The following is a 72,089-nucleotide window of genomic DNA, read 5'->3' on the forward strand; positions in this document are numbered from 1 at the left end:
CTGATGATTAGCTGAAATAAATTGATAATACAAATCTTGTGGGAGCTGTTTTGTTAGACTTCACTGCAGCTTTTAACATTATTGATCATAATCTGCTGCTGGAAAAATGTGTTATGGCTTTACATCCCCTTTAGGTATAAAATGTTTTATCAGACACTGATTAGTACTGCTGAGCATAGAGAAACTAGCAGAGAAAACTGAGCAAGGGAACACAGGGAAGTGAGGGCATAAATACAAAGGTGAACAGGGAGACACAGGTGACACCAAAAATGATGATGATTAGTCCAGACTGTGAGTGAGTAGGTGCCGAAGGTTGTCAGAGGAGGACACCTAGTGGATCGCTCTGGAACTGCAAACCCCTCCTGTAACAGTGCCCCTCCCCCCCGACGAACAGCCACAGCCGTTCAACTCGGCACCTCCGGGTGGAGGCGACGGAATGTTGTTATCAGCCCTGTGTCCAGAATGTCCCTCCTGAGCTCCCAGGACTGCTCCTCCGGCCCATAACCCTCCCAGTCCACCAGAAATTGGAGACCCCTCCCCACCCGCCGGCAGTCCAGGATCCAGTCCATAGTAAAAGCTGGCTGCCCTCCGACGAGGCGCAGTGGGGGAACAGGACGAGGAGGGGGAGCCAGGGGACAGGTGGCGACAGGCTTGAGGAGGGACACATGGAACGTGGGATGCACCCTCATGGTGGGGGGGAAGTTGCAGGCGGTAGGCCACTGGGTTGATTCACCGGACCACTCTGAATGGCCTGACGAACCGGGGGGACAGTTTCCTGGACTCCACACGGAGGGGAAGATCACGCCTGGAGAGCCACACCCACTGTCACAGGCGAAGCCTGCTGTTGGCCTGCTGTTGAGACCTGACCGAGGCCTGCTTAAGCGCCACCTGTACCTGCCTCCAGGTGCGGCAACAGCGACTGATGTGGGCCTGGACCGACGGGACCGCCACCTCCTCCTCTTGCTAGGGGAATAGTGTGGGTTGGTAACCGTATTGGCACTGTAAGCGTGACAGGCCGGTGGACGAGCAAAGAGTGTTGTGGGCGTACTCCGCCCACGCCAGTTGCTGACTCCACGTAGCTGGGTTGCTGGAGGCATAGCACCTCAGAATCCCCTCCAGATCCTGGTTGACACGCTCCGTCTGCCCGTTCGACTAGGGATGGAAGCAGGAAGACAAGCTGAAGGAGGCGCCGAGGGAGGTGGTGAACGCCTTCCAGAACCTGGAGGTGATCTGAGGGCCCCGATCCAACACCACATCTTGGGGAAGGCCGTGGACCCAGAAAACAATAGTAACTACGACTGAAATAATAAAGAAACAGGGAGAACACTTCTCCAGTACCTGTACATAGTTCTCCGATCAGACACTGATTAGTACTGCTGAGCATAGAGAAACTAGCAGAGAAAACTGAGCAAGGGAACACAGGGAAGTGAGTGCATAAATACACAGGTGAACAGGTAGACACAAGTGACACCAATAGAATCATGATTAGTCCAGACTGTGAGTGAGGAGGTGCCTAAGGTTGTCGGAGGAGGACACCTAGTGGATTGCTCCAGAACTGTGATCCCCTCCTGTAACAAACAGGGATGCAAACTGGTGAGGGCCCAAAAAGGTGACACTTTTTTTTGTATTGAAACATGCAAAAAAATCCCTGCTAGGGGGGATAAAAAATACATTAAAATAAATATCAGCTTTAAAATGCTAATTTCTAGTGACTTAGGCTGGATCCCTTCTTGAAATGCAGGTTTTAACTAATTAAACAACAAAGAATATGATCTACATCTACAACCACAAAAAGTGGTTAATGTGAACCTAACACACCACTAAAAAATTTAAGGAAAGCAAGCCAATGTTATTTGTTGCCTAGACTTTACTGCAAATGACTCAAGTCCAGAGAAAAAACATGGAGAATGGAGAATTCGATCCAGCTAGCAAGATACTTAACAATGCTAACAATTCTTGTTCCACCACAATTGCTCCCTCACCTCAAACTTTCCAAATGCCAGTTGTTTTTCGGTTACAGCTCATGAAGTACGCCTCATCACCTTCTCACCCCCGTCTCCATCGTCAGGCTTCTCACCTACCTCTTCGTTATCGTTCAGGGGACGTGCTGCTGTAACTGGCAAACTGCCTTTCCACTATCCGCTGTCTTTCCAGAGCGCGTGCTGATGCTGTAACTAGCAAGTAGGTTGTCTCTTCTCTCATCAGTCGCGTGCTGCATTATGTTGTTATGTGAACGATTGGCTGAGCCTTGGATACAGCCAGTATTGCTCCAAACGTGCATCACTCGTTCGCTTACAGCCAGTAAATGATGCAAACCCCCCCCCCCCCCAACGTTTCTCATCGGATCTACACGAATCATGTAGGTTACCTATTTTGGATTCAAAACTGCGAATTTCATCCCTGTGAACAGGCGTGGTAAGTAAAAATGGAAGAGGAAACTTGAAACCTGTGGGTGTGTTTAATAAGGATAGGTATGCACTATCCACATTATTATCCTTTGATATTACTCATGCTTATGTGTGTTATTTGCAAACTGCAAGACATAGGCAGGCCGCTCTTCAATCCAAAGTGCACTGTAGACCAGAGCTGTGTTAGAATACACATAACTGCACTAACCGTACTATTGGTGACGTGAATTGAGTATATAGTATGCTTATTGGTCATAGTATGGATATAGTTAGTATGCCAAAAGTTCCCAGATGTCGTGCTAAATTCGCCAAAATGCAAAGTATACGTTCAGTGTACACTATTTCCATACTTTTAGGGCCCATAATGCGATTCTTCAGAAAATAGGCGTGCCTTCACAACGTTTTCAGATTTGAAGAAAATGGCGACGAGTCCGACGAGAGCAGATACAAATTCATTGCTTTAACTAATTAAGAAAAACGTTAAGAAAATGTGGAGCAGTATAATAAAGTAATGACTTAAACAAGTTACGTTACACGTTATGTTGGCTGACAATTTGTTAGCTACGCTATCCTTACAAACTGCATAGCATTACAGCAGTATGTACCGGTATGTTGGCTAGTTACCGAACGTTAGTTGGCTACTAACACATTGAACTTGCCAAGCAGTATATTAACTATCTGCTATCTAACTAACTACCCAACCTTTATTGATGGAAATTGTTCATTCTGGCTATCTACTCCGATTTCAGAGCACTCTCGCGCAGAATAACTAATGAATTTATGAACGCTCAACACCGGAGTCCATAAACATCTGCAAAAAGCGTAATTAAATTGTTGCCAGCAGCACAGTTACAGTCACCAACGCTCTGGATAACATGAAAACAGCCTAACCAGCTCTGCTAGGGTGAGTAAAATGGTCAACGTGAAGTCTTCTCTCATTTGTGTCTGGAAGTAGCTAGCCAATGTTAGCCAGTTAGCTTGGGTGCTTGACTGCCGTTGAATGCTCAGATCAACCCTACTCCTTGGCCAGAGCATCCAGTGTGCGCTCCGAGAGCAAAACGCTCTGGATTTACGAACGCCCAGAGCGCACTCTGGCACTCCAGATTGTATTTACGAACACACCCGAAATCGTAAAATATTTAGCTAGTCATTTGTTATGCTAACAAGCTAGCAAGAGGTTGCATAGCAACATCATCAACTTCCGGTAGACAGGCGAAGCTCTACTACACTCAACTGAAACGATACCGTTAGTTTACAGTATACTAAAATGAACTACTAGCATATAGTATGTAGTATATACTCATTAAGTATGTAGTATACAGTATGTTAGTATGGGTATTCGAACACAGCACAGGACTTCTGTGGTTTCAGCTTACCTCAATATGAAATCTACAACCCTCTCACTCTGAGTCAGTCAGAGCCAGTATTGATAACAGTTAACTTATTCATTATCGCCTAAAAGGCTAAACTGATCCCAGATCAGCACTCCTACTCTAAGAGCTTTACTAATGCAGGCCCAGAGCTTAGTTAGCGTAACATGATTAATACGGACATTCCCACCTTCCTCCCATCCATTGTCCGTATCTTAGTCACACATAAACACGACAGAGACTTTGTTTTGTAAACAAAAGCAACACATCATTGGGAAACCTGTAGCAGCTCAGTAGGGAGAGAATGTTACCACAATAACTGTTCCTGGAGCTGAACACTGGCCTCTCAGGAAATGACTCACCCAATTAAAAATACAAATGGAGGAAGAATGAGGACTGTGTGTGAAAGAGGAGAGAGGCCCATTCTGGGGCCTTCAGACAGATATATAGTGGAATGGATAAGGACACTGTATACCAGTCCCATGTGGCTTAGTTGGTAGAGCATGGTGCTTGCAACACCAGGGTTGTGGGTTCGATTCCCAAGGGGGACCAGTATGAGAAAGTACGAAAATATATGCACCCTCTGGGTGAGCTCGTCTGTGAAATGTAAACAATGTAAAAAATATACCAGTTGGAGCCAGTAAGATGTGGAGATGGAATGTGAATATAGAATTGGACTCTTCTACAGCAGTAGCTAGAAACTCTCTCTCTGACTCACTCATACCAGACCACACCCCCTGGATGATTATGCAGGCAGGGCCAAGGCCAGTGCCAACATTCTAACACAGAACACAACTAAATAATTATTGCCACATTGGCTTAATGTGGCAATTTTTCTAAATTTAGACCTTGGTCCTTCTTTTGGGATCAACTTGATGTCAGTCTCCTCAAGGGAGAGGAAACCTTCTTCATCAATTTCTTCATCTGAAAATCAGGAAATATACATTTTAGGCATGTTAATATCAGAAAATAAGAATGACTGTATCAAATTAACAAATAAACATACATGTTTACAATTGAGGTGCTTTCTTTACTTTAATGTATATTAATACAATGTACAATACATACATTATTTTATTCAAATTAATCAATCAATAATTGTATTATTACACAATGTACTATACATTACAAATATCTTCACCTTCAAACCTCTGAATAAAGTCACTGTGGTTCCACTCAGTTAATTTGTCTCTGACGAAATCAAATGATGCCATGAGACTTCACTATAAAGGGAGAGAAACATAGTACAGTTTACATATTTGTGGTAGGAGATATCACATTAACTTTATTCCAAAAGGTGCAAGTACAACTTCAAAGAAAAACATAATTATTTATTAAACAACAAATCACATGACATTCAGTATTTAATCTTATCTATGTTTTATTTTCTTTATAAAAAGAAATCATGATTCTACTATTTATTTTGATATAAATATTTAAAAGGGGAGGCACCTTTCAAGACCCTTAGTATTTTTTTATTTTATTTTTACTTCTCCAGCACATGCACTTTTCGTTTGTCTTAATTCTCATTAGGGGTGCTAATTTTGTTTAATTAACCCTGTCAAAGTGCGACGTGAATGCGGTAGGCGAAGTCAAACGCAGGACACCGAGCTACTGGAAACGTACTTTTACTAACAAAGTAACCAGAGTACAAAACAACCTCCAAACAGGGAGGAGAATACCCGCACAATAGCAACTGCCGAAAATGACGAGAACAATCACACACAACACACAATGAACGACAGAGGGTTATATATGGAATACAATATAATAGGAAACAGGTGTACACAATCAAGACAAAACAAGTCAAACACAGAAACATAGATCGGTAGCAGCTAGTACTCCGGGGATGAAGAACGCCGAAGCCTGCCCGAGCAAGGAGGAGGAGCAGCCTCGGCTGATTCTGTGACAAACCCGTAAACAAACTGTTAAATTAATTCCAAAAACTATTTACGTGAACATTGAAAATACTATGCATGTGTACAAGGAACGGACATGTTTAATTAAGAGATTAAAAAAACATGCGACAATAGCAAGCCTATCTTCTCATATTATTGAACATGCAGGATTAATTTGACATGACATCACATGAAGGATCATTTGTCTTATACTGTTAAAATGTATTATGAAGTTATGAGAGAGAGAGAGAGAGAGAGAGAGAGAGAGAGAGAGAGAGAGAGAGAGAGAGATTTTGGGAACTACAGATTGTCTTTCACTCCTCACTTGTACTTGATTGATTAATTAAGGTCACTGAATAGTAAGGAACTCCCCTCAACTGGTTATCTAGGTCTTAATTGAAAGGAAAACACAAAAAACAGCAGACACTAGGCCCTCTGTAGAATGAGTTTGACAGCCCTGTCCTAACCTTTTTCCTAACCTTAACCTACTCCTCCTAACCTGCTAAGAAAAATATATTTTTGTCAAAAGTTGTATCCCTTCTAGACAAAACCGTATTCACACTCCATCCGCCTTCTCTTCCAAACTGCTTCTTTCCAGGGCATTTTATTTTCTTCGCAAAACTACAATTTTTTCCAGGACCATTAATTTGTTAAATAAAATGTAAATCAAATGATACAACCCCCCAAAAACTAGGAATAGGAAAAATGCCAAGGGGGGTGAATACTTTCGCAAGCCACTTTAGCAGGCAGGGGAAGCAAAATAGTGATTGCTTTAAGATGCCTGCAGTTAGCCAATGCTTCCTTCCAAACCACTCATTGCAATTTCCTACTATTTGTGTAATGTTTATGTCCCAATGGCCAATGAGCACCGTGACGTTTTATCTCTAATTTCTCTTTATATGACAATGATTGAAAAGGATTTGCCAGTAGATTGTCGACTTGATTCATGATGATGACTGCTAGCTTTCTAGCTAAGATTTTGAAAGTATGATGTTGACATGATCAGTCCAATCAAAGCTACTGTAGATATATCGTGATTTGACATCATTTTATCTGTGGCCAATGACCTTGAGCCTTCTTGGATGGGCTCTTCTAATGTAACTCTATGGCAGCACCCAAGGGGCTTGAATTATCGAGATCTCCCCGTAGATTTAGCGGTGACGTACTGTCGCCATGAGTGACAGAACACTACCAACCCCTACGCTCTGTATTTCCGCTGGCTGCCCCACCACCACAGAAATCACTGATCTAGGCTGAAACACCTGCATTTTGAAGCTGCCTTACTCAAGAAAGCAAAAAAGAGACAATGTTTGTATGCAGCTTTATTTACTACATTTTTTTATTTATTTTTTACATTGTTTGAAAACTGATATGTGACACATATTAATGCCAAAATAACATGCAAAACAGGCACACACAAAAAAACAGTTGGGGCTCATAACAGCTGGTAGTCAACGTGTACGCATAGTACAAGAGCACAATACAATACAACACATTAAAAACAATTACAATGGTCAATTACATTTTCTTCTATCAGAGCTTATAATTCAGACAAGATTGATTCCTTATGATGTGGTTCATTGAGGATGCCACACCTTCCAGCTAGAGAGCCAGGTGGTGCAAATCAACAGTAGGTTTACTATTATCAAATCAGTCCCTCCAGGATTTCGCTGCGTTTTTTTGTGAGTTGCAGGCAAAAATGCTGGATGTTGCGTTGGCAATTCTGAAATTTGGTAAGACAATTTGCGATGATTTTGTCCAATATGTCAAAAAAGGACTAAACAGGGGGAAATTATTGATGAGTGGCTTGATATAACCATTTTCTGCAGTAAAAGTGGTTACAATTATGAGCCCTCTTTTTGTAGTGCAATGATTGTACATTTTTGTGTGGTCATATTGTAACACTGCGGTGATTAGTCAAATTTGCAAGCCTTCGCATAATATGTTTTACAGTTTAGAAATGAAAGCAATTTATGTATCTAGTCCCTCCATTTGAAGAAGTCATAAGTATTTTGACAAATTCACTTATAGTGTTGTTACGAAACCGAATAATTAGCTGGCTAATATTGTTGCACACGCTAAGTCCAGGGGTCTTGGGCCAACCTGCAGATGGCACACTACATCACATATCTCTGCCCGGAAGGTCTCAGCTAGAGACACAAGAATCATCTCCCACACTAGGGAGAAACATTTCCTGGGAACCACTTTCTACGTGTTCTCAGAAAATGTTGTGAGTTTTTCTTTCGCTGTTCAGAGAAATTAGGCATTGAAGTTGTTAAGTTTGTGTCCTATCCTACATCCTGATATTACCAGGTTCTGACCACTAGATGGTGCTGTTTCTGCATAGTAGGTGCTTTTATTTGTTTAAGAATCCCCCACTCAATGTTAAAGGGATAGTTCACCCAAATTACAAAATATCGATACAATATATATTGGTTTCCTTACCCTGTAAGCAGTCTATGGAAAAGGTATGACAGCAACCCATGCTTTGGTTTTGTTTACGTGGCAACTGTTCCAAATGCTAACTTTTTAGTATTTGTGTCACCAATCCAATACAAGTCAATGGTACCTATATTAGCATTTTCGCTAATATATCAATCCATTTTTTGATACTTTAGGAGTATTTGGACATGAAGAGTGAAAATGCTAATATAGGTACCATTGAATTGCATTGGACTTGTGCCACAAAAGCTAAAAAGTTTGCATTTTAAACAGTGGACAAGAAAACCAAAGCATGGACTGCTGTCATACTTTGTCCATAGACTGCTCACAGAGTAAGGAAACCAATAACCAATTTGGGTGAACTATCCCTTTAACCTTAAAAAGTCTAGTCCTTGTCAGGTGCGACGTGTATGCGGCGAGTGAAGTCAAGCGCAGGACACAGAGATACTATCAGACTTACTTTACTAATAGTAAAGAACAAAACAAAACCTCCGAACCAGGAGGGAAAAACACAACACACGTAATATGAATACAGCGATGCCGATGCCACCTAGACACAAAACAATAACACACAAATACCAAACATGAGACAAGGGTAATTATAGGATATACAATCAAACATAATAGACAACAGGTGTAACTACTCAAGACAAAACAAGACAAACACCGATCGGCAGTAGCTAGTATTCCGGGGACGACGAACGCCGAAGCCTGCCCGAGCAAGGAGGAGGAGCAGACTCGGCAGAATCCGTGACAAGTCCTACTAAGGGGGGGCTGGGGGGGTTTCTACTAAGCTAACATATGGAATTGTTTTAAGGGGAACTTCAGTATTTTACAACTTAATTTTAGATGGTTCCTCTCCCTGAAAGTATGTGCCTGGAAAAAAATTGTAATTTAGCAACTGTGTAAAAATGTCATCGCCAAATCACCTGAAATCCACTGAAATCAACTCAATATTTGGTTTGACGTTACTTAAAGGTGATTTGGTCATAAAATTAAGTTATGCATTGTATGTTTCACCAACGCACCAGTAGAGTGGAGATTGCTTTCTATAATAGAACAGTTTTATAATGTCTGTAAAACATGAATCACTTTTCCATATCTCATTTGCAATAACTTTAGCATTGAATGATCACATTAAAAGATATTAATCAAAATCTGAATCCAATTTTAGCCAAGCTAAACCCTAATTCAAGCTGACTTAATTCATGCAGCCACTTTGAAACAAAAAAATATGTTTATAGTCGAGGTTTGAGTGCCAGAGCGCAGAATAATTGAAGAATTTACAAACACCCTAAACTCAGTTGTTATCACAGGTGTAAGTAAACATTGGCTATAAAACTGAAGGAAATTGTTGCCAGTAACACAGTGACAGTCACAAACCCTCTTGATAACATGAAAACACCCTAGCAGCTCTACCAGCTCTGAGCGAGTTAAAGGTTTAGAGTGCAGCATTCTCTTATTTACTGTATGTCTGTAAGTAGCTAGCCAACTTTAGCCAGTTAGCTTGTGTGCTTGACTGCCATTGTGAGGTCAGAACGCTCGGATCAACCCTACTCCAACGGTCAGAGAGCGAAATGCTCTGAATTTACGAACAGACAATCTGACAACACTCTAAATTTACAAACACTGGAGCGCACTCTGAGCGCACTCTGACAATCTAGAGTGAATTTACGAATGCATCCAAAGTTGGAAATCTCTTATATGACTAATGTTCCTTATCTCATTTGCAGGAATTAAAGCATTTACTGATCACCTTATGAGATATGAATCAAAATCTGAATCAATTTAGCCCAAGCTTAACCCTAATTAAAGATAATTTAATTAATGTTGCTACTTATATAAAACTATATAAAAACATATTTTTTTATACTCACATCACATAAAGTTGCAAATCTCTTAAAAATAACTGATTTGTTTCCTTACTCTGAAAGCAGTCCTAAGCCATTTCAGGCATTTCTAAGCAGTTTCTTTGAAAAACCAATTGCAATTGAAATTATTACGTCTTTCCTTTAAATGAGCCCGCGCTATGATGAAACTGGCTCTCATGAGGACCGCCACAGTAAAGGAAGACCCAGAGTTACCTCTGCTGCAGAGGATAAGTTCATTAGAGTTACCAGCCTCAGAAATTTCAGCCCAAATAAATGCTTCACAGAATTCAAGTAACAGACACATCTCAAAATCAACTGTTCATAAAAAACTGCGTGAATCAGACCTTCATGGTCGAATTGCTGGAAAGAAATCACCACTAAAGGACACCAATAATAAGAAGAGACTTGCTTGGGTCAAGAAACACAAGCAATGTACTTTAGATCGGTGGAAATCTGTCCTTTTGTCTGATGAGTCCAAATTTGAGATTTTTGGTTCCAACCGTCATGTCCTTGTGAGACACAGAGTTTTTTGGGTTACTACATGATTCCATATGTGTTATTTCATAGTTTTGATGTCTTCACTATTATTCTACAATGTAGAAAATAGTAAACATAAAGAAAAACACTTGAATGAGTAGGTGTGTCCAAACTTATGACTTGTACTGTACACGTTTCATCAGAGTGAAAGGATAGACCATCATGATGGATAGACAGTGAAAACCTGGAATAACCTCCTCAGTCAGAGTCTCCTCATTCTGAGACTAAGCAAAGGTATCTGTTTAAATACTTGTCTATTCACAGACTTAAACCCTGATGAACACGTAGGTTTTACGTTTTTTGGATACCTGTAGTACAAATTGTTTATTCAATGCTTCAGAGTAGTTTCACATTTCACTCCACAAAGGTCACATGTAGACATAATCAGAAATTTGCATGATCTAATCTTATTACGTTTGTTTAAATCATTTCCCCATGACCAGGCTTGTTCTCTGAATTCAACCTTATTTGGTTGGGTTGACTGGTTCAAATTGTTCTAGGCTATGGCAAATTTTAGTATCAACTTGTGATGGATAGATACTGTATCTTATGGATGAGTGGATGTAGGACTACTTGTTGTGAAATGGGTGGATGTACTTCCTATAAAAAGAACAGAACAGAAGAAACATGTACGTCACTAAACAAGTCTTTTTTATTTTATTTTTATTTCACCTTTATTTAACCAGGTAAGCCAGTTGAGAACAAGTTCTCATTTACAACTGCGACCTGGCCAAGATAAAGCAAAGCAGTGCGATAAAAACAACAACAACAGAGTTACATATGGGATAAACAAAACGTACAGTCAAAAACACAATAGAAAATCTATATACAGTGTGTGGAAATGTAGTAAGTTATGGAGGTAAGGCAATAAATAGGCCATAGTGTAAAATAATTACAATTTAGTATTAACACTGGAGTGACAGATGTGCAGAAGATGATGTGCAAATAGAGATACTGGGGTGCAAATGAGCAAAATAAATAACAATATGGGGATGAGGTAGTTGGGTGGGCTAATTACAGATGGGCTGTGTACAGGTGCAGTGATCGGTAAGCTGCTCTGACAACTGATGCTTAAAGTTAGTGAGGGAGATAAGAGTCTCCAGCTTCAGAGATTTTTGCATTTCATTCCAGTCATTAGCAGCAGAGAACTGGAAGGAATGGCGGCCAAAGGAGGTGTTGGCTTTGGAGATGACCAGTGAGATATACCTGCTGGAGCGCATACTACGGGTGGGTGTTGCTATGGTGACCAATGAGCTAAGATAAGGCGGGGATTTGCCTAGCAGTGATTTATAGATGACCTGGAGCCAGTGGGTTTGGCGACGAATATGTAGTGAGGGCCAGCCAACGAGAGCGTACAGGTCACAATGGTGGGTAGTATATGGGGCTTTGGTGACAAAACGGATGGCACTGTGATAGACTACATCCAAGTAGAGTAGAGTGTTGGAAGCTATTTTGTAAATAACATCGCCGAAAATTTCACTTTTACATGTGGAATTGTATGTTCATGACACACACGCTCACACACACTGTGATGCCTAGTTTTTGTCTTTGCTCAGTTGAAGGGCTTAGAGGACTCTCTCCATCTGGTTCATTGTGCTGACCTTTTATCAATCTAAATGGTCTCTGCACCGTAACATTTCAATGTGTTTTGTGTGTGGTTCGTGCAATTGAATATAAACTCAGCAAAAAAAGAAACGTCTTCTCACTGTCAACTGCGTTTATTTTCAGCAAACTTAATATGTGTAAATATTTGTATGAACATTACAAGATTCAACAACTGAGACATAAACTGAACAAGTTCCAAAGACATGTGACTAATGTTGTGGAAAATAACCACCATACTTTATTACAAATAAGGTCTTACAGAGTTTTCGTTGCATCAAGGAATGAATTTATTAAAGTTTTCAACACAGCCGATACCAGTCTATAGAGGGGCACACATTCTTAAGGTCCCCCTCCATCTTATATAGTCCTCTTCAGTTTTCCCGCTCTTTTATTGCTCCGCCCACTTCCTTTGTCCCTGAGGACGGCTGAACTATTACTCCAACCAATCACCCACTTCCCTGTCTTGCACACACACTTATGTTTAGCTTAAACATGACAGACCCTAAATCACACAAACCTCACCCCCTCAAGCTGTAATCAATGAAGAAGATACCAAGGAGACTAGCCCAAACTCTATTAAACCCTGGTGCCGCTCCCTTCACTGTGTTAGAAGAGAGAGACAAAAACAAACGGCCCAATTCATTAGCCACAAAGAATGTTAACTATATGTTAATGATTAACTCAATTTCATCTGATAATCCATTAAAAATACAAATCACTAACAGAAATGGAATTATGTGTCCCTGAAGAAAGGGGGGATCAAAATCAAAAGTAACAGTCAGTATCTGGTGTGGCCACCAGCTGCATTAAGTACTGCAGTGCATCTCCTCCTCATAGACTGCCCCAGATTTGCCAGTTCTTGCTGTGAGATGTTACCCCACTCTTCCACCAAGGCACCTGCAAGTTCCCGGACATTTCTGGGGGGAATGGCCCTAGCCCTCACCCTCCGAACCAACAGGTCACAGACATGCTCAATGGGATTGAGATCCGGGCTCTTCGCTGGCCATGGCAAAACACTGACATTCCTGTCTTGCATGAAATCACGTGCAGAACGAACAGTATGGCTGGTGGCATTGTCATGCTGGAGGGGCATGTCAGGATGAACCTGCAGGAAGGGTACCACATGAGGGAGGAGGATGTCTTCCCTGTAACACACAGCGTTGAGATTGCCTGCAATGACAACAAGCTCAGTCCGATGATGCTGTGACACACCGCCCCAGACCATGACGGACCCTCCACCTCCAAATCGATCCCGCTCCATAGTACAGGCCTCGGTGTAACGCTCATTCCTTCGACGATAAACATGAATCCCAACATCACCCCTTGTGAGACAAAACCGCGACTCGTCAGTGAAGAGCACTTTTTGCCAGTCCTGTCTGGTCCAGCGATGGTGGGTTTGTGCCCATAGGCAACGTTTTTGCCGGTGATGTCTAGTGAGGACCTGCCTTACAACAGGCCTACAAGCTCTCAGGTGCATTTTCATTAATTGTTTATGGTTAATTGAACAAGCATGGGAAACAGTGTTTAAACCCTTTACAATGAAGATCAGAAAATGGGACGTTTATTTTTTTGCTGAGTTTAGCTGTCTTTCTGACAAACTTCAATGTGTAAATGTCCAACTGGTTGACAGTTTAATGTACTGCTGTCTTCTTATGTATTTTGCACTGGAGACGTGCTCTATGACAGAGACATGATCTATGACAGAGACATGCTTTAAGACAGAGACATGCTCTATGACAGAGACATGATCTATGACAGACATGCTCTATGACACTGCATGTTTGAGCTATAGCTGATACACAAGCCTATTGTAGAGTCTTACAAGAGCCCATGCATTATGTACAGCAATGTAGCAGCCTTTCAAAAGCATGAGCTAGACGTAGGTGATCTATTGGTCAATGTTGGAAAACATGAAAAGGAAACCAAAGTAACCTATCAGCTTGAGGTACACTGTGTGGACGGCCTTTCCTAAACCAGCTCAGCCAACACTTACCCAAAGTTCAACCATGTGGAAACCATGACTTGAATTCATGCTCATACAATTACAAGGTTACAGCAACAATATACAGTTGAAGTCGGAAGTTTACAAACACCTTAGCCAAATACATTTAAACTCAGTTTTTCATAATTCGTGACATTTAATCGTTGTAAAAATTCCCTCTCTTGGGTCAGTTAGGATCACCAATTTATGTTAAGAATGTGAAATGTCAGAATGATTGCAGAGATAATGTTTTATTTCAGCTTTTATTTATTTCATCACATTCCCAGTGGGTCAGAAGTTTACATACACTCAATTAGTATTTGGTAGCATTGCCTTTAAATTGTTTAACTTGGGTCAAACGTTTCGGGAAGCCTTCCACAAGCTTCCCACAATAAGTTGGGTGAATTTTGGCCCATTCCTCCTGACAGAGCTGGTGTAACTGAGTCAGGTTTGTAGGCCTCCATGCTCGCACACGCTTTTTCAGTTCTGCCCACACATTTTCTATAGGATTGAGGTCAGGGCTTTGTGATGACCACTCCAATACCTTGACTTTGTTGTCTGTAAGCCATTTTGCCACAACTTTGGAAGTATGCTTGGGGTCATTGTCCATTTGGAAGACCAAGCTTTAAGTTCCTGACTGATGTTTTGAGATGTTGCTTCAATATATCCACATACTTTTCCTTCCTCATGATGCCATCTATTTTGTGAAGTGCACTAGTCCCTCCTGCAGCAAATCACCCACACAGCATGATGCTGCCACCCCTGTGCTTCACGGTTGGGATGGTGTCCTTCGGCTTGCAAGCAACCCCCTTTTTCCTCCAAACATAACGATGGCCATTATGGCCAAACAGTTCTATTTTTGTTTCAACAGACCAGAGGACATTTCTCCAAAAAGTAAGATCTTTGTCCCCATGTGCAGTTGCAAACCGTAGTCTGGCTATTTTATGGCGGTTTTGGAGCAGTGGCTTCTTCTTTGCTGAGCGGCCTTTCAGGTTATGTCGATATAGGACTCGTTTTACTGTGGATATAGATACTTTTGTACCTGTTTCCTCCAGCATCTTCACAAGGTCCTTTGCTGTTGTTCTGGGATTGATTTGCACTTTCGCACCAAGGTACGTTCATCTCTAGGAGACAGAACACGTCTCCTTCCTGAGCGCTATGACGGCTGCGTGGTCCCATGGTGTTTATACTTGTGTACTATTGTTTGTACAGATGAACGTGGTACCTTCAGGCATTTCGAAATTGCTCCCAAGGATGAACCAGGTCTTGGCTGATTTCTTTTGATTTTCCCATGATGTCAAGCAAAGAGGCAATGAGTTTGAATGTAGGCCTTGAAATACATCCACAGGTACACCTCCAATTGACTAAAATGATGTCAATTTGCCTATCAGAAGCTTCTAAAGCCATGACATCATTTTCTGGAATTTTCCAAGCTGTTTAAAGGCACAGTCAACTTAGCGTATGTAAACTACTGACCCACTGGAATTGTGATACAGTGAATTATAAGTGAAATAATCTGTCTGTAAATTACTTGTCATGCACAAAGTAGATGTCCTAACCAACTTGCCAAAACTATAGTTTGTTAACAAGAAATTTGTGGAGTGGTTGAAAAACAAGTTTTAATGACTCCAACCTAAGTGTATGTAAACTTCCGACTTCAACTGTACATATGGCCTCCTGCAGATTGATTTTGTAGTTGTGTGGCATTGCTGCTGTGTCTTTGAATTGTGTGTGTTTATTAAATACAAAAAGTGCTTTGCTTTGTACATTTGTAACATGGTTGACAAAGCCCTTGGCACTATTTTCCTTCCGTGCTGTTGTGTAACCTGGTGAAGGCTGTCTAATTTCTGAACTCTTCTCCTTGGCTGAAGAGGTTCATCAATATCAGGTGTGATGAGACCTGGGTGTGGCCGCAGAGTGGAAGGAGCACATGAGAGGGAATAGAGCTATTCGTTTTGATTTGAGATCTAAGTTTGACCCAGTTTTTTAAGAATAATTAAAGTTTGATGCCCAGTTTCACTCTGACTTTCTCCTGCCCCTGTCCTGTTGTAAGTATATACTGTACTGTTGATAATGAACATTGGGTGATGTTTGTCCATCTGGTTCAGTAACCTACATGTTGAATGGGCTTTGTCTTTTTTTAACTCTAAAGAAAAGAGTTACCTGGTGGTGGTTTGCTCATTTCCACATTTGCCAGCTCAACCTGGATTTTTAGAACATGTGTATGTGTTAGAGAGAGATCCTAATGCTCCTGTTGAAAGCTGGGGTGGCATAACATGGCAGTGTTACACATTGATAAAATAAATATAGCAAGATGTATTTTTTGTAATAAGACCAATTATAATAATGGTGGTCCTCTGTAGCTCAGCTGGTAGAGCACGGCGCTTGTAACGCCAAGGTAGTGGGTTCGATCCCCGGGACCACCCATACACAAAAAAAAATGTATGCATGCATGACTGTAAGTCGCTTTGGATAAAAGCGTCTGCTAAATGGCATATTATTATTATTATTATTATTATATTATTATAATCATGTTGAACGTTGGTATTCACCATATAGTAGCTATTTTGTTAGTACAATCATTAACCCCCCTCACCCTAAACACTACACCATGTTATTTCATGTGAAGGGAATCGCCACACCATAACTATTTATAGTCATTATTTATTGAGAAATAAACCCATAACAGGACATGATTTTCAAACATCCCCTTTCCCCCACAATGGACACGGCAGGGAATCATTTAACAATACAAAAAAATACACAAAATAGAAAATTACTAAACATAACATTTTTGTTAAATGGTCAATTGGAAAGAAACATATCCAGATATTATGTATGCATAAAAGCATGCATAAAATGATTAACCAATAATTCAATCATAAACAATAGCCACATCAATCCTTTGAATTAATGAAAATAAACCATCAACACATGATTAATAAAATAAAATAAAAAGATCTCAATAACTGCAGTAGCTCAAAGAATATGCATCCATTCAATAGCAGACATACTTAGTAAATATCTATGTAATAAAGGACTTTTTGATAAGATATGAAAATTCAGACCAATTAAATAAACCGAAAAATTTGACAACACTCAAAATTGCATATAATATACTGACTACACTGTTTCAATAGAGGCTTGCTATTCCAAAAGTAGAGTATGGCAACATTTCAGAGAAATAGAATGGAAACTTTGGTAAACAGCAACAATTGGACCATGACAAGGTTAAAGTTTGCCCTCTAGCATATTTATTTCCCTCTATCTATATGTGGTAGCAAGTCAGAAACATACAATCTGGACTACTAATAACATGACTCAGCACCCTTATAGTTCAGCGCATTTGTAGAAACTGAATGGTGTTAAATGTCAACATTTCAACATTAAAATAGTAATTTATATTCACTACATTAATATAAGTAAATTAGAAAAATTAGAAAATGTAATACCCTATTAAAAATTAAAAATGGAATTAAGAAGACAAAAGACATTTAAAAATGAATATGGTTAAGAATGATTGTAAACACTAGGACACATTACTAGCCTGAAGAAATCTGGTGTGTTTGTGATAACATTCCACTCCTTGCCTCTCCTTGGTGCATTTATCAAGAAGGCACACCAGTGAACCACCACAAGAACCTGTTCTTCCTCAGGCGGCTGAAAGAAACTTGGCATAGCCCTTCAGATCCTCACCAGCTTCTACTGTATCACCGCCTGGTATGGCAGCTGCACCGCCCTCCACCACAAGGCTTTAGAGAGGGTGGGAAGACTACACAGTCCATCACTGGGGGCGAGCTCTGAAGCATTAAGACTGCTGAACTGCTTATCAATGACTGTCTACCTGCAATCACTGGCTGTCTATGCACACCACTCCACACATTCCCACCCACACACACTCACGCATATTCATTAATTTACACACTCACACAGTGTATCCTGTGCACGTAACGAATGAACTTCGATTTTGATTGATTCTTGTCATGCCATACAGCCAGACTGTTTGAGTGGAATGTTAGCACAAACACACTGGATTTCTCCAGGTTAACGCAACAGTTTTAACTTTTAATCATCATAGACTTTCTGCTGTCATGTCTCCCAACACTCCAATGCGGATTAGGAGCATAATGACTGTAGTATTCTCATATCCTGCTCCTGAAGAGGGCCCACTTGCTGCCCTTTGTCCAGCGGTCGAGGACCAACCCAAGCCATCCCATTCATCAGTGGGAAGCTGCTGCTGCCATTGGTAGAAGAATGTGATTAGAAATCTTACTGTAAATCTACATACTTTCCATCAAAATGCAGAAGAATACACACTACCGGAGCGCCAAGTCTAGGTCCAAAAGGCTTCTTAATAGCTTCTACCCCCAAGCCATAAAACTCCTGAACAGGTAATCAAATGGCTACCTGGACTATTTGCATTGTGTCCGTCCCCCCCCATTCACTATGGGAATACACACTGAATACACACATAAGAATACACTCTCTGTCCACAAAACTGCACTGTACTCTGCAACAATACCTTACAATATTGTACAGTCGTGGTCAAAAGTTTTGAGAATGACACAAGTATTGGTCTTCACAAAGTTTGCTGCTTCAGTGTTATGAGATATTTTTGTCAGCTGTTACTATGGTATACTGATGTATAATTACAAGCATTCCATAAGGGTCAAAGGCTTTTATTGACAATTACATTAAGTTTATGCAAAGAGTCAATATTTGCAGTGTTGACCCTTCTTTTTCAAGACCTCTGCAATCCGCCCTGGCATGCTGTCAATTAACTTCTGGGCCACATCCTGACTGATGGCAGCCCATTCTTGCATAATCAATGCTTGGAGTTTGTCAGAATTTGTGGGTTTTTGTTTGTCCAACGCCTCTTGAGGATCGACCACAAGTTCTCAATGGGATTAAGGTCTGGGGAGTTTCCTGGCCATGGACCCACATTTTTTATGTTTTGATCCCAGAGCCACTTAGTTATCACTTTTGCCTTATGGCAAGGTGCTCCATCATGCTGGAAAAGGTATTGGTCGTCACCAAACTGTTCTTGGATGGTTGGGAGAAGTTGCTTTCGGAGGATGTGTTGGTACCATTCTTTATTCATGGCGGTGTCCTTAGGCAAAATTGTGAGTGAGCCCACTCCCTTGGCTGAGAAGCAACCCCACACATGAATGGTCTCAGGATGCTTTACTGTTGGCATGACACAGGACTGATGGTAGCGCTCACCTTGTCTTCTCCGGACAAGGTGTTTTCCGGATGCCCTAAACAATCGGAAAGGGGATTCATCAGAGTAAATGACTTTACCCCAGTCCTCAGCAGTCCAATCCCTGTACCTTTTGCAGAATATCAGTCTGTCCCTAATGTTATTCCTGGAAAGAAGTGGCTTCTTTGCTGCCCTTCTTGACACCAGGCCATCCTCCAAAAGTCTTCGCCTCACTGTGCGTGCAGATGCACTCACACCTGCCTGCTGCCATTCCTGAGCAAGCTCTGCACTGGTGGTGCCCCGATCCCGCAGCTGAATCAACTTTAGGCGACGGTCCTGGAGCTTGCTGGATGTTCTTGGGCGCCCTGATGCCTTCTTCACAACAATTGAACCTCTCTCCTTGAAGTTCTTGATGATCCGATAAATGGTTGATTTAGGTGCAATCTTACTAGCAGCAATATCCTTGCCTGTGAAGCCATTTTGTGCAAAGCAATGATGATGGCACGTGTTTCCTTGCAGGTAACCATGGTTAACAGAGGAAGAACAATGATTTCAAGCACCACCCTCCTTTTAAAGCTTCCAGTCTGTTATTCTAACTGAATCAGCATGACAGAGTGATCTCCAGCCTTGTCCTCGTCAACACTCTCACCTGTGTTAACGAGAGAATCACTGACATGATGGCAGCTGGTCATTTTCTGGCAGGGCTGAAATGCAGTGGAAATGTTTTTGGGGGATTAACTTCATTTTCATGGCAAAGAGGGACTTTGCAATTAATTGCAATTCATCTGTTCACTCTTCATGACATTCTGGAGTATATGCAAATTGCCATAATCAAAACTGAGGCAGCAGACTTTGTGAAAATTAGTATTTGTGTCATTCTCAAAACTTTTGACCACGACTGTAGTGGGAATGATGAATACTTCATGTATTCTGTCTGTACAAGCCCTAAGTGCGGGACGTCTATTTGAAATATTAGGGTTATTTTGGGGAACTTTGCAAGTTAAGGGGACGTTCTAATCTCCCTCCATGTTTCAGGTACTCATAGTGGGAGAGCAATAATAATAAAATATACAACATTTATCAGACGCTTTAATCCAAAGGGATTTACAGTCATGCATGCATATATTTTTACGTACGGGTGCTCCTGGGAATCGAACCCACTATCCTGTTGTTGCAAGCACCATGTTCTACCAACTGAGCTACAGGGGACTAGAGGAGTTTGAGCTTACCCAGGTCCTGGACAACACAAGGCTCATGTTTTTGGAGTGCTTTGTAGAAGGCATATTTCACTCTTGGTCCTCCTGCTCGTACAGCCTCAAACATTATTCTCATTTGTTCCTGATTGGTAGAAGCCCTGCGGATTCTTGCACACATTTCATCTTGGATCATATTCTTCGCAAGCAGGTAATCTGATACAGATCGCACCATCGTGACCCTCTGAATGAGATCAGCCATATGATTATCCACAAATTCTTCACCCGAGAGCTGGTTCAGTTCAGCCTCAGCACCTGAGATTCATGTCAGAAAATGCATACACAACTAGGTCATATTATTAGAGCCATAATTAACTAAAACCCTGAAGAAAACGTGTGTTCTACATAACAAGCCACTAAACACAACAAAACATATTTGTCTGAATGTGTTTCTTTTAACAAATAAAATAAAATGTTATTGGTTGAACACACAAATTTAGCAAATGTTATTGAGGGTATAGAGAAATGCTTGTGTTCCTAGCTCCAACAGTGTAATAATATCTAACATATATCTCTACACAACAATACACACATCTAAAAAGCAAAATAATGGAATTAAAATTAGGAAGAGCAATGTCGGAGTCCGGAGTATAAATATATACAGTATATACAGGACTGATCACTTGATGCTTTATTTCTAAAATAAAAGTTAACAAAACAATGATTGATTCCTTTGTGTGACACTCAAACACATTCCATATCAGAGGTTTAGCCATAGACAATGAAAGAGAAAACCAAACCATACCTGGATTAGGGTTGATCGGATTGATTTGAGGTGGTTCGAAATCTGAAGAAAATTGAATCAGATTGATTTTATCATGTGTGTTGAATACAGTTTAAATAAGTAGGTTGTGAGGGGTGTACAGGTTAATAGCAAACTGGCATTTGATCTAACCTGTTGGAACCAGACACTCCCACACTCTTTGGTCATTTCGTCCTCTGTCTAAAAGTCTCAGTCTGATGTTCTCTGCACCCAACATGCAGTCCAAAAACACCTGAAATGTGGGGTGGAAGTTTGGGCTATAGTCATAGTCAAACTGCCCACTCTGAAACACAAAATGAAAAAGAATATTAGCCAAATACAGACAGCAAAAGAGAGCTAGAAATACTGTAGCTGGCCATAAAGCACATACAACCTTTTTTTCCTGTGGGAACTTCATGGTGTCAGGTATATGCACATAAAAACCACTAATCAAACCCAACACCACAAACCAGTAATAGCACATTACAAAGGAATACAGTGGGGAAAAAAAGTATTTAGTCAGCCACCAATTGTGCAAGTTCTCCCACTTAAAAAGATGAGAGAGGCCTGTAATTTTCATCATAGGTACACGTCAACTATGACAGACAAAATGAGAAAAAAAATCCAGAAAATCACATTGTAGGATTTTTTATGAATTTATTTGCAAATTATGGTGGAAAATAAGTATTTTGCCAATAACAAAAGTTTCTCAATACTTTGTTATATACCCTTTGTTGGCAATGACACAGGTCAAACGTTTTCTGTAAGTCTTCACAAGGTTTTCACACACTGTTGCTGGTATTTTGGCCCATTCCTCCATACAGATCTCCTCTAGAGCAGTGATGTTTTGGGGCTGTCGCTGGGCAACACGGACTTTCAACTCTATGGGGTTGAGATCTGGAGACTGGCTAGGCCACTCCAGGACCTTGAAATGCTTCTTACGAAGCCACTCCTTCGTTGCCCGGGCGGTGTGTTTGGGATCATTGTCATGCTGAAAGACCCAGCCACGTTTCATCTTCAATGCCCTTGCTGATGGAAGGAGGTTTTCACTCAAAATCTCACGATACATGGCCCCATTCATTCTTTCCATTACACGGATCAGTCGTCCTGGTCCCTTTGCAGAAAAACAGCCCCAAAGCATGATGTTTCCACCCCCATGCTTCACAGTAGGTATGGTGTTCTTTGGATGCAACTCAGCATTCTTTGTCCTCCAAACACAACGAGTTGAGTTTTTACCAAAAAGTTATATTTTGGTTTCATCTGACCATATGACATTCTCCCAATCCTCTTCTGGATCATCCAAATGCACTCTAGCAAACTTCAGACGGGCCTGGACATGTACTGGCTTAAGCAGGGGGACACGTCTGGCACTGCAGGATTTGAGTCCCTGGCGGCGTAGTGTGTTACTGATGGTAGGCTTTGTTACTTTGGCCCCAGCTCTCTGCAGGTCATTCACTAGGTCCCCCCGTGTGGTTCTGGGATTTTTGCTCACCATTCACAGATCGAGGGAGATTATCAGTGGTCTTGTATGTCTTCCTTTTCCTAATAATTGCTCCCACAGTTGATTTCTTCAAACCAAGCTGCTTACCTATTGCAGATTCAGTCTTCCCAGCCTGGTGCAGGTCTACAATTTTGTTTCTGGTGTCCTTTGACAGCTCTTTGGTCTTGGCCATAGTGGAGTTTGGAGTGTGACTGTTTGAGGTTGTGGACAGGTGTCTTTTATACTGATAACAAGTTCAAACAGGTGCCATTAATACAGGTAACGAGTGGAGGACAGAGGAGCCTCTTAAAGAAGAAGTTACAGGTCTGTGAGAGCCAGAAATATTGCTTGTTTGTAGGTGACCAAATACTTATTTTCCACCATAATTTGCAAATAAATTCATTAAAAATCCTACAATGTGATTTTCTGGAGAAAAAAAATTCTGAAAATTACAGGCCTCTCTCGTCTTTTTAAGTGGGAGAACTTGCACAATTGCCGCATGTCCAGGCCCGTTTGAAGTTTGCCAATGAACATCTGGATGATCCAGAGGACGAATGGGAGAAGTTCGTGTGGTCTGATGAGACAAAAATAGAGCTTTTTGGTCTAAACTCCACACGCTGTGTTTGGAGGAAGAAGAAGGATGAGTACAACCCCAAGAACACCATCCCAACCATGAAGCATGGAGGTGGAAACATCATTCTTTGGGGATGCTTTTCTGCAAAGGGGACAGGACGACTGCACCGTATTGAGGGGAGGATGGATGGGGCCATGTATCGCGAGATCTTTGCCAACAACCTTCCCTCAGTAAGAGCATTGAAGATGGGTCGTGGCTGGGTCTTCCAGCATGACAATGACCCGAAACACACAGCCAGGGCAACTAAGGAGTGGCTCCGTAAGAAGCATCTCAAGGTCCTGGAGTGGCCTAGTCAGTCTCCAGACCTGAACCCAATAGAAAATCTTTGGAGGGAGCTGAAAGTCTGTATTGCCCAGCAACAGCCCTGAAACCTGAAGGATCTGGAGAAGGTCTGTATGGAGGAGTGGGACAAAATCCCTGCAGCAGTGTGTGCAAACCTGGTCAAGACCTACTGGAAACGTATGATCTCTGTAATTGCAAACAAAGGTTTCTGTACCAAATATTAAGTTCTGCTTTTCGGATGTATCAAATACTTATGCCATGCAATAAAATGCAAATTAATTACTTAAAAATCATACAATGTGATTTTCTGGATTTTTGTTTTAGATTCCGTCTCTCGCCGTTGAAGTGTACCTATGATAAAAATTACAGACCTCTACATGCTTTGTAAGTAGGAAAACCTGCAAAATCGGCAGTGTATCAAATACTTGTTCTCCCCACTGTATATAAGACTGTATGGTTGTATGTGATGGCCATGCTTACTTTTGGCTGTATCCTAGAATTTGCCACCAGCTCACAGCAGAGACCATATTTTCCTCTAGGAGTCAATGTGCAGTTGGAGCTGGTTTGAATGAAAGTACTCCCTCTCTGTTGACGTTCCACCTTTGAAGAATATAGGTGCATTACTTCACGGCAAACTGATCAAATACGTTCATACTAACAGTTCTGAGAGAAATTAAGTAACGGTAATGAGCCATTTTACCATCATTTATCCAGCTAGAGCAATAGCTACAGTGCCTTCAGAAAGTATTCATACCCCATAATTTATTCCATATTTTGTTGTGTTAAATCCTGAATTCATAATGGATTAAAATCATTTTTTTCTCACCCATCTACACACAAAACCCCATAATGGCAGAGTGGAAATGTTTTTAGAAATGTTTGCAAATTTATTCACAACCCTGAGACCGAGGGTCTCATTTCCAGTTGAGCCCTGTGTACACAATACACAGCATGATACAATATACACATTTAAACTACACATCCATAAATACATGTTAAAATGCACCAGAAAAGTAAAAACACAATCACAAACAACAGTTGCATTTCTCAGCTACTAAGTCCTCAATCAACACTAAACTGCCTGAGTGGCACCAGAACATCACATTTTAATGAGATCTGTAGATTGTTCCAGCAGTGGGGCGCATTAAAACTAAAAGCGGATTTACCTAATTAGGTGGAGACCCGAGGAACCTTAAGAGTTAACCAACCCTGTGAAAGGTTTGGTAGCTCATGTTTTTATACTTCAGCAATGAAATTAAGTAAGTCAGAAGTTTGTGTAGTATAGATTTGTAAACAAAGAGGGAGTAATGAACTGACATATGGGACATTAATGAGGACCAGTCAACCTTTTGATACAGGACACAGTGATGCGTATTAAAACTGTCACCTGTGATAAAGCAAAGGGCAGTGGTGTAAAGTACTTACTTAAGTCGTTTCTTTTGGTATCTGTACTTTACTTTACTATTTATATTTTTGTCAACTTTTACTTTTACTCCACTACATTCCAAAATAAAAGAATGTACTTTTTACTCCTTACATTTTCCCTGACACCCAAAAGTACTCATTACATGTTGAATGCTTAGCAGGAAAGGAAAATTGTCTAATTCACGCACTTATCAAGAGAACATCCCTGGTCTGGCGGATTCACTAAACACAAATACTTCGTTTGTAAATTATGTCTGAGTGTTGGGAGTGTCCCCCTAGCTATCCGTAAATTATAAGAAAAACAAGAAGATGGTGCCGTCTGGCTTGCTCAATATAAGGAATTTGAAATGATTTATACTTTTACTTTTACTTTTGATACTTACGTATATTTTAGCGATTACATTTACTTTTGATACTTAGGTATATTTAAAACCAAATACTTTTTGACTTTTACTTAATTAGTATTTTACTTGAGTAATTTGTGTATTTTAAACGTCAATTTATTGTCAGTCTAAAAGCCCTGATATTTATAGGCTGGAACCTGCTCGATGCATAAATATGTAAGTAATCTGAAATATTTATATGATAATTAGAAAACAGCATACATTTAGTTTTTCCAGCATTATGTACCAATTTCAAATTGACAAGGACTTTCTGCAAGACAACACAATCAGATTGCAGCTACAACATAGCCTGTTAAGCCATGGGGCAATATCGTACATAACAGTGTCATCTGCGTACAGGTTTTTGCTGATAGACCAATATTTTTTTATAAAAGTAGAAAAGAGGACAGGTCCCAAAATCGACCCCTGTCAGACACCTTTAGTAATATTGAGGTAACTTGACTTAACACCATCAGAAAGCACAAATTGTGTCCTGTCTGACAGATAGTTCCCAAACCACTTGCAAGACGCCTGGTCAAGGCGCATTTCAGACAACCTTTGAATGAGTAGGGAGTGGTCGACGGTATCAAAAGCCTTGGATAGATCTATAAATATCTCAGCACAGTGATTCCTATGATCTAAGCAATTTAATATATAATTGAAGCGTATCTGCTGATAGAGCGATATGTCTAAAACCAGACTGGTACACATTAAGAATACCATTTGAAGTTCTTAGCTGAGAGTTTGCCAGTGATTCTAATATTTTTGCAAGGCAAGATAGTTTAGAGATTGGGCGGTAGTTATCCATGTTAGAAGGATCCACACCTTTGTAAAGAGGGAGGACATGCGCCACCTTCCGGATCTTAGGGATAACACCAGAAGCAATTGTTAAATTAAAATGGTGCGTCAAAGGTTCTACAATGAGGGGAGCAAAAAGCTGCAGTAGAAAGGGATCAAGTGAATCAGATCCAATCTATTTTTTTTACATATTTTTTTTTTTGCAGGGCACCTAATACATCATTGGCATAAAATCATTAAAATGAAAAAATAAACAGTGAGTGCCTGGAAGTGCATCATTCTCTACTATTTGCTGAGAGGTGAATAAAGGCCTCCCTCTAGTGGAGCTTGAGGTATTTTCAGAAACCATTTCTTCAAAAAGATGGCTAGCTGAGGCAAAATGGTTATTAAAAGCACCACAAATGTCATTTTTGTCTGTTATGGGACTAGAGGCTGTCATAACCAGAGGCTGTCATAACCTGCTAGGGCAATGGGGGGGGTTGAGTTTTTTTTCTCAAAGATTTGTCCACTTTCCAGAATTATGCTGGATTTCCACCACTCTCAGACACACAATTCAAGAAGTATATTGACTTTGCTTTTCTAACTAGAGCAAGACATCTATTTCTCAAATGTCTGAAGGACTGCCAGTCACAGGAAGAATCAGTCAATCTAGCCTTAGCCCAAGCCCAAGCTAAATTTCTTTCATTAAATATTTTAGACAATGAATGTGTGAACCATGTGTTAGATCTGTCCTTTACCTTTGATCTGTTATATGGGACATGCTTATCTACAACAGAGTTAAACAGAGAGGTAAAACGTTTAAGGGTCTGATCCGAGTCAGCGATAGAGGACACACCCTCCCAATCACACAATCCCAGGTCATACAGGAAATGTTGTTCATTGAAAGTTAAAATTGTTATCTTTGTAATAATGCGTGGACATAATCTAGGTAGCTTAGTATCTCTAATGCAGGCAATGGGACAATGGTCACTGAGCTCGTTAGCAAAGATTCCATTGGCTGTATACTTATGAGGGGCGTTTGTCAGAATTATATAAAAAATAGTAGATTTTTCAGGGTGATTTAAGTTGGGGCAGGTTGATTTAGCTATCATTGGAGTTACATTTAACCCAGTACAAATATATTTCAGTCTGTCTGATACTGGCATCAACCAATCCAGGTTAAAAATCACCCAATATTAATAATTAGTATAATTAGTATAGTATAGTTAGACAGCAAGTTAGACAGCAAGTCAGATAATTTGCTAAGAGCAATTAGGAGGGCAGAGGGAGGGCGATAAACGCCAGCTAACGTTAGTTGGGGATTATTACCAAGGCATACAAATTGCTTAAGGACAGAGGTGGTGATACACATGGTAACATTCAAGTTGTTCTTTATGAATATGGCAACAGCCCCAACTCTGCTAGCTCTGTCAGATCTATAAACATTATATCCATTTAGAGACATGTCAGAGTCTGGCACATACTTTTTTTTACCAAGTCTCAATAATTATCACAATTTCAGATTTAGTTTGAGAAGCCATAATTTCAATAAGATCAATTTTCGAAATCAAACTTCTGACATTTCAATACATGTTAGAATCACATTTGGCAGTGATTACAGCTGTGAATCTTTCTGGGTAACTCTCTACGAGCTTTGCACACCTGGATTGTACAATATTTGCACATTATTCTTTAGAGAATTATTCAAGCTCTTTCAAGTTGGTTGTTGATCATTTTCAAGTCTTGCGATAGATTTTCAAGCCGATTTAAGTAAAAACTGTAACTAGGCCACTCAGGAACATTCAATGTTGTCTTGGTAAGCAACTCCAGTGTGTATTTGGCCTTGCGTTTAAGGTTATTGTCCTGCTGAAAGGTGAATTTGTCTCCCAGTGTCTATTGGAAAGCTGCCTGAACCAGGTTTTCCTCTAGGATTGTGCCTGTGCTTAGCTCTATTCCGTTTCTTTTCATCCTAAAAAACTCCATGGTCCTTGACGATAATAAGCATATCCATAACATGATGCAGCCACCCCCATGCTTGAAGAGTGGTACTCAGTGATGTGTTGTGTTGGATTTGCCCCAAACATAACGCTTTTACTTTAATGCCGTATTGAAAACAGGATGCATGTTTTGGAATATTTGTATTCTGTACAGACTTCCTTCTTTTCACTCTGTCATTTAGGTTAGTATTATGAAGTAACCTCAGTTTTCTCCTATCACAGCCTCTTCATACACCATCCAAATTGTAATTAAGAACTTCACCACGCTCAAATGAAGATTCAATGTATGCTTTTTTTATGGTTACCCATATACTAATAGGTGCCCTTCTTTGCGAGACATTGTAAAATCTCCCTGGTCTTTGTGGTTGAATCTGTGTTTGAAATTCACTACTCAACTGAGGAACCTTAAAAATAATTTTACAGTTTGTGTGGGGTACAGAGATGAGGTAGTCATAAAAAAATCCTGTTAAACACTATTATTGCATACAGAGTGAGTCCATGCCACTTATGTGACTTGTTATGCACATGTTTACTCCTGAACTTGTTTAGGCTTGCCATAACAAAGGGGTTGAATAGTTATTGACTCAGGTATCCTAGTGGGCCAATAACTGAAAGGTCGCTGGTTCAAATCTCTGAGCCACCGACTGGGTGAACAATCTGCCGAAGTGCCCTTGAGCAAAGCACTTAACCCTATATGTCGCTCTGGATAAGAGCGTCTGGTAAATGTAAAATACATTTCAGCTTAGATTTTGTATAAATTAGTAACAATTTCGAAAAACATATTTCCACTTTGACATTATGGGGTATTGTGTGTAGGCCAGTGACACAAAATCTCAATTTAATGAATTTAAAATGTAGGCTGTGAGACAACAAAACTTGGAAAAAGGCATGGGGTGTGAATATTTTCTGAAGCCACTGTAGGTTTACATTCTCAGTGTACCAAACAGCTCTTGCAGTGTACATAATGATTTCCTTGATACTGTAAATATTACCTCACAAAGTGGTACATTGTTGGGCAACAAAAAAACATTCAGTATGCACTTCTGAGGTCTGTTCCCTTGTGGTTGGAGGAACAGCAGCACCTGGCTTTGGACCGGGTGGAAGGAGAACCTATTTCTAATGAGGCCAAAGAGGGAGAGGTGTGTGATGTTTACAATCACATGTGTAGCAGTTGTCTTGAATGGATGAAAAATCTCCATGTTGCCATCAATAATATGGGCCACAGACAAAATGTCATTCTCCCCTGCAGAATAAGAACAATGCTTTAATTGACTGTAAGTCTCACCAAATTATGTATTATTATTGAATGTATTATTCAGTGGTAGTATCATGTCATACCCCTTTTATTATTGTATTATTAGAAATTATGCATCACTTACCATCACACATACAGTGATGCATCACTTATCATCACACATACAGTGACGCATCACTTACCATCACACATACAGCGATCCATCACTTACCATCACACATACAGTGTGGGAGATGCAGTTGGCGGACAGACTGCTCAGGGCATTCAATGCTGAATAGGGGTCCTGCTGGTATCCTGGAGCCCAGCAGGCTCCTGTCCCATTGAGTCATCATGGAAACCACATCTCCCTTCCCTTCCATCAGAAACACCAGTCCAGTAGAACTGCATGGGAAAATACCTGCCTTGGGGCATTGGAGCCTGCAAGGCAGACAAAGGGCAAAGGTGACAGTTGTAAACTCCTTTTTTAAATCAAAAGAGTCAAACACTCTTGACGTAATGTCTTTGTAGATTCTGTGTGGAATTGATTAGTGGTAATCATGACCACAGGAAAAGGCCATGATAAAGTAGTGGAAGTTTCAGTGATCAATAGTTACCGATTTGTAGGCTTGCAACTCATCAGTTTCTCATAGCACATCTTCATCTTGTTATACTCCACAGTGACATCTGCATAAGAAAAATAATTCAGGACAAGCATCAGCTTTTAAAGGGGAAGTTCAGGATTTTACAACTTGATGTTATATGGTGGCCAAATCACCTGAAATCAACTCAAAATCAACTCTGTATTTGGTTTGATGTTACTTAAAGGTGTATTGGCCATTTAAGAAAACAAAACATGCTCAAATTTCTCCATCACTTCTGTTGATTGTTAGCCTGTGGAGGCTAAAGTTAGCTGATGTTTGTTGAGGCTGATTCAAGTAATCTTCAACATATATTTTTGAGTTCAAAATATCTCTAACGGTCACCCCCAGCGGGAGTTTTTTTATGCGCGTGATATCAGAATGCACTCACTGTTCCAAAATGTGATTTCATGCAACAGGACACTTAACCCGCGCTGCCCTCAAACCAAGGCATGCTGCCTGCTAATTATCTATAGGCTATGTTTCAACTTGTCAATTTCAAATTATTTGAAAGTTTTATTTTCTAACAGTTTGAATTGAGGTGTGTTCCGGCTACTCATTAATTCACATAAGAAGTCGCCCATTTCACTGTTGCGGACAATTTATGTTTGAGGCTTAACTGAGCCCGACAAACTTCTCTCTTCGACGAGAGCCCAAGCACTTTCCCAGTGTTTCCCCAGATCAAGTATGCAGACACTTGTGCATCTCTAGTCAGAACAGGTCTTGCACAAACCTTTCCCACCTGGCACATGTTCTGGCTGGCGCTCGCATTGGCTTCATTGTTGTTTTCCTTACAGATACTTTGGACATGTGTTCCTATCAAAGTAATTGCCTTACTTTCCTTATATCATGTTGTCGTTTCTACTGTAGTATAATGTATGTATGCATGGAGCATAATGTATTTACTGTTTTATTCACATTTTCAAGTACTGATAACAAATCATGCATTTTGATTCTTGCATAGATTGTAATGGACACATATGTGTGTAAAATAATTTTTTGAAGGTTGTACTGATTATGCTAATGATAAGTTATTTGCCAGTTGTGTGGCTCCATGTTTGTTGACATCATACAATATATTCTTGTGTCACGTAAGCGTCCGTCACACCAAAGATGTTATAACAAAACGAGGTTAAGGGATGGTTCACTCGACTGAGTTATGGTGCTTTCAAGACAACTCGGAACTCTGAATAATACAAGGTCAACTCATGATGTCAGTGATCTTACAGGTCGGAAAGTAAGAGGTCTAGAAAGAGGCCTGAGTTCCCGAATTAGATTTCCGAGTTAGATGACCGTTGGAAACTATTTTTCCCAGTCAGAGCTAGTTTTTTTCAGAGTTCCCAGTTGTCTTGAATGCACTGAAGTCGGAACTCAGAGATTTCCGAGTTCTAAGTTGCCAGTTGTTTTGATTGTGGCATCAGATTGTAACTATGGTACCTCAGGGTTGCCAGCTCAGACCCCCTTTCCAGGGTTTTATTTGTATTTATCTTATAGACTTCTCCTGTGTTTGCCCCTCATTTATTGATAAATCCCCCGTCATAGTAATAATTCCTGCATCATATCCCCCCACGATACCTTCCCCCATTTCTACCCCCCATGGACTTGAAAACCCCCTTCAAATTAAATGAACCCCCTCACAAACCTCCCTAAAATGGTTTCATCCCTGTTTAGCTTTCGCGCTACGGTTAGGCTTTTATTTGGGGTGATGATCTTTGAGGTGATAACATTTTACTTGCTTTGTGATTTCTAAAAACTGTAAATGACTTGTCAAGTCATGTGCTCCGGTTCTTGTATACACTGTAACAAGTACATCAAATATTTGTAATATGCTGAAAAGTGGCCAAACTAAGTTAATATTTTCAGCCATCTTTGACTTTGACTTTGTTTATTTGAGTTTTAGTGAATGGCATCCTGGGATTAGGGAGTTTTCGCTTGTCAAACAAACAAACATGGCTGCCATCATAAATAATTTAGCTGCTGTTAGCTTAACTGATTTCTAATTTCTCCCTTGTGCTCAGCAAAGATGTGATACATTGTAAACAAATCTAGCTGTTAGGTCACTAACTTATGCTTTGTTTTTTTGTCAGTGCAACCTGTTATTTAGACTGGTTTATTGAATATGTTTGGCTGTGGATGTGTTCCGTGTGATGCTTAGATGATGAAGTTCGTATTTATCTTTTACAATAAAAGGTGAAATTGAGGAATAAAGTTGTGAAGACCTTTATTTCCCATCAGTACAAAACATAGTTTACATGCTTTCAGACAACAATGCTGTTTAGATGTGTTTGTTTTATTATTCGTTTTGTTGCTACTGTTCCAATCACATATCTGCGATGGTACGCTGCAGGGACCACTCATCAATGATCATAAATATGTGATCGTATGTGTCAAAGGGTTATTAAGTATCTGTCAAGTGAATATCTCACTTTTAAAAGTCAATATTCTGTTAACTCATACCCAAATAATGTTGTTGGCTCATCCCAGACTCATATTTGGGACAAAGCATAAAGCGGAGAAAAACTGAAAAACACTTAAACCCCCCCACCTCAAACTTAAAAAATGCTTGCTCTTTCTTCATAGAGGATGAGGTCATCCTCAGACATCATCCTGTATGAGGAAATAGCAAGCATTTTTAACAACATATTATAGGATGAGTAGGCCAATCAGGGGTCTACTCACATTAATATTTTGAATGACCAGTATACGCCCACACCATTCTGTTATTGGGATACACCCATACCATTCCAACACAGAAAAGCTGCTTTTAACATAGTTTTTCATTTATTTTTTAAGTAAAACATATTTCACTCCTTTTGTAATTAATTATAGGTCATGTTTCATAGAAATCTGGAAAAACTGGACTGTTACTTTAAAACTATCAAATGGATGTCATGGATTGTCAGTCCTTGCATTAAGTATGCTCTCTACAAATGTGATATGGGTTACATTTCCCCAGCCCCATCCTTCAACTGTACACCAAAACAAGTGGCATGGCTAAAGTTTTGCTGAAAAACAAATTATGCATCTTCTTTCAAATATTGTGGTTCTGAAATGTAAGTAGGGTTCACACATGTACTTATGACACAAGCTAAATGCAGCTCAAGATAAAGTGGACATGGTTTCCAGACTTATTCTGATGAGTACTTGACTTTAACTATATTGGAATAGGTAAAGCATTTGGTCTGTTTCATTTACCTGGGAGGAACGAGCTGTTGGGGGTCTTGAGTGAGAGATCCATTGATTCTTGTAGTTTGCACTTCAGCTGCATCACGATGTGTTCCTAATGTAGGACAGAAAATATTATTTAGTCCACTCTCATACTAAGGGATGATTGTACTTTACCACAACCAAGTCTAAATGCTGTGCACCAGGTGTTCATAAACTAGCTACTTCTTGAGTGCATTTTGGCCGCAAATATTTGAATTCAGCAAGTGCGATCATAACTGCTATGGTGACATGTGGAAACATGTAGATCCCAAGAGGAGTACTAAACTTAACCCATCAGAAAATGCACCCATAACCTGCTTTTTAAATGCACTTTTGGGACAGAACCCTATGTACGTACTGTTTTATCCAAGCAATATCGAAGCTCCTTTGAAAAATGTAGATGTGGAGTGGCCCCTCTCTCTATTGAGACTGGTCGATACAAAATACTCCCCTAGATAAACGTGTATGTGTACTTTTGGCAACAATGGTTCCATTGAAACCTAACGTCATGCCTTGGTTTACTGTGGGTTATTAAACTAAATTAGGGATAATCTTTTTTGTCAACTGTCCAACCAAAATGAACATTTTAACAGCCTTAATGAAAATAATAAATGATGTGAAATTTTATCAGGTAACAATAATGTAAATGCCTGACCCAAAGTCTGACATCCTATCATCCAACGAATACGTTTATTTTTAAGTGCCTAATTGTCCTTTTATTTACCTTTTTTTTTATACATACATGTGTATAGATGGTGTAATTCATTATAGAGGATGTCTGTACCATGTTTGACTATGATTGTTTTTAGTGTCTCAACTCAATTTGAGGGGTCCACAATGTGATAAAAAAATCTGTATTTTGTATCATTGTATCATCGTGGAGTGACACTTTAATACATGTTTCTAACAATACTGTACAATGTCAGCTAACTTACTGCATTTCAACACATTTTGCCATGTTGCAGAGAGAAAAATGTGTAGTTTTATAATGCTATTTTACATTTTGTCATGAGGCTAAGAGAAAATTTAGCAGTTTTAAAGCCAATTACCTGCAATTCTACACTTTTTGCCATGGGACAGAGGAAAAAATGTGTTGTTTTATAGCTTAGCTCATGCTCGTCCACATTTTGCCATGACGATTAGATTTTTTTTCTAACAGTTTTAAAGCAAATTTCCTGCTATTGTACACATTTTGCCATGAATCTGAGAGACAATGTTGCAGTTCTAAAGGAAATTTCCTGCTATTGTACACATTTTGCCATGAATCTGAGAGAACACTTTGCAGTTTTAAAGCAAATTTCCAAAAATTCTACACATTTTGCTATCATATGCTATCCGGCCCCGAATGTGCCAAACCTTCAGGTTGATTAAACAACCCAGCATATCTTCCTTGGCCTTCTGGAAAATGTTGTTATTCTTCATGTGACGATGTAGCTCATCTTTCATCCTTTTCAGAGCATCTTTTCCTGTATGCTCTGATGCCCCTAAAACACAGTCATCATATTGTTTCCATAAGCATTGTATGACTTCATCTGCTATTCATATATTTTAAATATTTTAGAAAACTTGTTACTTCCCAAATATCATTATAATTTCCATGACTAGGCCACAATACTGTATTGCACCGGTGCATCAATCTATGTAACATAATAAAAAAATCCTCATCAAAATCTGTTAGTTTAAGCTAGAGATATCCGTTTTTTTGCATGGGCTTATGAATGTGTTTCTATGGGCTATAGTAGTAGTAAGTGCCAAATTCATTCCTTTATCAAATGTATTTTTTAAATTAAATTAAACTTAAAAATATATATATACCCCCAACAAGGTCAATTTCAAGGCTTACTTATGTAGCATCGATGCATGGTGTCCTTTACTGACTCGGTTAGAGTGGAGTAGATTTTCTTCTTTTTCTCACGGATGTCACAGATTAGTTTTGCCTTCAACACAGTTTCCTTTCAGATAGAAAAACATGTTAAAAAAGACACTCATTTAAGTTGAAGGGATAGTTCACCTAAATTACAAGTGGTTTACAGTCTATGGATTTGTTTATATGGCTACTTTCTCCAAAAGCTAACTTTTTGCCTTAAAAAAAGTGTTTTTGTATTGTCTTCAGAAAGTATTCACACCCCTTTACCTTTTCCACATTATTTTGTGTTACAGACTGATTTAAAAATTATTAAGATGAGATTTTGTGTCACTGAGCAAGTCAGTTAAGGACAAATTCTTATTTACAATGACGGCCTACACCGGCCGAACCCGGACGTTGCTGGGCCAATTGTGCGCCGCACTATGGGACTCCCAATCACGGCCGGTTGTGATACAGCCTGGAATCGAACCAGGGGGTCTGTAGTGACGCCTCAAGCACTGAGATGCAGTGCCTTGCGGTTTAATTACTGATTGTTTTGTCACATAAACTGGAGTTAGGCGAACTATTAGAATTTTTACAACCAGGAAATAGCGAAGGGATTTCTGAATATTGCATCTTTAGTAAAAAATGAAAAGCTGAAATGTCTTGAGTCAATAAGTATTCAAAAACTTTGTTATGGAAAGCCTACATAAGTTCAGGAGTAAAAATCACATAGGTTGCATGGACTCATTCAATAAAATAATAATAGTGGTTAACATGATATTTGAATGACTACCTCATCTCTGTACCCCACATATACAATTATCTGTAAGGTCCTTCAATCAAACAGATTGAACCACAAAGACCAGGGAGTATTTTCAATGCCTTGCAAGGAAGATTCTATTGGTACATGTGTAAAAAAAACTAAAAACATATGAGTATTGTGAGGTTATTAATTACAACGTGGATGGTGTATCAATACCCCCAGTCACTACAAAGATAAAGGTGTCCTTCCTAACTCAGTTGCCGGAGAGGAAGAAAACTGCTTGTGGATTTCACAATGAGGCCAATGGTGATTTTAAAACATTTAGTGGTTGTTAATGGTTCTGATATGAGAAAACTAAGGATGGATCAACCACATTGTAGTTACTCCACAATACTAACCTAAATGAAAGAGTGAAAAAAAGGAAGCCTGGACAGAATAAAAAATTATCCAAAACATGCATCCTGTTTGCAACAAGGCACTAACATTATACTGCAAAGAAATGTGGCAAAGAAATGAAAATGTTATCCTGAATAAAAGCGTTATGTTTGAGGCAAATCCAACGCAACACATCACTTAGTTCCCGAGTGGCGCAGTGGTCTAAGGCACTGCATCGCAGTGCTAGCTGTGCCACTAGAGATCCTGGTTTGAATCCAGGCTCTGTCGTAGCCGGCCGCGACCAGGAGACCCATGGGACGGCGCACAATTGGCCCAGGGTAGGGGAGGGAATGGCCGGCAGGGATGTAGCTCAGTTGGTAGAGCATGGCATTTGCTTGTGGGTTCGATTCCCACGGGGGGCCAGTATAAAAAAATATATATATGCACTCACTAACTGTAAGTCGCTCTTGATAAGAGTGTCTACTAAAATGTAAAAATGAGTACCACTCTTCATATTTTCAAACATGGTGGTGGCTGCATCATGCTGTGGGGATGTTTTTCATCGGCAGGGACTGGGAAACTGGTCAGAATTTAAGGAATGATGGATGGCGCTAAATACAGGGACATTCTTGAAGGAAACCTGTTTCAGTCTTACAGAGATTTGAAACTGGGACGGAGGTTCACCTTCCAGCAGGACATTGACCCTAAGCATTCTGCTAAAGCAACACTTGAGTGGTTTAAGGGGAAACATTTAAATGTCTTGGAATGGCCTAGTCAAAGCCCAGACCTCAATCCAATTGAGAATCTGTAGTATGACTTAAAGATTGCTGTACACCAGCGGAACCCACCCAATTTGAAGGAGCTGGAGCAGTTATGTCTTGAAGATTGGGCAAAAATTCCAGTGGCTAGATGTGCCAAGCTTATAGAGAAATACCCCAAGAGACTTGCAGCTGTAATTGCTGCAAAAGGTTCCTCTGTTGGTTGGTGAATAGTTATGCACGTTCAAATTTTCAATCAAATTATACAAACCCCTAAAAAAAATCCAGGTTTTAAGGCATAAAAATTGGAAAAATGCCAAGGGGGGGGGGATACTTTCGCAATTTCTGTTTTTACAAAAGTAGCGCACTGGTCCTTTTAATAGTGCTGTATTAACAGACCCATATAGCATCTGTAGCACTGGCAAAACAATTTTTTCAGCACCCCCCGTTAAAAATAGAGAGCAAATATTGTACAATCCAGGTGTGCAAAGCTCTTAGAGATTTACCCAAAAATACTGACAGCTGTAATCGCTGACAAAGGTGATTCTAACATGTATTGACTCAGGGGGTTGAATACTTATCTAATCAAGATATATTAGTGTTTATATATTTTTGTAAAATGTTGGAATTTTTCCAGTATTTTGTGTAGATCGTTGACCAAAAATGACAATAAAAATCAGTTTTAATCCCACTTAGTAACACAACAAAATGTGGAAAAAGTCAAGGGGTGTGAATACTCTCTGAAGGCACAGTACAGTATGTGGGTGTGGGGTGTGGGGGGGGGGATTTGTCAATGTTGCATTTCCAGTTTTTTTGTTGAAAATCCTACCTCTGTCTTTAGGAATGTCAGATGCAGTAACAGTTCCAGGTGCTTCCCAACCAAGCTGTTTGTGTCAAGGGTGAAATCATCAATCCGCTCCCTGATTGGGCCACGTTTGCCCTCGTTTCTGAAACACAGTATATCCAAATCAGAAGTATGGTTACCAGATTTGATTGAATCTCAGTGTTAATTTGTTTTTTGTTTTTGTTTTTACTGATAATGATTGAATGACTTACGGGAAATATCTCTTAAACTCTTCATCAATGAGACTTCTCATACACGAGGCTAAACTCTCATTAAGGTTTATTTCCTTTTTCCCTTTTGGTTTATAAACGCCGCCATTCTTGCATAAGGTCTTCACTACTTTATGATATCCACTGCCTTTTTTCCCTCTCTGGGAATAAAAAATTGAAATATATTCAACGTTTTTAACAGCACATCATTGGAAATCTGTCAAGCATAAGTATTTATCAATAGCTGCTTTTCCACTATTGTGCAAGCCTATATCTGTGGGTGACAATGCATGCTACCGCCAGAGAAATTTGAAAATAGAGAGACTCAACACACAATAATTTAATGTATATAATAACGTACCACTCTCAGTCTCTCTCTCGCTGTAACGTAGACACAGAGAGTCAGGAAGCAAGTACAGTTAGTGAGTTTAATGACGAAGACCATGGAACGATACAAAACAAGTGCAGCGTCTAACATGGAAACATAAACAATATTGCCTGGTGGGTGATAACAACGAAGTGCTAGATAAAGGGGAAGTAATCAGGGTAGTGATGAAGTCCAGGTGTGCCTCATGATGGGGGGCAGGTGTGCGTAATGAGGGTTACCAGGTATGCGTAATGAGAGGTTGCCAGGACTGTTGGTTAGTATAGTCTGCTCCCACCCATAACTGAAACCTTGCATAATTGCGTCCGATGTTTGTTTTAATTCTGGGAGCAGACTTGATCCAAAATATACTAGAATGAGAAGAGGAACCAGAGTGGTAGCTCCACCCCCCTTTCTTTGTAAATTACAGGCAAGTCTATGGGCCAAATGTCCCCCCCCCCCCTTCCAAAATTAGAACGATGCGAACACCCGCAAAATTGTGATTTGTCCAAATGATCAGTGAATAAATATCTGCTCACCAGAACAACGTTCCTCGTTAGTCATCGTACACCACAGTCTGTTGACAAACGCTGCCAACACCAGTTATGTTACGTGCGTCTATACACGAGAGATTACTCTCCCATTTACTTCAGTCTGAATCTATCTCAAGCTAATGTGAGTTACAAGAAGTAATCAATTCGATTTTGGAATCCTGGTTAAGTCTCTTGATTTTCAGCTTCTCTGGCGCTAGCACAAACTGGCTAGCACGTATATAGGGTGACAGTGGAAAAGCGGCTATTAAAGTTTTTTTTAAGTAGCTTACTGGTGCTATCACTTTATTCATTAATTTCTCGCATGATTCTTCTGACTGTTTAACTCCTTCTGAGAGGCATTGTTCAAAATCCTTATAAGCGTCATCCATAGTTTGACCAATGAACTTGATCTCCTCCTTGAGCCTCTGTTCCAGAACCTGGCACACCTCTTCTTTGCTGTCTGTCTGAAATCCAAACTCAACATAATCAATATACAGTGCTGTGAAAAAGTATTTGCCCCATTTCAAATGTTCTTTACTCACAGACGGATGGCCTGACATTCTCTGATACAGAGCAGAATTCATGGTTCCTTCTATTAAGGCAAGTCGTCCAGGTCCTGAGGCAGCAAGCTATCCACAAACCATCACACTACCACCACAATGCTTGACCGTTGGTAAATGATTCTTATTGTGGAATGCAGGTTTCGGTTTTTGCCAGACGTAATGGGACCCATGTTGTCCAAAAAGAGTCTTGATGATCATCCAGGTGCTTCCAGGTGCTTTTTGGCAAACTTTAGTTAACTTTTTGGACGAGATTGGTCCCAGTAAGAACCTCATAACGGTCAAGGATGGTGGTGGTAGTGTGATGGTTTTGGGATGCTTTACTGCCTCAGGACCTGGACAACTTGCCTTAATAGAAGGAACCATGAATTCTGCTCTGAATTAGATAATTCTACAGGATAAAGTCAGGCCATTCGTCTGTGAGCTGAAGCTGATATGCAGCTGGGTCATGCAGCAAGACCATGATCCAAAACACACAATCAAGTCTATATGAAAATGGTGCAAAAGCAACACATTTTAAGTTTTGGAATGGCCTAGACAAAGTCCAGACCTAATTCCAATTGAGATGTTGTGGCAGGACTTGAAACAAGCAGTTCATGCTTGAAAACACACAAAAGTCGCTGAGTTAAAGCAGTTCTGTATGCAAGAATGGGCCACAATTCCTCCACAGCAATGTGAGAGACTGATGAACAACTACAGGAAGCATTTGGTTGCAGTCATTGCAGCTAAAAGTGACACAACCAGTTATTGAGTGTAAGGAGATAATTACTTTTTCACACAGGAATTGGGTGTTGCATAACTTGGTTAATTCAATAAATAAAATAAGTATCAAATTTTTTTGTTATTTGCAAACTCAGGTTCCCTTTATCTAATATCAGGTTTTGGTTCTAGATCTGATAATATTCAGTATAAAAAATATGCAAAAACAGAGAAAATCAGAAAGGGGGCAAATACTTTTTCAAAGCACTGTAACAAATATATTCACATGCAAGGAGTGTGTTAATTATGAGAAAAAAGTTTGTTCTGCTGGAAGTACAATACCATGTCACTGCTTTTGGCTCCTTGTATCAATGAGAGGATCCCATAGGCTCCAGAAACATAATCTGAAGTCTTTTTATGATGATCATTGAGATTTCTGAGAAATTCCTGAAGTTTGGGTATTTCTGCAACATCAGTAAAAAAATGGATGTATTTCTTCCTTTGGTTGGTGTCAGTGTTATTTTGAAGCTATTATTGATCCTGGATTCAAGTTTTTATCACAAAATTTTCCTATTTCTGTTTCAGTTTTTGATTATGGGCATAATCCTAGTTATGCATACAGATCTCAAGTCAGGATTCAGCACTTACAGTGGGGAAAAAAGGATTTAGTCAGCCACCAATTGTGCAAGTTCTCCCACTTAAAAAGATGAGAGAGGCCTGTAATTTTCATCATAGGTACACGTCAACTATGACAGACAAATTGAGAAGAAAAAAATCCAGAAAATCACATTGTAGGATTTTTTATGAATTTATTTGCAAATTATGGTGGAAAATAAGTATTTGGTCACCTACAAACAAGCAAGATTTCTGGCTCTCACAGACCTTTAACTTCTTCTTTAAGAGGCTCCTCTGTCCTCCACTCGTTACCTGTATTAATGGCACCTGTTTGAACTTGTTATCAGTATAAAAGACACCTGTCCACAACCTCAAACAGTCACACTCCAAACTCCACTATAGCCAAGACCAAAGAGCTGTCAAAGGACACCAGAAACACAATTGTAGACCTGCACCAGGCTGGGAAGACTGAATCTGCAATAGGTAAGCAGCTTGGTTTGAAGAAATCAACTGTGGGAGCAATTATTAGGAAATGGAAGACATACAAGACCACTGATAATCTCCCTCGATCTGGGACTCCAAGCAAGATCTCACCCCGTGGGGTCAAAATGATCACAAGAACGGTGAGCAAAAATCCCAGAACCACACGGGGGGACCTAGTGAATGACCTGCAGAGAGCTGGGACCAAAGTAACAAAGCCTACCATCAGTAACACACTACGCCGCCAGGGACTCAAATCCTGCAGTGCCAGACGTGTCCCCCTGCTTAAGCCAGTACATGTCCAGGCCCGTCTGAAGTTTGCTAGAGTGCATTTGGATGATCCAGAAGAGGATTGGGAGAATGTCATATGGTCAGATGAAACCAAAATAGAACTTTTTGGTAAAAACTCAACTCGTCGTGTTTGGAGGACAAAGAATGCTGAGTTGCATCCAAAGAACACCATACCTACTGTGAAGCATGGGGGTGGAAACATCATGCTTTGGGGCTGTTTTTCTGCAAAGGGACCAGGACGACTGATCCGTGTAAAGGAAAGAATGAATGGGGCCATGTATCGTGAGATTTTGAGTGAAAACCTCCTTCCATCAGCAAGGGCATTGAAGATGAAACGTGGCTGGGTCTTTCAGCATGACAATGATCCCAAACACACCACCCGGGCAACAAAGGAGTGGCTTCGTAAGAAGCATTTCAAGGTCCTGGAGTGGCCTAGCCAGTCTCCAGATCTCAACCCCATAGAAAATCTTTGGAGGGAGTTGAAAGTCTGTGTTGCCCAGCGACAGCCCCAAAACATCACTGCTCTAGAGGAGATCTGAATGGAGGAATGGGCCAAAATACCAGCAACAGTGTGTGAAAACCTTGTGAACACTTACAGAAAACATTTGACCTGTGTCATTGCCAACAAAGGGTATATAACAAAGTATTGAGAAACTTTTGTTATTGACCAAATACTTATTTTCCACCATAATTTGCAACTAAATTCATTAAAAATCCTACAATGTGATTTTCTGGATTTTTTTTCCTCATTTTGTCTGTCATAGTTGACGTGTACCTATGATGAAAATTACAGGCCTCTCTCATCTTTTTAAGTGGGAGAACTTGCACAATTGGTGGCTGACTAAATACTTTTTTCCCCCACTGTAGTAGTGGTCAAAAGAGAAAGATGTTCTTCGCCTAGAAGATAAGTCTGCTTACAATAGAGTGAAATATTTCAGAGGACATGAGGATAGCTTAGCATGCTGTAGGTATACACACTACCCAAAATAGTTTGGAGAAAAAAAGAACATGCATTATTGACTATCATATGGTCCAGGGTACACTTGGAGTTGTTCTTGACTAGGACATTTTGCATGTTTCAATTTCACAGATACTACAGGTCATATTCAAATAGGTGTGCTGCTTAGGTGAAGTGTGTTGCTATGTAAAGCAGTTTACAACATAATACAATACACACAAAGTATCTCAAAGAAAGCATAAGTATATGATAACAGGAAACAATTAGATATAATCCGTCTCTATGTCGTAGAATCAAAAAACACGTTCAGTTATCGTACCTGTCTCTTCTTGTTGCAAATGCTTTTCCTTTTGGTATTCCATGGAACTCACAGTAAACACCTGAAGGAAATCCTTTCCCCCACTGAAGTGTTTCTGAAAGGTGTTTATGAGACAATGACAGCCAATTCAATAATGTCCACACACTGACATCTTGCAAGGTCAAAAAATGTATATTCATTATGCTCATACAAGGAGTTGTGCTTCAACTAAATTAAATTAATCAAATACAAAGCTGGATTTAGAAGAATATGACTGATAAATACCAGATTAGAACAATTGTCTTACCTTATTATAAATAAAAAGAAGTACCTACACACGTAGAAAAAGGTGTTATCTTGAACCTAAAAGGGTTGTTTGGCTGTCCCCATAGGATAACCTTTTGAAGAACCCTTGTTGGTTCCAGGTAGAACCCTTTTGGTTCCAAGTAGAACCCTTTTGGGTTCCATGTAGAACCCTTTCCACAAAGGGTTCTACATGGTTCCACTTCGAACCAAAAATGGTTTTACTTCGGACCAAATAGGGTTCTCCTATGGGGACAGCTATTGTTTCAATCTATTGTTTTGTTGTCTTATTAGACATAAAATATGTCTAATGAATAGCTTTACTAATCTTGCTCTCATGGAATTCCATGAAATTCCTATATCTTAACCATTACAACATATGTGCATGTTGTCAAACCACAGAATTCTCCTTTATGTCAGATGTAATTTACCTTAATTAATCTTTGTTTGCTGAACTTTTCCCTCACTTGCTTCTTGGTTGTTTTATTTCTGCGCAAAATACAGGTACGTGCATCATCGTTTTGAATGTCCTCGTCTGTCTTGGTGCAGATGAAACTGATGCTTCGACATTCTCCACCAGGTCCAAAGAGGCTAACGGTGCTGTCTAAAATCTCCCATGATTCCTTTTCTGAAGATGCTCGTGCAATGCCACTTATAATCCACACAGCAGAGCAGTTTCCAACAAACTGTAGAAGTGTAACATTAACTTAGAACGGTCCAACAGTAAAGGTGTAATATACACAATATATTATTCATAACATATATAGCTTTCATAAGCCTACATAACATGTATATATTAATCAATTCTAGATAAATCAATTGTAGATAAATATAAAGAAACTAAAATACATAGATATACAGTGAGGGAAAAAAGTATTTGATCCCCTGCTGATTTTGTACGTTTGCCCACTGACAAAGAAATTATCAGTCTATAATTTTAATGGTAGGTTTATTTGAACAGTGAGAGACAGAATAACAACAACAAAATCCAGAAAAACGCAGGTCAAAAGTGTTAGAAATTGATTTGCATTTTAATGAGAAATAGGTATTTGACCCCTCTGCAAAACATGACTTAGTACTTGGTGGCAAAACCCTTGATGGCAATCACAGAGGTCAGATGTTTCTTGTAGTTGGCCACCAGGTTTGCACACATCTCAGGAGGGATTTTGTCCCACTCCTCTTTGCAGATCTTCTCCAAGTCATTAAGGTTTCGAGGCTGACGTTTGGCAACTCGAACCTTCAGCTTCCTCCACAGATTTTCTATGGGATTAAGGTCTGGAGACTGGCTAGGCCACTCCAGGACCTTAATGTGCTTCTTATTGAGCCACTCCTTTGCTGCCTTGGCTGTGTGTTTTGGGTCATTGTCATGCTGGAATACCCATCCATGACCCATTTTCAATGCCCTGGCTGAGGGAAGAAGGTTCTCACCCAAGATTTGACGGTACATGGCCCCGTCCATCGTCCCATTGATGCGGTGAAGTTCTCCTGTCCCCTTAGCAGAAAAACACCCCCAAAGCATAATGTTTCCACCTCCATGTTTGACGGTGGGGATGGTGTTCTTGGGGTCATAGGCAGCATTCCTCCTCCTCCAAACACGGCGAGTTGAGTTGATGCCAAAGAGCTCGATTTTGGTCTCATCTGACCACAACGCTTTCACCCAGTTCTCCTCTGAATCATTCAGATGTTCATTGGCAAACTTCAGACCGGCCTGTATATGTGCTTTCTTGAGACAGGGGGACCTTGCGGCCACTACAGGATTTCAGTCCTTCACGGCGTAGTGTGTTACCAATTGTTTTCTTGGTGACTATGGTCCCAGCTGCCTTGAGATCATTGACAAGATCCTCCCGTGTAGTTCTGGGCTGATTCCTCACCGTTCTCATGATCATTGCAACTCCATGAGGTGAGATCTTGCATGGAGCCCCAGGCTGAGGGAGATTGACAGGTATTTTGTGTTTCTTCCATTTGCGAATAATCGCACCAACTGTTGTCACCTTCTCACCAAGCTGCTTGGCGATGGTCTTGTAGCCCATTCCAGCCTTCTGTAGGTCTACAATCTTGTCCCTGACATCCTTGGAGAGCTCTTTGGTCTTGGCCATGATGGAGAGTTTGGAATCTGATTGATTGATTGCTTCTGTGGACAGGTGTATTTTATACAGGTAACAAACTGAGATTAGGAGCACTCCCTTTAAGAGTGTGCTCCTAATCTCAGCTCCTTACCTGTATAAAAGACACCTGGGAGCCAGAAATCTTTCTGATTGAGAGGGGGTCAAATACTTATTTCCCTCATTAAAATGCAAATGAATTTATAACATTTTTGACATGCGTTTTTCAGGATTTTTGTTGTTGTTATTCTGTCTCTCACTGTTCAAATAAACCTACCATTAAAATTATAGACTGATCATTTCTTTGTCAGTGGGCAAACGTACAAAATCAGCAGGGGATCAAATACTTTTTTCCCTCACTGTAGCCAGCCATTTGGCCCTGTACCTGTGATATTGATACCTAGGATGTTGATCTAACACCAACCAAATTAGAAGTTGCATGAATACAATTCTAAACAGAACATGGGATCATCAATAAGAATTGTAAATAATTACCGATTTCCACATCTCATCTCTGCTCTTGTTGCAGTCTCCATTGCCTGGAAGATCAACCAGCACAACATGCTCCAGCAGGTCTTTGGAGTTTGGCACCTTGATGGTTATACACTTCACAAGCGGCCAATACTGCCTTTTAAATGTATCACTCTGTGTGTCACTCCGTGTGTAACAAGTTATCTTTTCAGAGAGTTCTTCAGCCTGTAATGTAATAAAGCATCATTACATGCATTGATAAAAAAAATATATAAAAATAACACTTTGACAAATATCAGAACCTAACAGATGTAGTCATTTGCAATCAGACCTGGTTGCCGACCTAAAATGATTTTTTAACCAAATGATTTTTTCACAAAATTACACAATCGTCACAGAAGTGAACTAGCATGACAGTAACTTACTGTGTCACATAGAAATCTTTTCTTGACTGATAAACGGAACTCTGGAATTTCTCTGAAGTGCTTCCTGTCCATTAGTTCTTCTAAGGTTGCCCCACGTCCATCCTTTCCATACAAAGATGATATCTTATCATCATCATCGTCGTCGTCATCCCTTTCCTGGTCTTCATCATTTCCATCCTCATAAGATCTGTCTCTGAAGATGGACCACAGCTCCTCTTTCCATTCCTAATAAAAATGTCAAACCGTAACAAATGTGTAATACATAATGTATCTCTATTTGCCAGCTAAGTGTTACGAAACCACCTAGCCAGCCTACTTTAACGCTACACTAGCAATGTAATGTCTAGGGGTCCTAGGCCATATGGAATTGTCTTAAAATGGTCATACCATGGATAATTTAGCTTTTTTTTTTTTTTTTTTTTTTTTACTCCTGTAGGTATAAAAAAAAAACATATAAAAACATGATTCAGCACAAAACTACTTTGATACTTCCATTCATTTTTTTCACCGGTTAACTTCAGACAAGTCTTGTAAAGCTTGTGGGCGCCGTTGTATTGTGTTCATGAGAGTCTCAGCTGTCGATGGTGGAGTCATATTAGTTTGTAGCCCAAACCGTTCGCACTCTACAAACATTAGCTGGCACATCAGCGGTACCGACTTCAGATGAGTCATGTGAAGCTTGTGGGGGTAGAAGAGCAAAACGGAGAACACCATCGAGTTTTTAGCCCAAACCGTTCGGACGCTACAGACGTTTTCACGAGAATACCAATTTTTGGGATCTCTTCTGGTCCGACCAATACTGTTGTAGCTCTGCCACCTTCCACCGAAGATGCGGAAGGCCGAAATTGGCGGACGCAGTGGATTGAGACGCAGCCCAAGCATCTCTAGCTTAAACAGATGGGTTTTGATGGGGATTTTTGTATTATGATAATCAACAAGCCTGGCACAGCACCTGGACCCGGTTGCTACTGCCCCTAGGGATGAGGTGTGGAAGTGAAAGTGTAGTGTCTATCTGTGACCTACCACTAATCTACCTATCTATACCATAACACCTGGAACATACTCCTAATTGAGTTTCCAAAACACATACTGTATAAGAAACTGTACACTCTGACTTGCATTATCCCTATCCGAACAGCTGTGATAGGATTACATTCCAAACATTGGCCTCACATTTACTTGTAATTACACCTGGTTTTAATAGCAATTACAACTGTGTTTGGATCTCACTTTTCCCTCCCATTTAAGACATCCTTATGCTTGGCATGACTGTATGGGCATAGCAAACTATCCCTTAAATATTTTTATGTGCAACCTGGAATAAAGATTTAAGAGGACCAGTTTTTATAGTGAGATACATTGTATTGTTGTTTCTTATATTGTTGCTTCTTCTTTTAAAGCAAGGTGTATATTGGGTCAATGACAAACCTTGATTCAGATCTTAGACTTAGTAACCTTGATATGTTTCAAAGAAGCCTTTCATTAATTGTACTGTTCATCATGACACCACTTCCAAAACATTGTGAGATTAGGATATAAACAGATGAAACAGATGCTGTTACCTCCTCTGTCATGAACTCAATCTCTGCGATGTATTTTGAGTCCGAGTCTGTCATATTGGCCTCCACCTGAATCATGACCGAGGTGCACGCCCCTTGGTTTCCAAAGGGCAGCAATTTCGTTTCACCCAAGATGGTGTTAATCAAGAAGCTCTTACCAGCTCCAGTCTTCCCAAAAACACCCACTATCTCTTTTTTTTCTTTCTCCAACGTTTGGATTTTACCTCTGTTAGAAATTAAAGAAGAAAAGAATTAAAGCAATTTAGTGGCCTGTACGCGTCTCTCTCCATGTGTTTTCTCTCCACATTTAAAAATGCATACCTGAGGAAGTCAATGAGTTTTGTAGAAGGCAGATCATCAAGTTTGCTTTTGACACGTTGCATGATCTTCTTCACCTCTGTCTTGGTTTCAATTTCTGCCAGAGTTAAACACAACGTGTTTATAAAGGTGGAAAATATATTACAGGGAAAAAATTAGGAATGAAGAGTGGCATTCAGATCTGCTATATCATAAACTGACATAACCTTTTGCTGTATGCGGATGTTAGAAGAACTTACAGCATGTGTTGAGTTAAAGGAGTACTCCACTCAAATAACCATGTCTACTCTGAATGGCCTTGTGAAAGCCTAACATTGTGATATCATATTTTATATATTATTTAGCTAGTCATGTTGGCAATAGAACAAGCTTTCAAATGATGCCGACCTGACCCAGATTGCGATTTATAATGGACCGTTTTTGGATCGCGTAAACATCAGTAATTGTGTGATCATGGGATGAAGGGCTGTTTTCCACAGAAAAAACTGCTAGTGTGCTTGCGCTAGTTCCTCAACGGCACAGCTAGTAGAGCTCAAAAAAGCACCTTATCGTTGAAGACTATTCTTTCAGTCATAAAAGTACATTGAAATTACTTAGGAACTGAGCACATTTTGGAGAGGCGTGTGGCCACTCAAAGCCTTAGAATGTTTTGTCTTATGTTGCACCTACCCCAAATATTCCAAGATTATTCTTATCACGTTAATAAATGTATCCAGATAATTGTTTTGATTTCGTTATCAACAAATGCGGCAAATAGTACAGCAAACGTAAAATGCACATACAATCAATCAGTATAATGTTTGAATTCAGTCATGACTGTAAGTCGCTTTGGATAAAAGCGTCTGCTAAATGGCATATTATTATTATTATGTGTCAGGTGTACTGTTGTGTCATCACCTTTAGTCTAATAATTTTCCCATAATCTCCTAACTCTTCCCTTTTAACTGCTACCATGGTTATGCGTATGTAAGAACATTTCAATTAAGCCCTATCCATATAGGTAAATTACCACAAGTGTAAAGGGTTAAAATGATTGTGGTCCATATAAACACCATCCACATACCAAATGTTTCAGTTATTCTGGAAGCAGCACCACGTTGTCGTTTCTTTGTTTGTTTGTTAGCATGGGTCTCATCAGATTTCCTTTTGCCTGGAAACAATTGGAAAGTATTTTATTAATTAATACACATATCATCCAACAGCAGTCACAGATCTTCCAATCTCATTATAGCCAATGATGTTATGGAAATGAGTTGTATCAGTCGGTGAAAAAAATCTAATATATTATGCCATTTAGCAGACGCTTTTATCCAAAGCGACTTACAGTCATGCGTGCATACATTTTTACGTATGGGTGGTCCCGGGGATCGAACCCACTACCCTGGTGTTACAAGCGCCAAGCTCTACCAATTGAGCTACAGAGGACTATTTCAAATTGTCTACTTACTCTATGCATATGGTACATGGAACAAAGGGTACTTGCAAGTGTCTCTCATTATTCAATAGTATGACTTATGATTAACTGAGTAATTTGTATTACATTTTTTTGAAAATAAATAAATATAGTATCACTTTACAAGTTTCTCGTTGTCATCTTCTAAAACTAGTATTTTTGCATTGTTTTTCTGAACGTGTAAATCTGAAACATCTGTGCTTTTTACCTGGGATATTCACTTGAAGAGGGGGTATCTTACTGGTTGAGGGTTCACTCTGAAGAAACACATAGATAATCAACAGGTTAACAAAGGAATCATTCCACAAAAGCACAATTGCTTTAGTTTGAGATGCATTTTCTTTAATAATTTTGGTCTCTTCCTGTATGTTGTTTTCACTGATTACCTTTGACTGATGTTGTTTGTAGATTAGATTAGATGTTGGCTATGTTGTATAGCGTTGCGACTATGAGAAAGTGGCAGGTAGCCTAGCGGTTAAGAGCATTGGGTGAGTAACTGAAAGGTTGCTGGTTTGAATCCCCAAGCCGACTAGGTGAAAAAGCACTTGCCCTTGAGCGAGAACCTTAACCCTATTTGCTCCTCCTGTAAATTGTTCTGCATAAGAGTGACTGAAATATAAAGCGCTTAATAATTGCATTTGATTGCTATTAACTTAGTCCCTCTGGAGTGCACTGATATCTTAATGTATGATAGTACATCTCTGTTAAATGGCATGAAACATTCCAAGAAGTGATGCCTTGGGATCACCACTGACCCCTGCCTTAGTTGTGACCACAGATAAATGAGCTCTAGTTTTTACCCACCTGGTCATACACTGTTTCTCCCACTCCAGAGGTGTCGGTTACGGGCACACTTCCTCCAGGTTTACCAAAGGGTTTATCCATTGACCTGGCGAAAGAGTCACAACAATTGTCATTTTGTCCACGCCAACGGGACATTATATGTAGTCAGTGATGAATAAAGGAATGATGTGTTCCTTACCTTTTAGTCTCTGGGCATTTAGAAGGTTCATTTCTGAGGGGGGTTTTGATGGCCTTTTGACAAGGCTCTTGATTGACCATCTCACCAGTAACCTGGGGACAGATACCATGTTGGGTTATAGGGGTGACAAATATAAAGGTCTGTATGCTTATCTAAATTAAAAACGATGCATTTGGTTTAGTTAATTAATTGTACTTTAGGGCTGAGGTTTCATGTAAATGGTTATAGAGGAGGGCAAAGATCGTACATTTCCTGAGGAACTCTTGGAGGCTGATAAAGAAGTGGCCTCTTGAATGTTCTTGTCATCATTGGGTTGCTGCAGTTTCTGCAGTTAGAAAACATTAGATGTCTCAGTTAGGGTGACCACATGTCCCGGATTGTTCGGGACAGTTCTGCATTTTGGCCTTTTGGCCCGCGTTCCTCAACCAAAAAATCTTGTTCCGCATTTTGGCCTTTTGTCCCGCAAGCAAACAATCATGTCCCGCATTTTATAAAAACAATTCTAACACAACTCATTTACAACAAAGGTCGATTTGTTCAGTATTTCAGTCAGGCATTCCAACATGTCTCTTTTGCAGCAGAGAAGAAGAGGCAAAGCAAGAGGTCTCACTCATCAAAATCTGTCCAAAATAAGCTCAATGCGTTTCTATGGGCTTATTTTGGACCTAAGCTTTTTTGTCTGCCTTCCCGCCTTTGGGACAACGACTCCCATTGTTAGGGTGGAAACATGAGCATCTCGTCATTATATACAGATCTCTGTTTGCAGTCACGTTTCTATTTTGACAAGTTATCATAAGGATGTGGTTCTGGTGATGTTAAACACTTCTCCAACAGTTGTTGGGATCTGATATTCTCCGCAGCGCAAGGCCAATGTCATATCTTCAACCAATCACATTTGTCTAATCCTTTTGGTCTAAATTCCACCAAAACTTGGAGTTAAAAAAGCATGCTTCTGACGAAGAGCTACAAAAGTATGTAAACTGAAAAGATAATTGTTGATTTTGTCTAACTTGTAAGGTTCTATATGTTCATTAAGCTCATTTAACATATTTGCTGTTACTTCACACAATCGGTTTTCAAAGTCTCCCTTCCTAACTGTTTTACATTCCCTGAGACCAACCAGAAATGTTTCCTTGGCCAAGTATTCCTAGATTTTCATAAAATATACACACATTTGGTCTCTCGTTTCTGCATGACCAAATTTTGCGCGAGGCAAAGGAGTAGCCTATAGGCGCGCTTCAATTAGCTCATTCGGTGCAGCTACATGTAGGCTACACTGTCACTCGAATGCCCCGCAAAATCATCCTTTTGTCCCGCATTTGGGTATTTTAAATGTGGTCATGCTACTCTCAGTTGTAAAGCAAAGAACAAGAAAGGTACAATAACATTTCAGACTGCAGTTAGAACACAGGCTAACATTGTGTAGCTGTAGCTCAGTTGGTAGAACATGGTGTTTGCAACGCCAGGGTTGTGGGTTCGATTCCCATGGTCAGTATGAAAATAAATATTTAAAAAATAAAATACAAAATGTGTATGCACTAACTGTAAGTCGCTCTGGATAAGAGCGTCTGCTAAATGACGTAAATGTATGTGTTGCTGCAATGCAGGACATTTAAAACTTGTAGTGTATTTGAGGTTTAAAAAGGCTCCTTAAAAAAAATAATTGTTTACACTTTGAAATTTCACACTTGATTTTCCCTTTCGAAAAATGTATCAAACTCTACAAAAATGTCCATTAATAATTCACATTTCCTGTTGCTGCAGGATTATTTTCATGCTGTAGCAAACTGACTCAAATTAAGATCCTACATGGGTAACACTAAATCTCCTGTTATGATAAGACATTTGTAAACTGTAAAAAATATGCCAGTACAGTGGACAATGTCACAGCTGAGAACTAAATGCAAACAGTTTATTCTGCACTACTGATGCAGTACTGATATAGACCATACCCAGTCACTCTGTGTAACAGTAGTTATTGTACACCTAGTTTGTAAAGTACCTTCAGAAATGTGTTGTATTTTTTTCTAAATCTAGACCTTGGTCCTGTTTTTGGGATCAAGTTGATGAGGTCAGTCTCCTCAAGGGAGAGGAAACCTTCTTCATCAATTTCTTCATCTGAAAATCAGGAAATATACATTTTAGGCATATTAATATCAGACAATAAGAATGACTGTATCAAATTAACAAATAAGCATACATGTTTACAATTGAGGTGATATCTTTACTAACTATTACAGAATGTATTATACAATGTATAATAATACATCACAAATATCTTCACCTTCAAACCTCTGAATAAAGTCACTGTGGTTCCACTCAGTTAATTTGTCTCTGACAAAATCAAATGATGCCATGATACTTCACTATAAAGGGAGAGAAACATAGTACAATTTACATATTTGTGGTAGGCGATAACACATTAACTTTATTCCAAAAGGTGCAAGTGCAACTATAAAGACAAATATGATGATTCATTAAAACAACAAAAGCAAATGCCATTCAGTATTTAAGCTTCATTTTCAAGAGAAAATCAAGTGCTCATGTTCTTGTGAATCCCAACCATTTTGCAATTGTAGGATGTTCGCAATAATTTTTCACATCAAATTTCAAATAATAGTAAAACGCACAGATGTTACAGGAGGGGGTCGCAGTTACAGGAGGGGGTCGCATTTCTGGAGCGACGCACTAGGTGTCATCCTCCGACAACCTTAGGCACCTCCTCACTCACTGTCAGGACTAATCATCATCCTATTGGTGTCACCTGTGTCTATCTGTTCACCTGTGTATTTATGGCCTCACTTCCCTGTGTTCCCTTGCTCTGTTTTCTCTGCTAGTTTCTCTATGTCCAGCAGTACTAATCAGTGTCTGATCGACGATCTATGTACAGGTACTTGAAAAGTGTTCTCCCTGTTTCATTATTTGTTTCAGTCTTAGGTAGTATTTCGTATTTTGGCTGCCAGCCGGTTTTCTGGAGACTTATTTGCTCTGCCTTTTTGTTATTGTGATAAGTCCGTTATTTTGACTTCGGGACCACAAGTAAAGATCCTTGTTTCACCATCTCTGCCTTACTGTATATCCTGCACCACACCTAGGTCACAGCTCACTTCAACCCTTCCACACAGAGACCTATTTATTCTCACATGAGTAAACTGTTTATCTGAATGCAAGTATATCAGTGTTTTCCCCCCTTTTTTTTCTTAAAAAAGAATCATGATTCTACTATTTTTTAGCTATAAATATTTAAAAGAGGAGGCACCTTTCAAGACCTTTAGTATTTTATTTATTTTTACCTCTCCAGAACATGCACTTTTCGTTTGTCTTTTACTTCTCCTCTTCATATTGTATTGTCTTAATTCTCATTAGGTGTGCTAATTTCGTTCAATTAACCCGTTTTCAAATGGTTAAATTAATTCCAAAAACTATTTATGTGAACATTGAAAATACTATGCATGGGTACAAGGAACGGACATGTTTAATTAAGAGATTATAAAACATGCGACAATAGCAAGCCTATCTTCTCATATTATTGAACATACAGGATTATTTGACATGACATCACATTAAGGATTATTCGTTTTATACTGTTAAAATGTATTTTGAAGTTATGAGAGAGAGAGACAGAGAGATTTTGGGAACTACAGATGTCGGATCTTAACTTGATCACTCTTGTTGCAGAGAATTTTCCTGATGCACCACGTATAAAACTCACTCCATGGAGGGCTGAGTGTTTGTGGTCTTTCACTTCTCCCTTGTACTTGATTGATGAATTAAGGTCACTGATTAATGAGGAACTCCCCTCACCTGGTTATCTAGGTCTTAATTGAAAGAAAAACCAGCAGACACTAGGCCCTCCATGGAATGAGTTTGACAGCCCTGCCCGAACCCTTTTCCTAACCTTAACCTACTCCTTCTAATCTGCTACGAAAAGTCAATTTTTGACAAAAGCTGTATCCCTTCTAGACAAACCGGATTTACACTCCATTCGCCTTCTCTTCCAGGGCATTTTATTTTCTTCGCTAAATTATAATTTTTCTCAGGCCCATAGACTAGTTTTAGGTTGAGTAACCATCTAAAATGTATTTGAAAAAATACTGAAAGTCCCCTTTAAGTAAACAATAAAAGAAGATTGGTGGATCCCTTAAAACAACAATCAATATATGGATGTGTACAGACAATGTTTTTTCATACTCTTTAGACTTTAAGGCATTCAACAGTAGGCGATGTGTCACAGGTTTCAGAAAAATTACATTAAGTTGTACATTTGACATTTGATTTAACCAGGAAAAGATCCTTGAGGTTAGAAACCTCTTTTGCGAGGGGGACCTGTCAAGAGGTCAGCAGGAAGTAGTCAGCGTGTACGCATAGCACAAGAGCACAATACAATACAATATAATACATAAAAACAATTACAGTGGTCAATTACATTACAGAGTTTATCATTCAGACAAGATTGATTCCTCATGATGTGGTTCATTGAGGACACCACACCTTCCAGCTAGAGAGCCAGGTGGTGCACATCAACTGTAGGTTTACTATTATCAAATAATCTAGTGGTCAGTCCCTCCTGTTCAGAGAAGTTAGTCATTGAAGTTGCTAGGTTTACATCCTATCCTACATCCTGATCTTACCAGGTTCTGACCACTAGATGGTGATGTTCCTGCATAGTAGGTGCTTTTATTTTTTTACGAATCCCCCCTCAATGTTAAAGGGATAGTTCCTTACCCTGAAAGTATGGGCCTGGAAAAAAACAGTAATTTAGCTAATAATCATTGGTAGTGATAAGGGCAACTGTGCAATTTAAAAAATGTAATCGCCAAATCCACTGAAATCCACTGAAATCAACTCAATATTTGGTTTGATGTTACTTAAAATTGATTTGGCCATAAAAATAAAAAAAACATTGTATGTTTCACCAATGCACCAGTAGAGTGGAGGTTGCTTCTATAGTAGAACAGTTTTGTAATGTCTGTAAAACATACATTTTCCATATCTCATTTGCAATAACTTTAGCATTGAATTATCACTTTACAAGATATGAATCAAAATCTGAATCAAATTTTACCCAATCTGAACCCTAATTCAAGTTAACTTAATTCAAGCAGCCACTTTGTCTATAGTCACATTTCATAAATGGTGCGTTCATAAATTCACACTGGCAATCTACTGGTTTGAGTTCAGAATAATTGAAGAATTTACAAACGCCCTAAACTTGGTTGTTATGACAGGTGTAAGTAAACATTGGCTATAAAACTGAATTAAATTGTTGCCAGTAACACAGTGACAGTCACAATCCCTCTTGATAACATGAAAACACCCTAGCAGCTCTACCAGCTCTGCAAGGGCAAGTAAAATGTTCAGAGTGCAGCATTCTCTTATTTGTGTCTATAAGTAGCTAACAAGATAACCAACTTTAGCCAGTTAGCTTGTGTGCTTGACTGCGGTTTTGAGGTCAGAACGCTCGGATCAACCCTACTGCAACGCTCCGAGACCGAAATGCACTGAATTTATAAACAGACAATCTGACAACGCTCTAAATTTACAAATGCCCAGAGCGCACTCTGAGCGCACTCTGACATTCTAGATTGAATTTACGAATGCACCCAATATTGCAAATCTCTTTCATTACTCATTTTCCTTATCTCATTTGTAGGAATTTTTGCATTTAATTATCACATTATAAGATATGAATCAAAATCTGATTCGATTTAGCCCAAGCTTAACCCTAATTAAAAATTATTTTATTCATCTGCTACTTATATTAAACAAAAATATATATTGTTATACTCACATCACATAAAGTTGCAAATCAAAATGACTGATTTGTTTCCTTACTCTGAAAGCAGTCCTAAGCAATTTCAGGCATTTCTAATCCGTTTCTTTCAAAAACCTATTGTATGAGGAAATTGAAATTACTGCAAAATTCGTATTTCCTTTAAATGAGCCCACACTGATCAATTGAGAATTGATCGTGAAATGTGTGAAACGTTTAAACAAAAATATGCTGATACTTACCATATAAAGGCAATGTTCAGCAGATATATATTCTGTGCTACTGACACAGCTCGCTTCAGCAAGCAAATACATTGAACAACAAGAGTATGTAGTGTTGCATAAAGGAGTACAGCAGTATGGGTGTGGCTGTAGGTGTGGCTGTTCTTTGTCATGTTGCGGTAGCTAATCATGGCTACCCGGACTATTTGCACTGCCCCCCCACCCCATCCTTTTACGCTGCTGCTACTCTGTTCATTATTTATGCATAGTAGCTTTAACTCTACCCACATGTACATATTACTTCAACTACCTCAACTAGCCGGTGCCCCCGCACATTGACTCTGCACCGGTACCCCCCTGTATATATAGCCTCCCTACTGTTATTTTATTTTACTTCTGCTCTTTCTTTCTCAACACTTTTTTTGTTGTTGTTTTATTTTTTACTTTTTTGTTAAAAATAAATGTACTGTTGGTTAAGGGCTGTAAGTAAGCATTTCACTGTAATGTCTGCACCTGTTGTGGCCAATAGAATTTGATTTGATTTGATTTGACACAGGTTAATGTTTATTGGCATGAGTTTTGCCCTGGAGGCTTAATTGAGCTATTTCCGCTAGAAGGGCCAACTGCAAAGTCGAAATTGGCGATATTATAAAAAGTCATGAAAACAAAAATGATATTTTTGGTCTTAATTTAAGGTTAAGGTTAGGCACTAGGGTTAGCAGTGTGATTAAGGGTAGGGTTAAGGTTAGGTTTCAAATCAGATTTAATGATTTTGTGGCTGTGCCAGCTAGTGACCACTCTGGAGAGCTGCCTTCAGTACATGAGTCATCTCAATAAATGCCAAACTACTGTTGTGACTGGTTTTCGTATTCATTTGCATGCACAATTATGCAAGGTACAAAAGACACCTCAGTGTGGTAGCCATTCTTAACCCCTAATTTCCCCTCTACAAAATAAAATGACCTATTATTCTGACATTTCACATTCTTAAAATAAAGTGGTGATCCTAACGGACCTAAGACAGGGAATATTTACTAGGATTAAATGTCAGGAATTGTGAAAAACTGAGTTTAAAAGTCTCTGAATGTCCTTGAGTGGCCCAGCCAGAGCCCGGACATAAACCTGATCGAACATCTCTGGAGAGACCTGAAAATAGCTGTGCACTAACGCTCCCCATACAACCTGACAGAGCTTGAGAGGATCTGCAGAGAAGAACGGGAGAAACTCCTCAAATACAGGTGTGCCAAGCTTGTAGCGTCATACCCAAGAGGACTCGAGGCTGTAATCGCTGCCAAAGGTGCTTCAACAAAATACTGAGTAAAGGGTCTGAATACTTATGTAAATGTGATATTTCAGTTTTTTATTTTAAATAAAAAACCAAACTCTACATTCCACAGTAAGAACATCATACCAAAGGTCAAGCATGGTAGTGTTGGTGTGATGGTTTGGGGATGCTTTGCTGCCTCAGGAGTGTGAGTGTGTGTGGTCGGGAGAGGTTGTGTTTTTCTCTAGCTCTCTAGCTGGAGGTAAGCAGGAGGTAAGCTTCTCATTTGGTGTTGAGTAAAGCTTAACCATGTATTAGATCGTAGGTTGGTAGTTAGTTGTAGTTAGGTATTGTATTTATTATAGGTTAGTATTGTTGTTATTGTAGGTTTCCGTAGGTAATTGTAGGTTAGTATCGAAGCACGAGTCTAGCTAGCTAGCGGGTAGCTACTGGTAACGATTAGCAACGATTAGCAACGGTGGAGAGCTTCTCATATGGTGTTGAGTAAAGCTTAACCATGTATTAGATCGTAGGTTGGTAGTTAGTTGTAGTTAGGTATTGTATTTATTATAGGTTAGTATTGTTGTTATTGTAGGTTTCCGTAGGTAATTGTAGGTTAGTATCGAAGCACGAGGCTAGCTAGCTAGCGGGTAGCTACTGGTAACGATTAGCTGTTTCCAATGTTAATGTGCTGCTAGCCAACGTTTAATTTTTGCTGCGTTATGCGTTATGAAAGGAACTAGACACGGACATGAATTATCTGTTTAGTGTGCTAACACACTCTTGGCAGTTTGTTGTAACCAAGTATTGGTGCTAAATTGTGTGTTAATGGATGCTAGCTTGCTAGTTAGCTACGGCGTCATAGCTAGGTATCGTGGGTAGTTACTGTGTCTTGGCAGTGTCTTCCGCCGTGCCGGCTGTAGCACGAAGCGAGCTAACTAGCCGTTTTTTTTAGAACAGAGTCAGAGTCAACACAGTAGCCATTGTGTGCCGGGTGTAGCACGAAGCTAGCTAGCTAGCCGTTCTTCAAACAAAGTCAACACAGTGGCCATTGCTAGCTACCCAACACGACCAGCGAACTGTACGGTAGTAGCTAATTACAATATACTTGTCCTAGCTAGCCAACGTTGAATCATTGCTGCGTCATGAAAGGAACTTGACACAGACACGAATGATCTGTTTAGTGTGTTATCACACTATTGGTGGTTTGCTGTGACCAAGTGTTTGTGCTAAACTGTGTGTTACTGGATGCTAGCATGCTAGTTAGCTAGTTAACACACTATTGGTGGTTTGTTGTGACCAAGTATTGGTGCTTAACTGTGTGTTAAACTGTGTGTTATTGGATGCTAGCATGCTAGTCAGCTATGGTGTCATAGTTAGCTAGCTGAATAAAGTGGGTTGAGTCTATTCCTTTAAACATTGAACAACTGTGGTTCACAACAATTCTGATTTCTAAAGGTGGAAGTTGGGAGAGTTTTTGTTCGGGTGGTTCAGTGAAACAATTTTAGTTTCTGAGGTAGAAGTTTTTGGTGAGGGAGGCCCCCCTCTCTCCTCTCCCAGATGCTTAGCTCATTTCATTCCGATCTCATCTGCATTTTTGTAGCCATTTGCTACAGCCTGTCAACTATGCCTCTGCCTATCCCTGTTCTCTCCTCTCTGCACAGGCTACACAAACAACGCACCACACCGCGCGGCTGCTGCCTCTCTAACCTGGTGGTCCCTGCACGCACCCCTCACCTGGAGTTCCAGGTCGCAGGCAGCCTCTGGAACTGCCGTTCTGCTGCCAACAAAGCTGACTTCATCCCAGCCTATGCCAACCTCCAGTCCCTCGACTTCCTGGCGCTGACGGAAACATGGATCACCACTGAAAACACGGCTACTCCTACTGCTCTCTCCTCGTCTGACCATGTGTTCTCGCATACCCCGAGAGCATCTGGTCAGAGGGGTGGTGGTACAGGAATCCTCATCTCTCCCAAGTGGACATTCTCAATTTTTCCCCTAACCCATCTGTCTATCTCCTCATTTGAATTCCATGCTGTCACAGTCACTAGCCCATTTAAGCTTAATATCCTTGTCATCTATCGCCCTCCAGGTTCCCTTGGAGAGTTCATCAACGAGCTTGACGCCTTGATAAGTTCCTTTCCTGAGGATGGCTCACCCCTCACAGTTTTGGGGGATTTCAACCTCCCTATGTCCACGTTTGACTCATTTCTCTCTGCCTCCTTCTTTCCACTCCTCTCCTCTTTTGACCTCACCCTCTCACCGTCCCCCCCTACTCACAAGGCAGGCAATACGCTTGACCTCATCTTCACTAGATGCTGCTCCTCTACTAATCTCACTGCAACTCCCCTCCAAGTCTCCGACCACTACTTTGTTTCCTTTTCTCTCTCGCTCTCCTCCCACACTACTCACTCTGCCCCTACACAGATGGTAATGCGCCGCCGCAACCTTCGCTCTCTCTCTCCCACTACTCTCTCCTCTTCCATCCTATCATCTCTTCCCTCTGCTCAATCCTTCTCCCTCCAATCTCCTGATTCTGCCTCCTCAACCCTCCTCTCCTCCCTTTCTGCATCCTTTGACTCTCTGTGTCCCCTATCCTCCCGGCCGGCTCGGTCCTCCCCTCCAGCTCCGTGGCTTGATGACTCACTGCGAGCTCACAGAACAGAGCTCCGGGCAGCGGAGCGGAAATGGAAGAAAACTAAACTCCCTACCGACCTGGCATCTTTTCACTCCCTCCTCTCTACATTTTCTTCATCTGTTTCTGCTGCTAAGGCCACCTTCTACCACTCTAAATTCCAAGCATCTGCCTCTAACCCTAGGAAGCTCTTTGCCACATTTTCCTCCCTCCTGAATCCCCCCCCCCCCTCCTCTCTCTCTGTGGATGACTTTGTCAACAACTTTGAAAAGAAGGTTGACGACATCCGATCCTCGTTTGTTAAGTCTAATGACACTGCTGGTCCTGCTCACACTGCCCTACCCTATGCTTTGACTTCTTTCTCCCCTCTCTCTCCAGATAAAATCCTGCGACTTGTGACTGCAGGCCGCCCAACAACCTGCCCGCTTGACCCCATCCCCTCCTCCCTTCTCCAGACCATCTCCGGTGACCTTCTCCCCTACCTCACCTCGCTGATCAACTCATCCTTGACCGCCGGCCATGTCCCTTCCGTCTTCAAGAGAGCGAGAGTTGCTCCCCTTCTCAAAAAACCAACACTCGACCCCACTGATGTCAACAACTACAGACCAGTATCCCTTCTCTCTTTTCTTTCCAAAACTATTGAGCGTGCCGTCTTTAGCCAACTCTCTTGCTATCTCTCTCAGAATGACCTTCTTGATCCAAACCAATCAGGTTTCAGGACTGGTCATTCAACTGAGACTGCTCTCCTCTGTGTCACGGAGACTCTCCGCACTGCTAAAGCTAACTCTCTCTCCTCTGCTCTTGTCCTTCTAGACCTGTCTGCTGCCTTTGATACTGTGAACCATCAGATCCTCCTCTCCACCCTCTCCGAGCTGGGCATCTCCGGCGCGGCTCACTCCTGGATTGCGTCCTACCTGACCGGTCGCTCCTACCAAGTGGCGTGGCGAGAAGCTGTCTCCGCACCACGTGCTCTCACCACTGGTGTCCCCCAAGGCTCAGTTCTAGGCCCTCTCCTTTTCTCCCTATACACCAAGTCACTTGGCTCTGTCATATCCTCACATGGTCTCTCCTATCATTGCTACGCTGACGATACACAACTAATCTTCTCCTTTCCCCCTTCTGATAACCAGGTGGCGAATCGCATCTCTGCATGTCTGGCAGACATATCAGTATGGATGACGGATCACCACCTCAAGCTGAACCCTGGCAAGACGGAGCTGCTCTTCCTCCCGGGGAAGGACTGCCCGTTCCATGATCTCGCCATCACGGTTGACAACTCCGCTGTGTCCTCCTCCCAGAGTGCGAAGAGCCTTGGAGTGACCCTGGACAACACCCTGTCGTTCTCCGCTAACATCAAGGCGGTGACCCGCTCCTGCAGGTTCATGCTCTACAACATTCGGAGAGTACGACCCTGCCTTACACAGGAAGCGGCACAGGTCCTAATCCAGGCACTTGTCATCTCCCGTCTGGACTACTGCAACTCGCTGTTGGCTGGCCTCCCTGCCTGTGCCATTAAACCCCTACAACTCATCCAGAATGCCGCAGCCCGTCTGGTGTTCAACCTTCCCAAGTTCTCTCACGTCACCCCCCTCCTCCGCACACTCCACTGGCTTCCAGTTGAAGCTCGCATCCGCTACAAGACCATGGTGCTTGCCTATGGAGCAGTGAGGGGAACGGCACCTCTGTACCTTCAGGCTCTGATCAGTCCCTACACCCAAACGAGGGCATTGCGCTCATCCACCTCTGGCCTGCTGGCTCCCCTTCCTCTGCGGAAGCATAGTTCCCGCTCAGCCCAGTCAAAACTGTTCGCTGCTCTGGCACCCCAATGGTGGAACAAGCTCCCTCACGACGCCAGGACAGCGGAGTCACTCACCACCTTCCGGAGACATTTGAAACCCCACCTCTTTAAGGAATACCTGGGATAGGATAAAGGAATCCTTCTACCCCCCCCCCCCCCCCCCAATTGTAAAGTGGTTATCCCACTGGCTATAGGGTGAACGCACCAATTTGTGAGTCGCTCTGGCTAAGAGCGTCTGCTAAATGACGTTAATGTGCCCTCGAGCAAGGCACTTAACCCTAATTGCTCCTGTAAGTCGCTCTGGATAAGAGCGTCTGCTAAATGACTAAAATGTAAATGTAAATGTCAGGACCTGGACGACTTACCTTAATGGAAGGAACCATGAATTCTGCTCAGTATCAGAGAATTCTACAGGAGAATGTCAGACCATCCGTCTGTGAGCTGAAGCTGAAGCGCAGCTGGGTCATGCAGCAAGACAATTATCCAAAACACACAATCAAGTCTACATAAAAATTGCTAAAAAGCAACAAATTGGAAGTTTTGGAATGGCCTAGTCAAAGTCCAGACCTAATCCCAATTGAGATGTTGTGGCGGGACTTGAAACGAGCAGTTCATTCTTGAAAACCCACACGTCACTGAGTTAAAGCAGTTCTGCATGGAAGAGTGGGCCAAAATTCCTCTACAGCGACGTGAGAGACGGATCAACAACTACAGGAAGCATTTGGTTGGAGTCATTGCAGTTAAAGGTGGCACAACCAGTTATTGAGTGTAAGGGGGCAATTACTTTTTCACACAGGGGAATTGGGTGTTGCATAACTTTGTTTATGAAATAAATGAAATAAATATGGAATTGTTGTGTTATTTGTTCACTTATGTTCCCTTTATCTAATATTAGGTTTTGGTTGAAGATCTGATAACATTCAGTATCACAAATACAGTGGGGGAAAAAAGTATTTAGTCAGCCACCAATTGTGCAAGTTCTCCCACTTAAAAAGATGAGAGAGGTCTGTAATTTTCATCATAGGTACACGTCAACTATGACAGACAAAATGAGATTTTTTTTCTCCAGAAAATCACATTGCAGGGTTTTTTATGAATTTATTTGCAAATTATGGTGGAAAATAAGTATTTGGTCAATGACAAAAGTTTCTCAATACTTTGTTATATACCCTTTGTTGGCAATGACACAGGTCAAACGTTTTCTGTAAGTCTTCACACACTGTTGCAGGTATTTTGGCCCATTCCTCCATGCAGATCTCCTCTAGAGCAGTGATGTTTTGGGGCTGTCGCTGGGCAACACAGACTTTCGACTCCCTCCAAAGATTTTCTATGGGGTTGAGATCTGGAGACTGACTAGGCCACTCCAGGAACTTGAAATGCTTCTTACGAAGCCACTCCTTCGTTGCCCGGGCGGTGTGTTTGGGATCATTGTCATGCTGAAAGACCCAGCCATGTTTCATCTTCAATGCCCTTGCTGATGGAAGGAGGTTTTCACTCAAAATCTCACGATACATGGCCCCATTCATTCTTTCCTTTACACGGATCAGTCGTCCTGGTCCCTTTGCAGAAAAACAGCCCCAAAGCATGATGTTTCCACCCCCATGCTTCACAGTAGGTATGGTGTTCTTTGGATGCAACTCAGCATTCATTGTCCTCCAAACACGACGAGTTGAGTTTTTACCAAAAAGTTATATTTTGGTTTCATCTGACCATATGACATTCTCCCAATCCTCTTCTGGATCATCCAAATGCACTCTAGCAAACTTCAGACGGGCCTGGACATGTACTGGCTTAAGCAGGGGGACACATCTGGCACTGCAGGATTTGAGTCCCTGGCGGCGTAGTGTGTTACTGATGGTAGGCTTTGTTACTTTGGTCCCAGCTCTCTGCAGGTCATTCACTAGGTCCCCCCGTGTGGTTCAGGGATTTTTGCTCACTGTTCTTGTGATCATTTTCACCCCACGGGGTGAGATCTTGCGTGGAGCCCCAGATCGAGGGAGATTATCAGTGGTCTTGTATGTCTTCCATTTCCTAATAATTGCTCCCACAGTTGATTTCTTCAAACCAAGCTGCTTACCTATTGCAGATTCAGTCTTCCCAGCCTGGTGCAGGTCTACAATTGTGTTTCTGGTGTCCTTTGACAGCTCTTTGGTCTTGGCCATAGTGGAGTTTGGAGTGTGACTGTTTGAGGTTGTGGACAGGTGTCTTTTATACTGATAACAAGTTTAAACAGGTGCCATTAATACAGGTAACGAGTGGAGGACAGAGGAGCCTCTTAAAGAAGAAGTTACAGGTCTGTGAGAGCCAGAAATCTTGCTTGTTTGTAGGTGACCAAATACTTATTTTCCACCATAATTTGCAAATAAATTCATTAAAAATCCTACAATGTGATTTTCTGGAAAGAATGTCTCCATTTGTCTGTCATAGTTGACGTGTACCTATGATGAAAATTACAGGCCTCTCTCATCTTTTTAAGTGGGAGAACTTGCACAATTGGTGGCTGACTAAATACTTTTTTCCCCACTGTAAATACAGCTCAAGATAAAGTGGACATGGTTTCCAGACTTGTTCTGATGAGTACTTGACTTGATTTAAGCTATATTGGAATAGTTAAAGCATTTGGTCTGTTTCATTTACCTGGGAGGAACGAGCTGTTGGGGGTCTTGAGTGAGAGATCCATTGATTCTTGTAGTTTGCACTTCAGCTGCATCACGATGTGTTCCTAATGTAGGACATAAATGATTGTTTAGTCCACTCACACTAAGGGATGATTGTACTTTACCACAACCAATATTCTTCTTGAGTGTATTTTGGTGTGCTTTCGAGCCGCAAATATTTGAATTCAGCAAGTATGATCATAATTGCTATGGTGACCTGTGGAAACATGCAGATCCCAAGAAGAGTACTAAACTTAACCCATCTGAAAATGCACCCATAACCTGCTGTGTGAAAGCAGCATGACAATAGCAACAGCACTTGAGTACATTTACCTTCAGCAAACATCAATCCATCTGCTGTATAATCTGAAGGGTTGTTACATATACAGACACTACACAACTGAATTTCATTTGAACGCAAACATACATGCCAAATGCTGCTATTCAAGGCGATATGGGCTGGAAACCTACAGTATATGACATCACCAGTGGCTATGCTTTTTTTTTTAAGGGCAGAGATTTTGCAGCATGCCAAATGAACATCTATGTAAAACGTGTATTATTATGGGCTTGCAATGTTGCTACTACAAATATTTTTTTTTATATACCATGTCAAATCCTTTTTTAACTCCATCCATATGACTCAGCTGATACAGACAGACTGTATTCGAGAAATGACCATAAGCCTTTTGAATCAGCAATTTTAGAGAGCATTGAACTAAAGTGGTACCAACTGACAAACAAACCTAAAGTAACAAACTGCACACCTACTGCCTTTTTAAATGCACTTTTGGGACAGAACCCTATGTACGTACTGTTTTATCCAAGCAATATCAAAGCTCCTTTGAAAAATGTAGATGTGGAGTGGCCCCTCTCTCTATTGAGACTGGTCGATACAAAACACTCCCCTGTCACTAAACCGATGTGGATGTGGTGGAGGAGTCAGGCGCAGGACACTGAGGTAGTAATTAACAACACACAATCATACTAGAACAAAACAAGGAACTTATAAGACACGCAATCAACACACAAATGGACACAGGTGATACAGACAGACAAAAGCAATCGAATGACGAAACATAGAGCGGTGGCAGCTAGTACTCCGGGGACGGCGATCGCCGAAGCCTGCCCGAACCAGGAGGAGGAGCAGCCTCGGCCGAAACCGTGACAGTACCCCCCCCTTGACGCGCGGCTCCAGCTGTGCGCCGACCCCGGCCTCGAGGACGGCCAGGAGGACGCGGACCCGGGCGCGTGGGATGCCCATGGTGAAACTCAGTCAGGAGGGATGGATCGAGTATGTCCCTCCTGGGCACCCAGCACCGTTCCTCCGGACCGTACCCCTCCCACTCCACGAGATACTGGAGACCACTCATCCGGCGCCTCGAGTCCAAGATGGTCCGGACCCTGTACGCCGGGGCCCCCTCGATGTCCAAAGGGGGTGGAGGGGTCTCTCCTATCTCATCTTCTTGGAGTGGGCCAGCTACCACCGGCCTGAGAAGAGACACATGGAACGAGGGGTTAATATTTTTATACTCTATAGGCAGTTGTAACCTGTAACACACCTCGTTCAATCTTCTCAGGACTTTGAAGGGCCCCACAAACCGCCGACCCAGCTTCCGGCAGGGCAGGCGGAGGGGCAGGTTTCGAGTCGAGAGCCAGACTCGATCTCCCGGTGCGTACACCGGCCCCTCACTGCGGTGGCGGTCGGCACTCGCCTTTTGTTGACGGATGGCACGCTGCAGATGGACATGGGCAGCGTCCCACGTCTCCTCCGAGCGCCGAATCCACTCGTCCACCGCAGGGGCCTCGATCTGGCTCTCGTGCCATGGTGCCAGGACCGGCTGATAACCTAAAACACACTGGAAAGGTGTTAAATTGGTGGAGGAGTGGCGGAGAGATTTCTGGGCCATCTCTGCCCAGGGGTTGAACCTAGACCACTCCTCCGGCCGGTCCCGGCAATAGGACCTCAAAAACCTACCAACATCCTGGTTGACACGTTCCACCTGCCCATTGCTCTCTGGGTGGTACCCCGAGGTGGCTCACCGAGACCCCCAACCGTTCCATGAACGCCCCCCAAACTCTGGAGGTGAACTGGGGACCTCGGTCAGACACTATATCCTCGGGGACCCCATAGTGCCGGAAAACATGGGTAAATAGGGCCTCAGCGGTTTGTAGGGCAGTAGGGAGACCCGGCATGGGAAGGAGACGACAGGCCTTGGAAAACCGATCCACAATGACCAAAATGGTGGTATTCCCCTGGGAGGGGGGAAGATCGGTTACGAAATCCACCGATAGGTGGGACCATGGTCGTTGTGGAACGGGCAGGGGATGTAGCTTACCCCTGGGCAAATGTCTAGGCGCCTTACACTGGGCACACACCGAGCAGGAGGAGACATAAACCCTTGCATCCCTAGCTAACGTTGGCCACCAGTATTTCATGCTAAGACAGTGCACGGTCCGGCCAATACCTGGATGTCCAGAGGAGGGTGATGTATGAGCCCAATAAATCAGTCGATCACGAATCTCGAGTGGAACGTACGTCCGCCCCACAGGACACTCGGGGGGAGTAGGGTCGGTACGCAGTGCCCGCTCGATTTCCGCATCGACCTCCCATACCACCGGAGCCACCAAACAAGACTCCGGCAATATGGAAGTAGGCTCGTTGGACCTCTCCTCTGTGTCATACCGCCGGGACAGGGCGTCTGCCTTACCATTCTGGGACCCAGGGATGTATGTGATCTTAAAAAAACGAACCGGGTTAGGAACATGTTACACCTAGCCTGACGAGGGTTCAATCTCCTAGCTGCCCGGATGTACTCCAGGTTACGGTGATCAGTCAGAATGAGGAAAGGGTGTTGAGCCCCCTCAAGCCAATGCCTCCACACCTTTAGGGCCTGGACTATGGCTAACAGCTCCCTGTCCCCAACATCATAGATACGCTCCGCCGAGCTGAGCTTCTTGGAGTAGAACGCACAGGGGCGGAGTTTAGGTGGCGTGCCGGACCGTTGTGACAGAACTGCCCCAATACTAGTCTCGGACGCGTCTACCTCTACTTGGAATGGTAAAGAGGGATCCGGATGCGCCAGCACAGGAGCCGAGGTGAACAGGTTCTTTAGTTTGACAAATGCCCTGTCCGCCTCAGCCGACCACTGCAAACGTACCGGACCCCCCTTTAGCAGGGACGTAATGGGAGCTGCAACCTGTCCAAAACCCAGAATAAACCTCCGGTAGTAATTAGCAAAACCCAAGAACTGCTGCACCTCTTTTACAGTGGTTGGAGTTTGCCAATTACGCACGGCCGATACTCGGTCTACCTCAATCTCCACGCCAGACGCGGACAACCGATAACCCAAAAAGGAGACGGACTCCTGGAAGAACAGGCATTTCTCTGCCTTGACATACAAGTCATGCTCCAACAGTCTTCTCAACACTCGGCACACCTGGGCTACATGCTCGGCTCGTGTAGAAGAATACACTAGGATGTCGTCGATGTAAACTACTACACCCTGCCCATGCATGTCCCTGAAAATCTCGTCTACAAAGGATTGGAAGACTGAAGGAGCATTCATTAACCCGTATGGCATGACGAGATACTCGTAATGACCCGAGGTGGTGCTAAATGCTGTTTTCCATTCATCCCCCTCCCTAATGCGCACCAGATTGTACGCGCTCCTGAGATCCAACTTTGTGAAGAACCGCGCTCCGCGTAATGACTCCGTCATCGTCGCAATCAGTGGAAGTGGGTAACTGTATTTAACTGTGATCTGATTGAGACTACGGTAATCAATACACGGGCGCGATCCCCCGTCCTTCTTCTTCACAAAGAAGAAACTCGAGGAGACCGGGGAAGTGGAGGACCGTATGTATCCCTGTGCCAAGGACTCGGCTATGTAAGTCTCCATAGCCGCTGTTTCCTCTTGAGACAGGGGATACACACAACTCCGGGGAAGAGCTGCTCCTGTCTGGAGATTTATCGCACAGTCCCCTTGTCTATGAGGAGGTAGCCGTGTTGCCCTCGATTTGCTAAACACGAGTGCTAAATCCTCATACTCAGGGGGAATGCGCAGTGCGGGCACTTGGTTCGGACTCTCTACCGAGGTCGCCCCTACGGAAACACCTAGACATCTCCCTACACACTGGGCAGACCACTCCATAAGAGCCCTCTGTTGCCACGCTATGGTAGGATCATGGGTGCTTAACCAGGGAAGGCCCAACACCACGGGGTACGCAGGAGAGTCAATCGGATAAAACTGAATGATCTCCTCATGACCCCCCTGCGTCGTCATCGTCAGTGGTGCTGTGACATCCCTGATCAGACCCGACCCCAACGGCCGGCTGTCTAATGCGTGGACAGGAAATGGAGCTTCTACCGGCCGAAGGGGAATTCCTAACCTACCACAAAATGCCCGATCAATAAAGTTCCCAGCTGCGCCTGAATCTACTAGCGCCTTATGCTGGGAATGAGGTGCCACCTGTGGAAATCTCACAGGAATACTCATGTGACCAACAGAAAGCTCTGGGTAAGTGGGGCGCCTACTCACCTGAAATGACTCCCCAGTGCGTGGCCTGTTGTCACCTGTCCCAGGAGACCCTCCCCAGCACCTGGCCGCGGTGTGTCCTCCACGACCACAGGTGGTGCAGGGGATGGCCCCCGTCGGGTTCCCTCTCCTCCTCTCTCTATCGCCAGCACCCCCGAGCTCCATGGGAATCGGCTCGGAGGTGCTGGAGGGTGGAATGGACGTCCCCCACTCGGGACGTCCGCGGGTAGCCAGCAGGTTGTCTAGACGGATGGAAATGTCCACCAACTGGTCGAACGACAGGTTGGTGTCCCTGCAGGCCAGCTCACGACGAACGTCCTCTCGTAGGCTACACCGGTAGTGGTCGATGAGGGCCCTCTCATTCCACCCCGCATCCGCCGCTAGTGTCCGGAACTCCAGTGCGAACTCCTGTGCGCTCCTCTTCCCCTGTCGGAGGTGGAACAGACGCTCTCCCGCCGCTTTCCCCTCAGGAGGATGATCGAAGACGGCCCTGAAGCGGCGGGAGTACTCCGCGTAGGTGATGGTTGCGGCGTCTATTCCCCTCCATTCGGCGTTGGCCCACTCCAACGCCTTGCCGGATAGACAGGAGATGAGGGCGGAGACGCTCTCGTATCCCGAGGGCGCAGGGTGTATGGTGGCAAGGTAAAGTTCCACCTGCAGGAGGAATCCCTGACACCCGGCTGCAGAACCGTCATATGCCCTCGGGAGCGAGAGCCGAATGCCACTGGGTTCCGGTGCTGAGAGAGGAGGACTGGCCGTTGGTGATGGGATGTTGTAAGAGTGCGTGGGCACCTCTCGATTCACCAATCGGCGCAGAGTGTTGGACACCTCTTCCATGGCGGCCCCGAGTTGCCGGATCATGGTGTCCTGGTAGTTGATCCGGTCCTCCAGGGATTCGGGTGCCGCCGCTGTTCCTGCTGACTCCATGGTGGTGTGTTGTTCTGTCACTAAACCGATGTGGATGTGGTGGAGGAGTCAGGCGCAGGACACTGAGGTAGTAATTAACAACACACAATCATACTAGAACAAAACAAGGAACTTATAAGACACGCAATCAACACACAAATGGACACAGGTGATACAGACAGACAAAAGCAATCGAATGACGAAACATAGAGCGGTGGCAGCTAGTACTCCGGGGACGGCGATCGCCAAAGCCTGCCCGAACCAGGAGGAGGAGCAGCCTCGGCCGAAACCGTGACATCCCCTAGATAAACGTGTATGTACTTTTTGCAACAATGGTTCCATTGAAACCGAACATCATGCGTTGCTTTACTGTGGGTTATTAAACTAAATTAGGGATAATCTTTTTTGTTAGCTGTCCAACCGAAATTAACATTTTAACACTCTTGATGAGTCAGGTTGGTGCGGCCGGTTGTCTTTAGTTGGTTTGGTCAGGGCGTGAGGATCTATGTTAGTATTTCTATGTTTAGGATCTAGATGTATTTCTAGGTTTGGCCGGGTGTGATTCCCAATCAGAGGCAGCTGTCGCTCGTTGTCTCTGATTGGGGATCATACTTAAGTAGCCTGTTTGCCTACCTTAGTTGTGGGATCTTGTTCTGTGTTGGCTTGTATGTATATAGCCGGAGGACTTCACGTTACGTTGTTTATTGTATGTTTATTGAGTAATAAACATGTACGCTTTTCACGCTGCACCGTGGTCTGACCCGTCTCTCAACGATTGTGACAAGATATTTCATAAAAAATCAGCCGTTTCCATTAACAATGTCTACACTGTATTTCTGATCAATTAGATGTTGTTTTAATGGACAATAAAATTGCTTTTCTTTCGAAAACAAGGACATTTCTAAGTGACCCCAAACTTTTGAATGGTAGTGTATATACACTACCGATCAAAGGTTTTAGATCACGTAAGGTCCAGGCACCCAGGTGGGTTTTAATATGAAAAGCTGTTATTAACTGGGCACAGAGCATATAAAAAATAATGTACAGTACCTGTCAAATGTTTGGACACACCTACTCATTCCAGGGTATTTCTATTTTTTTCTATGTTCTACATTGTAGAATAATAGTGAAGACATCAAAACTATGAAATAACACATATGGAATCATGTAGTAACCAAAAAAAGTGTTAAACAAATTAAAATACATTTTATATTTGAGATTCTTCAAATAGCCACCCTTTGCCTTGATGACAGCTTTGCACACTTTTGGCATTCTCTCAACCAGCTTCATGAGGTGGTCACCTGGAATGCATTTCAATTAACAGGTGTGCCTTCTTAAAAGTTAATTTGTGGAATGTCTTTCCTTCTTAATGGGTTTGAGCCAATCAGTTGTGTGTGACAAGGTAGGTTGGTATACAGAAAATAGCCCAATTTGGTAAAAGACTAAGTACATATTATGGCAAGAACAGCTCAAATAAGCAAAGAGAAACGACAGTCCATCATTTTAAGACATGAAGTTCAGTCAAAATGGGACATTTCAAGAACTTTGAAAGTTTCTTCAAGTGCAGTTGCAAAAACAATAAAGCGCTATGATGAAACTGGCTCTCATGAGGACCGTCACAGGAATAGAAGATCCAGAGTTACCTCTGCTGCAGAGGATAAGTTCATTAGAGTTACCAGCCTCAGAAATTGCAGCCCAAATAAATGCTTCACAGAGTTCAAGTA

General features: G+C 41.5%; 1 protein-coding gene across 2 annotated transcripts; it reads right to left on the reverse strand.

The window, feature by feature from the left end:
- Positions 1–28,558: 28,558 nt before the first annotated feature.
- Positions 28,559–56,678, reverse strand: LOC311103437 (nuclear GTPase SLIP-GC-like). 2 transcript variants are annotated; one of them, XM_084145003.1, is made up of 25 exons: positions 56,589–56,678; positions 56,365–56,463; positions 52,858–52,939; positions 52,576–52,691; positions 50,821–50,898; positions 50,574–50,665; positions 50,396–50,480; positions 49,800–49,848; positions 49,202–49,288; positions 48,142–48,235; positions 47,824–48,046; positions 46,262–46,486; positions 45,861–46,061; positions 43,695–43,949; positions 42,982–43,075; positions 40,661–40,782; positions 39,350–39,523; positions 38,166–38,323; positions 37,939–38,056; positions 35,208–35,316; positions 34,721–34,848; positions 33,353–33,437; positions 30,134–30,203; positions 29,752–29,957; positions 28,559–29,528 (listed from the first exon to the last, which is right to left on the reverse strand). In XM_084145003.1, the coding sequence occupies exons 3-25, from the start codon at positions 52,928–52,930 to the stop codon at positions 29,209–29,211; spliced, it is 3,162 nt and encodes a 1,053-aa protein (XP_084001129.1). In that variant the 5' UTR covers positions 52,931–52,939; positions 56,365–56,463; positions 56,589–56,678; the 3' UTR covers positions 28,559–29,208. The 2 variants fall into 2 exon arrangements, with proteins under 2 accessions (XP_084001129.1, XP_084001130.1); XM_084145004.1 differs by lacking the exons at positions 28,559–29,528; positions 29,752–29,957; positions 30,134–30,203 and adding an exon at positions 32,363–32,764.
- Between the last annotated feature and the right edge of the window lie 15,411 nt (positions 56,679–72,089).

The sequence above is a fragment of the Coregonus lavaretus genome (assembly GCF_964263955.1).
Source record: "Coregonus lavaretus genome assembly, chromosome: 28".
NCBI lineage: Eukaryota > Metazoa > Chordata > Actinopteri > Salmoniformes > Salmonidae > Coregonus > Coregonus lavaretus.

Excerpts from the sequence above, each read along its gene's own strand:
- LOC311103437 (XM_084145003.1), bottom strand. The coding sequence starts at position 52,930 with ATGGCATCATTTGATTTTGTCAGAGACAAATTAACTGAGTGGAACCAC. Across the intron at positions 49,289-49,799 it reads TCTTCAAGTGAATATCCCAG|GCAAAAGGAAATCTGATGAG; the intron begins GTAAAAAGCACA and ends AATTGTTTCCAG. Across the intron at positions 33,438-34,720 it reads GTTGTTTAATCAACCTGAAG|GAACACATCGTGATGCAGCT; the intron begins GTTTGGCACATT and ends GTCCTACATTAG.